The sequence below is a fragment of the Miniopterus schreibersii genome (assembly GCF_964146895.1).
Source record: "Miniopterus schreibersii genome assembly, chromosome: 11".
Taxonomy (NCBI): Eukaryota; Metazoa; Chordata; class Mammalia; order Chiroptera; family Miniopteridae; genus Miniopterus; species Miniopterus schreibersii.
In genome coordinates this window covers 20,991,913-21,064,001 of record NC_138111.1, presented here as the reverse complement: position 1 = coordinate 21,064,001, position 72,089 = coordinate 20,991,913, and the positions used below count along the sequence as shown (strand labels likewise).

The 72,089-nt window shown below is 39.1% G+C and overlaps 1 protein-coding gene across 6 annotated transcripts; it reads left to right on the top strand.

Moving 5' to 3' along the window:
- Positions 1 to 12,060: 12,060 nt before the first annotated feature.
- SMC2 (structural maintenance of chromosomes 2) lies at positions 12,061 to 53,505 on the top strand. 6 transcript variants are annotated; one of them, XM_081152507.1, is made up of 25 exons: positions 12,061 to 12,838; positions 14,105 to 14,333; positions 14,964 to 15,113; positions 15,819 to 15,941; positions 17,014 to 17,052; positions 20,113 to 20,223; positions 20,417 to 20,461; positions 21,171 to 21,404; positions 21,593 to 21,742; positions 24,303 to 24,536; positions 25,992 to 26,151; positions 26,598 to 26,715; positions 27,339 to 27,477; positions 27,834 to 27,953; positions 30,403 to 30,607; positions 32,347 to 32,482; positions 35,048 to 35,172; positions 36,014 to 36,207; positions 37,172 to 37,315; positions 40,340 to 40,534; positions 41,916 to 42,116; positions 42,691 to 42,807; positions 46,159 to 46,319; positions 49,633 to 49,780; positions 50,782 to 53,505. In XM_081152507.1, exons 2-25 carry the CDS (start codon positions 14,166 to 14,168, stop codon positions 50,938 to 50,940), a joined length of 3,576 nt encoding a protein of 1,191 aa, XP_081008633.1. In that variant the 5' UTR covers positions 12,061 to 12,838; positions 14,105 to 14,165; the 3' UTR covers positions 50,941 to 53,505. The 6 variants fall into 6 exon arrangements, with proteins under 6 accessions (XP_081008633.1, XP_081008635.1, XP_081008636.1 ...); XM_081152509.1 differs by having other exon boundaries at positions 12,812 to 12,855; XM_081152510.1 differs by lacking the exon at positions 12,061 to 12,838 and adding an exon at positions 12,907 to 13,084.
- Positions 53,506 to 72,089: the final 18,584 nt, after the last annotated feature.

Below are 72,089 nucleotides of genomic sequence, written 5' to 3'. Positions count from 1 at the left end.
GCACCCTTACATCTCCACCCCCAAGTTCTCCCAGAGAGCCTGTGTCCTGAGACGCTCATCTTGTCTTTGGAATAGGACACCTTTGGTACGTGTCGTGTTACCGTCTATGAAGGAGCCAGCAGTGCTCGCCCTCCCTCCATCCCCCGGAAGGTAATAAGGCCGTTTTGCCTACTGCTCTGATTTGCCTCCATGTAGCATCAGGTTTGCCTGACATAACAATACATTAAATTCTTCGATTCCCAGTTGCCTCATTTATTACGGGAGATGCAACTGGGAAGCAGAGAGAGCAAGCATTTCGTCAACACAGCCAGTAACTAGCAAACCAGGGAAGGTAACGCAGGCCTTCTGCTTCTCAGTAAAATGTTCTTTCTACTGTGCCATCCTTCCCAAATGATTCTTCCCTCCAGTTTCTCTGCTTTTTCCTGAGTTTTATTGGTATTTGTTAGACAAAATTGGGTTTTGTAATGTATTTCTAGAAATAATGTTATATAAACTTTAGTCTCAATATTATTTAGGTCCTCTGCACACAATACTCCATCCCCCGACAAGTCTCACGGTCACAGAATTTCAGAGCAGGAAGGGAGCCTCGAAATGCTGGCTGAACACTCAATTTCCAGACAAGTCAAAGGTAAAAAATTAAATTTAAAGAGGTTATTTGCCTAGAGTCAACCTGCTAGAAAGTGGCAGAGCCACTATCATCTTAACTTTCCTAATTGTAATAGGAAAGAATTAAGTAAAACTCAGCTACAAAATCCTACCAGAAAGAGAGATAATTACCGTTAAAATATTATTGTCTATGGTCTATTCCCAGATTTTGGCACACACACATACACACAAACACACACACACACACACATATATATGGTAGTGTCTGTTTCTCCAATCTAAGTATTCATTAGTAGGAGAATAGATAACAGAATGTGGTAAGTATTTAATACCATAATAATTACCACAGTCCTCTTGGGTTTGATTCCAATTTGAGCATTTATTAGATGTGTAACCTTGGGCAATACTACTTAATCTCCCTGATCCTCAGCTTTCCCATCTGTAAATACAGGGAAATGGTTTTGAGAATTAGATGTAACACACGAGAAAACGGAGAACAGTATCTGCCAATAACCAGTGCTTGATAAAGCACAGCTATTATTCTGTCTAAAACATAGATTGTGTATCATTTTAATAAGAAAGATTTTTATATTTTATATGTATTCTATTACATACACATATGTAGTTATACATATATACCTCTATTAAAAATGTGTGTGTGTTTCTCTTTTGTTTAACACAATCAGATCAATCAGAAACCTGAGCTATGTTGACCATGATTTTATCTTAGGAAATGGCATCCTGCTGGCCACTCACAAAAACTAATCACGTCCTGGAACAGAGTTCAGTAGAAGTATTTAGATCACAGACCTAACCACACCTTGGTCTTGAGTAATTAATTCATATGTTCATTATAGATCATAAAAAAATAACAAGGTATGTAAAATATCACCTTAGCTATTCTATATTAAAAATTGTGTATTAATATTTGGAATGTGTATATAATACACAAGCATATTTAATTAGGAGAAAAAAATGCTAGAATGGTGTCATATACTTCTCTGTATTTTTTAAATTCCCACTATGAATTAGAATACTTCTATAATCAGGAAACTTATATAAAAGAAATAAAGGGATGCCTTCTCTCCCACCTGAATTGTTTATATCTGAACCCATAATACATTTTTTATTGAAGACAAAGACAAATCTCTGGGTGTACGGCTCCGACTGATGTGATACATTTCAGCATGGCTCGCGTCGGGCACCCCTCCGTGGTTTTGCCTGTGCGGCTCCACCTGCCTCTGTTTCCTTTTGCCTTTTTGCTTCCCATACTCCATCACCACCCTAAGAAAACAAAGAACTACCTGTATCTCCAGACACAACTTGTTTCTCCTCCTGAAGTAAGATTTTATCAATTACTCACTAATCATTGACTTCTCCCATCTCCGGGACCCATTGTAACTTGAGCATATATCTGTCATAAACCCGAAGCCACCTTTTTGTACCTTTCCAAGTACACGTCCGCACCTTGGGGCTGCAGACCGTCTAATTCACCTTTGGTTCCTCAGTACTTAGCAGCATAGGTGCTCTGTGAATATTTGTGAAAGACAGGCAGGGAAGGAAAAAGAGAGACAGGGAAGGAAAGAAGAATGGACTCTGATAAACTGGACCCAGACTGTAGTCAGGGTCAATGGGGATTCTGCGAGAGAATTGTCTTGAAGATTGAAAGGAATTAGTATGAAAAGAAGCTGGCCCCTTCCAGTGTTACATTTTTATTTCTATCCCTTCTAACCCAGCTAAGACTGAATGGCTGGGAGCATAAAAGGGGCTGTGTGTGAACTGAAAGGTCTATTTCACCAGACTCAGGAATGGTCTGGGACATGGAAGCGCGGATCAGACTGACGAATGTCAGAGGGATGGAGGGGGCGGTGGGGGGAGGGGGGGAGGAACCAAAGAACTTAGAGGCATATGCACAACCCAAGGACGCGGACAGTGGCGGGGAGAGGGCCTGGGGAGGGGCGGGGACGGAGTGGAATGGGTCATGGGGAGAAAAAGGGACATCTGTAATATTTTGAACAAAAAATAACTGCTTTGGAATGCTTCTTTTTACAAATGAACATACTTCACAAGTGCATATTGGCAGCAGTGATGCTGGCTTGTGCCATCCTAGGCCACTGGACACTGTCATTAAAATAAGGGACAAACAGTTTTGGAGGCCAGCAGCTGGGAGATCCCCATCGGACTAGCAACCCTGGCGGTGACATCAGCAAATCTTGAGAGTGGCTGGTTTAATAAATAGTGGTGGTAGAAATGGACTGATTTTAAGGGCAGTGAGAGCTATCTCTGCTTAGAGCAGAGATGTGTCTTTTTGGAGAAACATCTCTTTAGAATTTTTGAGGCCAGCGGCTGTGGGATCCTGAATTAGTTAAAAGAAATTAAAATCTTCACAAATACATTCATTATATATTTGTTTAGTGCCTACTCTAAGTCATAGTCCTAAGCTTTCGCCAGTGCTAGATACGCATTAGGGAACAAAACAAATTAATTTTCTGTTCTCATGGAGCTAAATTTTAGGCGGAGGAGACAGAAGCTTAACAAGTAGATGAGTAAATAAGTAACGTCATTTCAGGTCTTCACACCAGGATGTGGAAGAAAGGAATCAAGGGTGACTTCTAAGCTTCAGGGAGTGGCTGTGCCATTTCCTGAAATGTAGACACACGGGTTTCGGTGGGCGCAATCAAGTGTTTGGTTTGGGACAGGTAAATTTTGAGATGCCGACTCATTATTAACAGAAATATTGGAAAAGCAGTTGTGACTAGGAGTCTGGAGCTTGGTGGATAGGTTGGAGCACAACTCTCCACTGCAAACAAGCATGGAATTAGGGGTAGGGGCATTGGTAGTGCAGCCTGGAGCATAAATAAAGGTTGGACCAATTCATAGTCCATATATTCCACCTAGGGGTATTCCCACAGATGTTTAAGGATGGTTACTCTGCAAGAAAAGGAGCTAGAACTTGGCGCGGAGCATGTGGGAGCTTGAAATGAGCAAGATCTGAGGACTAATGTTGATGTGATCTCACTGATACCTACAAGTTAGTAAGGTATAGAATGCTCCGGCAATAGATATGCATGCAAAAGTGCTATGTAATTGTTTAACAAAGTGTCCCAATGTAGTGATTCATTTTCACTGTATAAGTTAATTTATAATGAACATTTATTAATATCTACAGAATAGTGATGTTATATTAGTGGAGACTGTGTGGTATAATGGGAGGGTACTGGATTCAAAGCCAAAGGGAGGTATGTTTTTTGATGAAGAACTTGTTGCCTCAAGCTGCTGGGAGTCGTTTTGGCAGACAGTCTTCGTCACCTCTTCCAAGAATTGCTTTGGCTGCAGAGAATCGTATATCCCAAGTACATACCCCTCAGGGAGGGAGGTGGCACCTCCAATGTACAGACACCATGTGGGGAGACCACAGAGAGAGCTATGCTTGAGGAGCCCCGACTGTTCTCACACCAGATGTTTGAGACTTCCCATCCCAGGCATCACACATGTGAGTGAAGCCTCGGAGTGACCTCAGCTTGGCCATCACTTGATGGCAACTGCATGACAGACCACAAGCTGAGCCTAGCTAACCCTCAGGTGAGCAAAACGAATGAGTGCTATTATTTTAAGCCACTGTTTTAAGGTGGTATGCTCACAGCTATAAATAAGCACAAATATAATTAAATTATTTTACTTTTTTCAACCTCAATTTCTCTATCTATGATATGGAAATAATTTTATTAAAACTTCCTGAACCAACCTCATGAGCATATTGTAGAAATAATGTTAATAGTCTATATAAACTTGCTTTATAAGCTATATGAGGCATTAGAGGTGCAATTTATTATAATTATCACCATAAATCATCATTAACTTGAAGGAGAGTGTACAGAAAGAATACCAAAAAAAGCCTGGCTCCTGATTTCAAGGTGCAGTGATATCAGCTTTCGGTTCACAATAATTTATACTAACCACATAAAGATTTGTGGCACTATCTGTGGAAAAAAACAATTTAAATATAAATAGCAGGGTCTAGAATGGGAGTGGGAAATAGGAATCAAAAAATAGACTTAAAAGCAATAATGTAACATTCACTTTTGCTTACCCAGCCCTTCTGAACAGCACAAATCAGAGGATATTTTCAAGTATTCTTGTAGGAACACAATTTTGTTCGCTCCAGCTTCAAACATGGAAACTTGGCACTTAATGATTCCCTTACGCTCACTGCACATTGCCCTGTCCCCTTTCTGTTCTCTCCGCTATACACTTTGAATGCACTGATCTCCAACTAGATAGGTGCTTTTAAAGAAAAACAAGATGTTTTCGTAGCTGTGCTTCAAGAGAAATCACAGCACTTTGAAAATAGAAAGTAGCAACCACGTTTATAAAAGAGATAAATACAAAATCTAAACAGTACAAATATGATTTGAAAGGTAAAGGAATAATGATTACTTACTACTAAGCTTCTTTTTATTTAATTGAAAATTGAGGATTTAACTACCTATTTAACCTGATTTTTCTTTTCTTAACTCTTTTTTGTTCTGGATTCCAAGTCCCCCCTCTCCCCCCCAGTTCTTTATTAGTACAGCCTATCAAGTAGTCCAGCCCTCCTTTCCCCACCACCATGCATTTCCAGGCACATTTTGGGATGGCACTTCCTGAGCCCCTTGTGGTAAATCATTGTTGTGAATTGTAAGCAATGTGTGCCATTTTGGATGGGGTGTTTTAAATTCTGGTTCCAGACCCTTCCAGAGCTCTTGTTCCCTCTGGCAGGATCTACAAGGTTCTACATAGTTGTTGCTCCATTAGACTGATAAGCCGAAATGCCTCCTCCCCCTGCTGACCTGTAATGGATAAGTAGCATGAACAAGAAATAAACTGTTGTTGATTTTTAAGCCCTTGATATATATGTTTGTTTTTCTCAGAGCATGACTTCCTGATAGAGCCTTCAACACAGTCTCCCTGAAACCTAGTGGCCAGAACTGATTGATGAGTTTGACAAAGACTGAGAACAGAAGAATCACAGCTCAGGTAAGATTTTTCTTCTTTCTAGTTCTTAGTCATTGGAATATAAATTAGTTTAGTAATTCAGCACTTAACTTGAGATACCAGCTTGGTACCATAGAGACCACAAGTTAGCACTTCTAATGACTGAATCATATGTACTCTTCAGGCTCTCCAAAGTTTAAGTTAATTTGTGTTAAAATAGCCTATAGCATCTCAAGCTGTAACTGGAGTTGTCTTGGGTGGGTTCCCCAGAGAATGGACTGAGAGAGAGCTTTGTATGCTGGTTTATGGGGAATGCTGTCCAGAACACCTGGGACCCAGTGCAGAAAACAGAACTGGCCACAGGAAGAAGCCAAAGTGTGATGCAGTCCCAAGGCCTCAGCTGATGGTATGGGAGCTCAGGTTAGATGGTCCTGTATAGTTGTCCTGGTTAAAGGAAAGGGGCTTTTGTGTCCCTGCATCAACCAGTCAGTCATTGGGTATGGGCGAACACAGAAGAGGTGTGACTTTCAGCCTGGCAGCGTCCTTCAGTGGAGGGCAATGCCTGGGAAGTGAGCCGCCAACAACCAACACACCTGGCAACCGGAGGATCTTGTGCCTTGCTCCCGGGGGGACTGTGTGTGGTACCACCGGAGCAGTGTCAATGTCTAATGAAATCATTGGAAGTCTGTTCCAGGTTGCCGCCTGTCAAAACTATTCTCTCTTAGATTTTGTCCACATGTTCTGTCCACTTGGACTGTTTCCCTATCTCCAACTGTCAAAAGCTTATTAATCCTCCAGGAAGTATCTCTTGATGCTAATTCCAGCCATGATGTTTTTTATTCTTGTGGACTTTCTTGGCACTTTCCACCAATTCTGTTATGAGTTTGCTTTGTATGAGGAAAAGGTCCTCTAGGTGGGCGACTATGGGGTTACTCCTCAGATGTGCAGCGTAGAGAAACTAAGATGGAAGATGGTAGGCATGGAAGGAAAATAGGAGGGATTCGAATAGGACACTCCAGTGCCATTTCTCTGGGTCCCACACAGATGACACTAGGCCTGTGAGGCCCGGGTATCTCATTGCTAGTCATGTAAGCCAGCTGCTTCTCACTTTTCACCATACCGTGGTACCTCGGCTTTCAAGTGTAATCCATTCCTGAAGACCGCGTGAGTTCTGAAACGTTCAAAAACCGAGGTACCACTATATTCTATGGTCTGTTCTCCCATTATTGTTCCTGAAGTTTTAGTAAAGGGTTGTTTAAAATGGTTCATTCTTGACTTGGCCTTGTTTCAGAGCCTTAAAGGGAAAGCAGATCATTTCAGTTCCTGCTCGGGCCTTGTTCCCATTCCCACCCCATCCATGGCTGCATGCTGCATGGTGGCAGTGGTGGCACTTAGGGATTTCCCTGAGGGAGAGGGAGATGTCAGAGAGTAAGAGCCTGGGCTGTCAGGTCTAACTGGTCTTTCCCCAGTAGAATCCTCCCTACAGAGGAAAGCTCTGACTATCTGATTATTTTAATTTTTATTTTACAGGGAAGCAATTTCTTTATACTTTGAATTACAATTATTCATACATATATTTTACTACCTCATTAGACCTTCCTTAATTTACTTGAGTTAAAGAGTAAATTTAGGAAAAATCACTGGAAGCCTTAATTTCCCGACTGGAAAATGAATTATTTTTCAAGGGCTCTTCCAATTGCAGAACCTGCTGATTTTATGTGAGTCAGCCTAGATGTCATAACTCTTGAAAGGTGGAGAATACCTTATCTCTGGTTTCCATATTAGTCTGTTGGCAGATAGGCTGCTTACATCTTTTTGTTACTGTCAAGTGAAATAACTGCTCTGGAACAGAGGGTGAGAAGAACACAAAGAAATGAAACAAAGAAATTCACCACAGCCATCATCAGGAGCTCAGGGGCAATTTGGCTAAAAGGAGCTTGAAATTCTAAAAGGAAAACTGAAAATGCAATCTGTTTTCTCATTTGCTTTCTGTTTCTTCTTTAAACAAACACACTCTGTCTCCCCAAAGATTTTCCCCTAGAAAGAAATACATTGCACAGCTTGACCTGTAATTTAAATCACAATTACGGTTCCAGTTAGAATGTATCTTTATCATAAATCTGCTATAAACCCCCCAGTGTTCTGTTAAATTCCTTTATCCACTTCAACAGCATGGCCCTAGTTTTGTTTCCCTAGACATAAAATGTTAAATGATAGCTTATTTATGAGCTTCATGAATAAGACTAATTTGATTGCCATTTGCAGAGAAATTCTCACCAGGTTATTGCACTCCTAGATCCCATTAACCAATAAAAAATATACAAAATAAGAATTACTCCCAATTAGTCGTACAAGCAGAAGTGTTGGCAACATTTCTTTATATTAAAAAAAGATGCCACCAACCAGCACTATTAACATTTTCTCCTGTTCCCTCAGCCCAGCACTTCTACAACCCATCAGCTTTTTTATAAACATTTACCAATCTACCTTTTAACCTGTTATAGCATTTATTACTAGTGGGACATTGCTTCTACACTAAGAATTCACTCCCTATAGCAGTGCTTTCTATTTTGAATCTATTTGCCTTTACCTTAACCAGAAAGCAGCAAATGAGCCCCCTAAAACTTATTCATATTCAAAGAATATTTATTGTATACTATGTCTAGGTACTGAGGTATGTCACAAAGGAATAGAGGTCAGAAGAAAAATCTGGATAGCCAGCTGGACGTGGCTCAGCAGTTGAGCATTGATCTAGGATCCAGGGGACCGTGGTTCAATCCCCAGTCAGGGCATATGCCTGGGTTGTGGGCTCGATCCCCAGCAGAGGTCATGCAGGAAGCAGCCAATCAATGACTCTCTAATCACTGATGTTTCTCTCTCTCTCTCCCCCTTTCCCTTCCTCTCTGAAATCAATAAAGATATATTATTAAAAAAAAAACAAAAAAAAAAAACCTGGATAAAGGATTAAGGGGTTACAGAAGAGGTTGCAAAAAATAGGTCAGATTCGGGGTTTGAAATATAAATAGAAATACACATGGCAAAGAGATAGGGAGAGGGGATGATCATTTCAAGTTCAGCATGTGCCAAGACACAGGGATGACAAAAAGCTCTTTCAGATGGCACAAAAAATGCTCCTTAGTCTGGCTCCTGAGCATCTCCTATACTAAATCTTGCTACTTCTTGCCTCATATATTGTGTTTATTTTCTATGTCCTTGCCTGTGCGAGCTTTTCTATTTATACCTTTCACTATTCTCTTGCTCTGGTCATGTCTTTATATGTGTCATCTCTACTCAACTGTAGACTCCTTTTGGACAGGTCTGTATCTTACTTATCTTGGTATCCCAGCACCTAACACAATTCTTAGCATAAGGTATGTATTCTATAAATGCTTACTGAATTCATTCATTCATTCTTCTATTCATTAACAACCTTAGCTAACACAGTTTATCTTATCATTGGTGAGTGCTTGGTGCACAGCAGTAAACAGCAAAACAGCAAGAGATAAGTCTGGGAAAGTAGGCTGAGAATACATTGTGAAAGGCCAGGCATGCCACCTTATAGAGGTTAGAATTAATTCTGTAGGCAGTTTTCACTAAGGGTTTATACAGAGTGAAGAGATATCATATTTCTGATATAGAAACATATTTTGTAGACTGGACCTTTAGAGAGGGCAGAGACGGGTGGCTAATAAGTATTGTTGAAGTAGGAATTTAAATCAGAATTTGAACACTATGACCATAGAGGACTGCAGGATGATGTAACAGGTAAAGGAAGCATTAATTACAGAAGCAGCAGATTTTGTGGAAAAAAGTCTGAATGAAGTCTTTTTGAGCTTAGTGAAAAATGAGTTTGTAATAAAGGGAACCAATAGGAAGATCAAGCAGATGTGTATGGATTTAAAATAAAAGATAATAAGCCACCATGATGGCAGGGAGAACAATGGAATGAGAAGGCTATTTGAGAAAGAGAAGCCAGTAATGACCCCCATAAGGGAAGGGATGTGGCAAAGCAGAAGAGAGATGAGATGAGTAGCTTTGATTATGAACCAGCACAGAGGTGATAAAAGTCAAGGAGAGCTGAAAAAAACTGAAAGAACAAATATGAGATAAGTAAGAAGAGACTGGATTTTATGAGTAGTGACTAAAAATATTTTCTTAAGACCTGGTACTAGATTTCTTTAGAAAAGCTACTTTAAATATGGACTGTGGGAATCCGAAAAAAAGGCTTGGCAGGAGTAAAACAAAGATCACTGATGTTTTTCATAAAAAGTAAATAAGAAGACCTCCTCCAACATAGTTGACCGAACTTCCTTTTAAAAACTCATAGATATACTGAGTAAAATATAATTATTGTTATGTTAACTACATACCATGCTCAATAACAGAAAGCAACAATAAACAGGAAATTCTCAGGCTTGCAACTGATATAAGTTTACAGTATCTGCATAATTCAGGAACCACAAACAGAAATAATCATTTACCAGTGCTCCCCGATCTTTAAGAGCCAGAGAACTCTGGCAGAAGCAAATACATAACTGCTACAAAACAACCCCATCCCAGAACAGCACCACAGGAGGAAATAAATCACTATGAGCGAGAGTCAGCAAATGTTGTAACAGAGTTAGGAGCTCAAAAGCTGGAAATAATAGTACCTGAAAGAGCAGATAAAAATAGATATTTAATTTGATTAAAGATGCAAAATAATGAAAGAACAGGTGGATTTCACAAAGAACCAAACAGAACATGTAGTACTGAAAACAGTATTGCCATTGAAATGAAAATGAATGGGTCTAACCAGATCCCACAGGCGAAGGGCTGTCACCACCTCCCTTTCTCGCCCTCATTTTCTCAGCTGCATTTTTTTCCAGGTTCGTCAGACAGGTTATACTTGGTGTATTCAAAACGCGCAGCTGTTCAATACAGTTTAACAGTACGAACTTCCTGTCATTATCAATTCATCCCCTTACAGCCAAAATTAATCTCAACAAATTGAATCAACCTTATTTCTACAGTGAAGTCCTTTCATTTTTTTCCCTCCTGTCCCAAGTTCCAGAGAGAGAGAGGATTCACTCCGTTCCCTAAAAAAGCGACTTTAGGACTCCAAATTTTGGAAAGTGCCCCTGAGAAAGTGGGTCCCTGGAGGAGACTAAATCTTTTTCCTAGGTCCCACTTTATGAATTTAATGATATTCTTGCTGGTGCAGCTGCCTTGCACGTCCTGCCAGAATTGAAGCTTTCAAAAGCTTTTGATCCATGGTGATAAAATAAGAACAGTGCTCTAGACTGCGTCTACCTGACAGCCCTTCCCTCTCCGAATTAGGGGGCATCAGTGCCTTGGTCTGTCCTTTCCTGTGATCTGGGGAGGCAGAGTTACAACTCAGCCATTAGTGGTTTCTTCAAGTCCATCCCTATGAACAGGCCCTTAGTGTTTCTGACATGCACTAAAATTTATCATCTCTCCCTCTATAAGCAATTTTCATTTTAATAAATACTTTTGGTGGGAGTAGTTACATGTGAATATTCTTATAACTACCCAGGAATCTTTATCCGGCAAAAGTGCATTTGCCCATGCTTTGTCCATTTACCTTAAATATATCAGCTAGTCATTAACTTATTAAATGAGTGCAAAGGCTAATTAATACCTGTCCTAACACTTATATTTTCACCCCAAAGAATTGCCTCACAACTTAAAATTCACATTAGAATTAGTTGGCAAATTAAAATTCTTTATTCACAGGGATGAGGGGGACATAATGGAAAATATAGTAAGATTGACTAGAATCAATGCAAGCGAACAGCTATGGAGTGAGTGGGACGCGGGTCGACAATAATAACTGAACTAAACTGGCGTCAAGGCTGCGATGCCGGACGTTACCGGAGGGGTGAGACAGGAGAGTAAACAGATGATTTCTTTCTTAAACACCCTCCGCCCCCATCACCACCCAAAAAAAAAAAAAAGGCCCCACGGAAAACTTATTTTCCTCTCTTGGGTAGAGAAAGAATTTCAAAACAGAGGCCCCTTCTGGGTGGTGAGACTGGTGTCAGTGCGGCCGAGCCGCTGGGCCCAGGGCAGCGCCTGAGCGCCCGGCCTGGAATCCACCGTCTCCCCGCCTCGGGGGAGCACCCCCCCTGGAATCCACCGTCTCCCCCGCCTCGGGGGAGCACCCCGCCTGAAATCCACCGTCTCCCCCGCCTCGGGGGAGCACCCCGCCTGAAATCCACCGTCTCCCAGCCTCGGGGGGAGCACCCCCCCTGAAATCCACCGTCTCCCAGCCTCAGGGGAGCACCCCCCCTGGAATCCACCGTCTCCCCCGCCTCGGGGGGGGGGGAGCACCCCCCTGAAATCCACCGTCTTCTCCGCCTCGGGGGGAGCACCCCCCTGATCCACCGTCTCCCAGCCTCAGGGAGGGCCGCCCCGCTCGTGGGCATCAGCGCGCTCACCTGGGAGTAAACGGCCAGGTTGTTTTTTAGGAAAAGCCATACACACCAACAGGTAACAGGGTAACAGGACCTGCTACCAGCAGCACTGGACTCGGGAACTTAGAGGGAGCGACGAAATCCCCAAGACTGCTGGGGAACAAGCCCCCGCGAGCCCCCTGACCCCTTGGAGTAAGTTGTTTCACGTTCGTGACTCTCTGCTCCTGTGTAAACAGAACAGGACCACGGTTTCACGGGGATGCTGCGAGGCCTGGTGAAAGCCCCGGGCGCCCAGCCTGGCCCACAGCGCTCAACGAAGGTCAGCTGTCGTAGGATGTTTCCAAAAAAGTTCTCTGGAGTGTTATGTTAGCTCCACCGCGCGCGACGGGCGAGCTTTCCCGGGCAAGGCGGGGACGCCTGCTGGTCCCGCCAGCCGCCCACACGGTTTCTCCTCGGGGCCCGGCGCGGGCCGGGGTAACCCGCGGAGTCGTCCGGTCGGGACCGGAAGCCCGAGACGGGCGGGCTGCCGGGACCCGCAGGCGAGGGGCGGAGCCAGAACGCGACCCGGAGTCGGCGGGAGGCTGGCGCCTCCCCGGCCACAAGTTTCAGCTTCCATTTCTAAGGACTCTGAGCCAACCGGGGAGATTCTGAGGCTCCCAGGCTCCCGGTCCCCGTCGCTCTGAGGAGACATCAGCCACCGACACCCAGCGAGCCCAGCGAGCCCGGCGAGCCCAGCGAGCCCAGCGAGCCCGCGAGGGGGCGGGGTCTCCAGAAGGCGCCCGGCTGCCTGGAGGCGCCCGAGATGGGGCGGGGCCCGCGGAGCACGAGGCCCCGAGGCTGAGGTGAGGGGCTGCCCGAGGTACGCCGGACGCCGACCTCAACACATGCTACCTGCTCCCTTATTCCGCAGGCCCGAGCCTTCGCGTCCCCGGAGCTGGCGTTGTCGTGACCCTCTTCCCTATCTCCCTGTTACTTTGGTGGTTCGATGGAAAGGAAAAATGGAATCCCCTAAGTCAGGCATCTCCTAGGCACCAGCCAATGAACTAGGCCCTGGAGATGGGGTCCTTTGCTCGCGCCGAAATTCAAAGGTATAAATATTTCCGGCCGGGTTGCAGAGCCCGGGGTGAGTGCTGTCTCCGGCATGGTGGGGTCCGCTCTGTAGCGCCCGAAGCCGGGCCAACTTGGCCCGCTCTCCGCCCTTGAGTCCAGTAAGAGCGTTTGGGGGGCCCTCGAGCCCGGGCGGCCGGACGCAGCGCTGAGTTGGGGGCGCGCGCGTCCGGTTGGCCTAGCCTGGGGATCCGGCTCGGAGTTGGGGGCCGCGGGCTGGGGAGGGGGTGAGTAGTGGCTAGAAGGGACCTGAGACTAAAATCAGCCCTAAAGGGTTCCTGGCAGAACGGCCAGTTCCTGTCCATTCTTCGAGTAGGGCGAGGGAGTGTTGACAGGCCCGGGGAGGCGAGGGAACAGCCTGAGTGAAGGCAAGAGGCTGGAGAATACGTGGGAATCTTGTATTTAATAAAAATTTTCTGTCGCCACCCCCATCCCACCCGCCCTGAAGTCAGGCGCTGTTTGGGCGCACAGTGGGGATGTCGGCGAAGATCCTTCAGAACTTGGGTTGTGATAGATTGGATAGAGGCGTAAATACTGTTTAGCGTCGCCTTTAAGTTCAGAGAAGGGGAAGGAGAGCAGAGCAGGGGCCTGGGCAGAGGCGCTCTTGTATGTGGAGGAGTGAGGGGGCGTGTGGGCCGAGGCTGAGCGGCGGGGGAGCGCGGGCCCTGCGGGTGCTGGGAGGACGCTGGGCAGGGAAGGGAGGGCGTGCGAAGCAGCCAGTGACCTGTCAGCTGGGGCGCTGTAACGGTGGCGCAGGAGCCTGGAAAAGTAAGCAGTGGACTTCCAGGTTGAGTTAATGGTTTGTTTAACCCGCAGGTAACGACTGGCCCTTGTATGTTTTAAAGTTGGAGAGAGATCTTTACATGAGAGGAAGCGGCTTGGCTTGGCAAGTCGCTGTTTTACTTCTTTGGGGCTGTCTCTCTTCTGTTTTAGTCTTTTGCGTTCATTGTGTATGACTCCAGGTCTCCGTTCCACTTCTGTGTTGTTTCTGTTGTCTGTAGAACCGCTTTGAGGCCTGTTTGATTGCCAGCGAAGGTTTCCCTGTCCAGGCCAGTAGTGAAAATGCATATTAAGTCCATCATTCTCGAAGGATTCAAGTCCTATGCTCAGAGGACTGAAGTCAATGGTTTTGATCCCCTCTTCAATGCCATCACTGGTTTGAACGGCAGTGGGAAATCCAACATACTGGACTCCATCTGCTTTTTGCTGGGCATCTCCAACCTGTCCCAGGTAAAGTGAAAACTTTCTGATTTACGCGAATTTAAGTTTGGGCAATCTAAAGTTAATCCTCATTGAACTCGGAAACTGTTACCAGTATTTGCATTTTTTTAGTTTACGTGAATTATCTTACACCTCACTGCAGTCCTTTAAAGGTAGGGATTATTACTCCCATTTTTAAGGTGAGAAAATAGAAACTTAGATGGGTCGCATAAGATTCATCCTCTTGTGCTGTTTGGAGCAACACTCAGACTCAAGCGCTCCTGCTCTAAGGCCGTCTCGTTCTGGAGCCTGTAGTCGCCCCTCTCCCCAGCCCCCCTAGTATTAGAATGCCTTTTCAGGATCTCACCATGGGATTGGACGAATAGTGAAATTCTTAGATGCTCTATAGCCTTAAAACTTTTAAATGAACTTTTGTTAAGAAATGAGTAGAAAACAATTCAATTCAAGGTTGAAAAAGCCCTATGAAAAATGCATTCATTTCAGGTTGTTACCATTTTCCTTGCCTGTAAATGTACCCTCCTGTCCTTGATTACTTCATGGATAATACTGCTTGGGTGATTTTCTGGCATCAAGAAACCCATTTTTAGTTCCATTTTGTGCAATATGGGGTTTTGTAATTGATAAACTTTTTTATTTTAGGTTCGGGCTTCTAATTTACAAGATTTAGTTTACAAAAATGGGCAGGCTGGTATTACTAAAGCCTCAGTCTCAATCACCTTTGACAATTCTGACAAAAAGCAAAGTCCTTTAGGATTTGAAGTTCATGATGAAATTACAGTAACAAGGCAGGTGAGTGACTGTTAAATATTTGGATACCTAGGAATATGCATGTCTGCCCTGGTTTTTGGTGGTATGACTTTGCCGGAGAGAGAAAGTGTATGAGAGAAATCTATGCATTGAATACTGAATAGATTCCTTAAGAATATCTTCCTGTGCTAGAATTTGACCATGCAAATCTTACCATTTACCATGAGGATTGAAAGGGATTTGAAGTCACCTATTATTATAAGCACACAGCCATGCTTCATTCTTGAACCATAGTTACTAATCCCTTTTAGAATCTTGTCAAGGACTGATACCAAACTGCTTTAGTTTTTTGTATCTGACTTCTGTTTCTTTGGAAATGAAAAAGAGGGAGGAAGAGGGGTTAACCTCAGTGTGGAAAGAGGGTGGTCAGGGATAAAAAATACATTTTACACATACTTGGAAACAAAGCTAGAAGTGACCTTAGAGACTCAGTCCAGTGGAGGGACGTTAGGAGACTTGTGCATGGTTACGTAACTGGTTAGTAAAAGGCCCTGGATTAGAAGCCAGTCGTCCTGACTCAATCCCTTATTCTTCTTGACCAGATCACATTCCCTCCATAGTTTGCTCTGGACTGGTTCTGTTTATCATTAGTTGGGCAAAACAAACAAATGCAAGGTAACATATTTGGAAATTTATCATCTTAGTTCAAGGTGTGTGTTTATTTTTTAAAAATATTTCCCTTTTTAGGTGGTCATTGGTGGCAGAAATAAATATTTAATCAATGGAGTAAATGCAAACAATACCAGAGTACAGGATCTCTTTTGTTCTGTTGGCCTTAACGTTAACAACCCTCACTTTCTCATCATGCAGGTATTTTGTTTGTGATCCTTTTATCTCTTTCATAATGGTTTTGACATCTTTTATTTTTAAATTGTTATAATAGGAGAAGGGCTTCTTTTTGGATGTTCCATTTTTTTCACTTACTATTATGCTGGTGTTTGGCAACCTGGTAAGAAAGAGGGGTTAGTTATTTGTACTGATATATTCTAACATGTTGTACACATTTGAATTTTAAAAAAACATCGACAAGTAATTTTCCTTGGCTTTGTTATTTACTACAAGAACAATACACCCTTATTATAAAAAAATTTTTAAATATTGTCTTAGTATATCCTTTTAAAATATTGGATTAAAGTATTATTTTAAATACTAAATTTTAAATAATTTTCTTCTTTAGAGACTTATCCAAATGAAAAATAAGTACTGATGTTATCTTGCCCTTATATCGTCTCACTTGACCCATCAGCTATCCTTTGACAAAGTTATGGCAAGGTCAATGTCAGGATCATGATGGGACAAAATAAAATTGTTTTCACTACATCACAACCTAAAAACTGAAAATGTACTTCAAATGAAACTAAATCTTAAGTAATATTCTCTGAGAGTTGGATAGCAGCTTTTTCAGGGCTTTGTCCTTTTCTGACACTGAATGATTGTGATGATTTTCTGGCTTGAAAGAAAACATTTTACTATCCTATTTAAGTACTAGAAGTATGCAGTCTATTTGTAGAAATTATCTTGGAGGTCTGTCATTAAAAAAAAACACATAAGAAATATTCAATAATTGTGCTAAAACTTATTGATATACCTGTTTTAGAATTGGGGAATTCTATATCATTAGTATTAACTGTTGCAGAAATATGGTCAGAGTTAACTTTGTATCATTTAATAACTTCTGTAATTTGTATCACTGGTAAGTAAGAAAGTGAATAGCAAAATTGTAGAATTATAAGATACCGTCAGTCTCAGATAAAAGCAAAATTTTTCATGTATGTAAAAGACCTCTCAAAAGATTGATGTATTAGAATACAGTAGCTTCAGTGCAGATAAACATGTATTCCTTTAATTTGTTAATATGGTAAGTTTGCCATTTTATTTTCAGGGTCGAATCACAAAAGTATTGAATATGAAGCCTCCAGAGGTAAGAATAATAAAAATAGTAATAATGCGTATTGTTTTATACATAAGGCTATAGATAGTAAAAATAGTAATAATGCATAACGTTTTAATCTTCTAGATAATCAAATTTTTTTATTATTTTTTTTAATATATCTTTATTGATTTCAGAGAGAGGAAAGGAGAGGGCGATAGAAACATCAATGATGAGAGAGTCATTGATCGAGCCCACAACCGGCACATGTGCCCTGACCGGGAATTGAACCCCGATCGCCTGGATCCTAGGTTGATGCTCAACTGCTGAGCCACGCCTGGACGGGCTAGATAATCAATTTTTTAATGTACTTTCTTCCATTATTAAGTTCGTGGAAACATTTAGTTAAGAATGATCAGTAAAGAAAGGAGTTCTGTGTGTTTTTTTCTATATTTGCCCAATATTTTATTTTATTTTTGTTTTTTAACATAACTGCCTGAGCTTTAGTTTTTTAATCCATAAATTGGAGTCAATAATCCTAACCCCAGGTCTTTTCTGAGAATTAAATGAGAATATATAAAAAAAAGGCATGAGACATTGTTAAGCAGATTTTTAAAAACTATTTTATTAGTTGAAATATAATTGATGTATTAGTTTCAGGTATACAACATAATGATTTAATATATGTATATATTGCAAGGTGATCACTACATTAAGTCTCGTTAACATGACCACACAGTTACAATTTTTTTCTTGTGATGAGAATGTTTAAGATTTATTCTCTTAGCAACTTTCAAATACAGTGTTATTAACTAGAGTCACCATGGTGCACATTATATCCCAATGAGTTATTTATGTTACAACTGGAAGTTTATACATTTTGGCCACATATTGACCCACCTCCAGTCTCCACCAACTCTGTCAACCACCAGTGTGTTCTCTTTATAAGTTTGGTTTTGTTTTCTTTTTGAGAAAGAATATAAGTGAGATTATACAGTATTTGTCTTTCTCTGACTTGTTTTATTTAGCATAATGCCCTCAGTGTCCTATCCATGTTGTCACAACAGCAGGATTTCCTTTTTTTATTGATGAATTACATTCCATTGTGTATGTGTATGTGCTTGTGCTTGTGTGTGTGTGTGTGTATATATATATTTATATTTATATACACACACATACAGGCATACACATACAGAGATATTGCAGGTTTAGTGTCAGGCCACTGCAATAAAATAAATCATGATCTTTTTGCTGATGGAGGGTCTTGCCTTCAATTTGTAAAAAAAAAAATCTGTGAAGTGCAGTAAAGCAAGGAATGCCTGTATACCTCATTTTTTTATTTATCTGTCAGTGGACACTTAGGTGTTTCTATGTCTTGGCTCTTGTAAACAATGTTGTATTGAACATGGGGGTGCAGATATATTTTCAAGTTAGTGTCTTTCCTTTGGATAAATATTCAAAAATGCAATTGCTGGATCATGTGGTAGTTCTATTTTTAATTTTTGGAGGAACTTCCAAACTATGTTTTCCCACAGTGCCCACACCAGTATACACTCCCAGCAATGCACACGGTTTCCCCTTTCCCCAAGTCCTTGCCAGTACTTGTTATTTCTTGTCTTTTTTATAATAGCCATCCTAACAGGAATGAGATTATACCTTATTGTAGTTGTGATTTACATTTTCCTGATGACAAGGAATGTTGAGCTCCTTTTCATGTACCTGTTGTCCATCCATATGGTCTTCTGTGGAAAAATATCTGTTCACATTTTCTGCCCGTTTGTGAATTGGATTGGGTTTTTTTCCCTATTGAGTGCTCTATGTCTTTGAATATTAACCCCTTATCAGGTACATGATTTACAAATATTTCCTCCCATTCCATAGGTTATCTTTTCATTTTGTTGATGGTTTCCTTTGCTATGCAGTTTTTTGTAGTTTGATGTAGTCCCACTTGTTAAGTTTTGCTTTTGTTATGTTTGCTTTTGGTGTCAGATCCAAAAAATCATCACTAAGATGTTATGTCAAAGAGCTTACCACCTATGCTTTCTTCTAGGAGTTTTATGTGTCCAATATTAAAAGACATTTTGACTGTATAAAGCAGCCTTTCTCAACCGGTGTTTCATGTTAGAGTTAAACCCTATAGAAAAATCCTACAGAAAAAGAATTGAATAAAATTAATTCATTACATACAATGGATTACTTAGGGCATTAAGGCTTATTTTCTCTTGGAGCCTGCTTGAGAAGAATTGGTATGAAGGAATGAATGTTTTGTGGAGAACACAAGCTCTGTAGTTACTGAGAAAAGCTAATAAGACTGATAATTGATAATACCTATCTAGTTTGAATGTGGGGCATGCTTATTTTCTTTAGATAACATCTTAAGGAAAAACTTCTAATTTGGAAACTGCCAAATACATAGAAATCAAGCGATTTCCAGAGAAATAATCCTCTTGAGATAGGGATTGGTGATGAGTGGAAGCTTCTGAAAAGGGAGTGCTGGCAAAATTGCCCTTCTTATACAGTTATAATTGATTAATATTTGCCTTTCTCAGAGTGCCTTTCATGTGAATTATTTTGTAGAATTCTCAACAATTCTATGAGATATTATCAGTACTCTATGAAAAAACTGAGGCACAGAGAAAATTAAGTTACTTGCCGAAGTTCTTGAAGCATGTGCCATGGTTGGGGTGCATAGTTGTGCCATGCTTCTTCCTTGTAGGCACAAAATGGCTGAAGTCTTACTTGGGACAATTTTAAGTAGAAATTTCTAAAATGAAAGCTGAATGGTGTTAGCCTTCACTTTTTTTAGACTAGTATTTTTAAAGGAAAAAAGAAGTGAGGAATTACTGGCTTCAGTTTTAAAAGAAATGTACTTTGGAACTTTGGTGTAGCATAAAGTTTGATGTTAGAATTGGGGTGAAGGCCAGAAATGTTTTTGGAATGTGAGGGTTATGACTAATATGTATATTTTTATGTACTTGTCTTTTATAATTCAATTGGTACATTATTTTGATAAGAGGCTTAGGCCAAAGCTTTAAATGATATACTTAATGTAAATTCCAATGAGACTTATTGTCTTAGATTCTTAAAACATTAATATAATTGTCTTTATAGATTTTGTCCATGATAGAAGAAGCAGCTGGAACCAGGATGTATGAATACAAAAAAATAGCTGCCCAGAAAACTATAGAAAAAAAGGAGGCTAAACTGAAAGAAATTAAGACGGTAATTAAATTTATATAAAACATTTTTAGAGAAGAGAGTAATTTTGCATTTACAATTCCTCTGCTCTAAAAAGGGAAGTCCCCCCTATCTCACCTCTTGGTTCAGTTTTCCAGTCTTCTATACTACTACTCCTTTCTAAATTTTTTAGTGATATTTTACATACTGAAAAATTTGATTTTTCTTTATTTTTCAGATACTTGAAGAAGAAATTACTCCAACCATTCAAAAATTAAAAGAGGTATATATTGTATATGTGAGAACAGCCAGCTAGAGTTGCAGTTGGTGATGTATCCAAGATCATATACATAGGGATGAAATGTGTACTACATCTTAGGAATTATCTTCTGGGATGAGACAAAGAATTAGAGTTGCTATCCCATACTCAGCCTTCTACTCAGAGAGAACATGTACTTTATATCTATTAAGTCATAACGATTTTGGATAATCTCAGATCATGATATTACAGATTTTAATACTTTGTTGAAGAGAAATATAGATTTTTTTGTGGATAATTAGAATTGAACAGAACATCATTTCTTAAAGATGTAACACTCTTAGTAACCCTTACTGGTAGAGTAAATAACTTTTAGGATACTAGTGCCTATTCACTACAACTACTATTTGAAGGCATTTAGGGAAATGAAAGGTATTGAAATAGATAATTAAATTTTCTCTATAATCTTTGCAGGTTAATCCCAAATGCCTGGTTCTGTATTAGAAGAAATAGCCACATAGTATTTACTAGACTTGGTATAATGCTATCTAAAAAGCCAGAGTTCTGATGTTATTTCAAGTTTCCTAAAATTTATAATCTCTGATCACTTCATCTAAGACAAAATCTATTATGTAATGGGAAAGTTTTTACATGTTGCTGTAGTTTGATTCTTTTCAAATTTGTTTAAAAATACAAATTTTGAGTTATGCTTTATTGGTGATTTCTCTTTCAGGAAAGATCTTCCTATTTGGAGTATCAAAAAGTAATGAGAGAGATAGAACATTTGAGTCGTTTATATATTGCTTATCAGTTTTTGCTGGCTGAAGATACCAAAGAACGCTCAGCTGAGGAGTTAAATGAAATGCAGGATAAAATTCTAAAGCTTCAAGAGGAATTGTCTGAGAATGATAAAAAAATAAAAGCACTTAATCATGAAATAGAAGAGTTGGAAAAAAGAAAAGATAAGGTCAGATATATGTAAAAATAGATGACATACTCTGAACAAATACTAAAGAAAATAAAATATTTAGGATTCACTGGGCATGTCAAACTAATCTTCTAAAAAGTAAATAATTCATATAGAAATCATATAGGAAAATGATGACATGAACAAATTTTAAGTTTGTTGGTTGAATTGGGTACATTTGATTATAGGAAATTGGCGGCATACTCCGGTCCTTAGAAGATGCTCTTGCAGAAGCTCAGCGAGTTAATACTAAATCTCAAAGTGCCTTTGATCTCAAGAAGAACAATCTGACGAGTGAAGAGAACAAACGCAAAGAGCTGGAAAAAAATATGATTGAGGTAAGCAAATAAGCGTAATTTAATGTTACTAGTATACACTCTGTAGTATTTATTGAGCGTCTGCTGTGGACCAAGTGTATTTATTTTGCTAGTATATAGCAAAGGACAAAATGACAAAAATGAACAAATGAGTCTTCATTCTAGTGAGGAAAATGATGAAAAAGAAAAGTGAAATATATAGCACGTTATATGTGATAACTGATGTGGATAGAAAATGCAGCAGGGGAGAGGATTTGGAGTATATGAGAGAGGGGTGCAGTTTGGGCTTTTAAGTTGGGTTGCCACTGAAAATCTCATATCTCTCAGAGAGGGTGATAGATACCTCCTTAAAGACCCAAAGGAGGTCAAAGAGCCATGCAGATAAATTGGGAGGCTGTGGGGAAAGGAGCTCCAGGAAGAATGGGAATTTCCCCAGGGCCTAAGGTATTGGAAAAGCAAGGACATCAGTTGGTTAGCACTAAGAAGTAGGAATGCAGAAAACTAATGGATGTAGGTTTACATGTAGTTTTACAAGGCTATGTGAAGGACTTTGACCTATATTTCTAGTGATGTGGGAAACCACTGGAGTTGGTTGAGCAGAAACATGACATTTCTTGTTTTAGTTGGACTATTTGTATTGCTTCTTAAAAAATTTTTAAATTATAGTTGACATACAATATTTGTCTCAGGTGTACCTCTTAGTGATCAGACATTTGTATAACTTCGAAGTCTTTTACCCATCTGACACAAAACATAGCTATGACAATATTATTGACTAAACTCCTTATGCTCTGCATCCCTGTGACTATTTTTATAACTGCCAATTTGTACTTCTTAATCCATTCACCTTTTTTAGCCATCCTCCAAACCCCCCTCCCACCTGGCAACTATGAATTTCTTTGGTTTTGTTTGTGCTCGGTATTTTATTTTTTTTAGATTCCACATATAAGTGAAATCATATGGTATTTGTCTTTATCTGACTTATTTCACTTAGCATAATACCCTTTAGGTCCATCCATGTTGTAGCAAATGGCAACATCTCATTCTTTTTTATGGTTGAGTAACACTCCATTATATATGTTCCACATCTTTATACATTCCTCTATCCAGGGAAACTTAAGTTGCTTTCATATTTTGGCTATCGTAAATAATACTGCAGTGAGCATGGGGTGCATATCTTTTCCTATTGGTGTTTTGGGTTTCTTTGAATACCCAGCAGTGGGATTGGTGGGTCATATGGCAGTTCTATTTTTAATTTTTTGAGGACCCTCTATACTGTTTTTCATAGTGGCCACACCAACTGAAAGTGCTGCCAACAGTGCACAAGGGTTCCCTTTCCTCAACATCCTTGCCAACATTTGTGTGTTGATTTATTGATAATAGCCAGTCTGACAGGTGTGAGGTGATAAATCATTGCAGTTTTAATCTGCACTTCTCTGATGATTAGTGACATTGAGCATCTTTTCATATATCTATTGACAATCTGTATGTCTTCTTTGAAGAACTGTCTATTCAGGTTCTCTGCCCATTTCTTAATTGATTTCTTGTGTTTTCAGTGTTGAATTGAAAAATTAAACATTGGATATTTTTTATAAATTTTGGATATTAACTCCTAACATGTTCAAGTGTTATCACAAAAAGACCTTCTGTCATTATTCCTCTTAAAATAATAGCCCCCATCACTTTCCATCTCTTTGTTTTGCATTGTTTGCTTACTACGTCTTCCACCCTAAAATATAGGCTCCCTGAGGAGTCTAAAACAATACCTGGTAAATAGTAAGCTTCTGATAAATATTTAATCAATCATAAATTAAACAGGTGGGCCAAAATTCCTGATTTCTGGTCATTTTCATGTAAACATATATAAAATTATATAAAACAATAAATATAAAATTAAGTGCTAGTATCTTGCATAGTGCTAGGTACCTGGTTAATACAACTTGAGAGGTGTTAAGTGATGCTGTCCCCACAATTATTTAATACTTAAGTTTTATGGTCCTTAATAGTTTATAAATATATATTTTTTAATTTATTGATTGATTTTAGGGAGAGAGGAAGGGGTAGAGAGAGAAACATCGATTTGTTGTTCCATTACCTATTCATTGGTTGATTCTCATATGTACTGGGATCAAGCCTGCAACCTTGGCTTATTGGGATGACGTTCTAACCAACTGAACTACCCAGCCAGGGCCTACAAAATTATATACATGCTCTTAGCCCTAAAATCTCTACTTTTAAGGTTGGTGTAGGATAGCTATTATTAGAAATGTTTAGATTTAGAAACTGATTTTTTTCCCAAGTGGTTTAAATTTGCAGTGTTGTTTTAGCTCATTATCGCCCAGATTCAACTATAACATAAGCTATTTCTAGTAGGATAAGAGGCACATTTATCCTAAAAACAGTGTAAGTTTTAAAATGGGAATCAAGTATTTAAAGTTATGGTTACATTATTTTCCTTGTTACCATGCCCACTTCAAATTGCTGTGAAATTTGATGACGTAAGTGTACATGTGTGTAAGAAAATAGATGTTTCTCCTAAAAGATAATACTTTCCAATCTGAAACTCTTACTTCCTCTCAAGGATTCTAAAACTTTAGCAGCAAAGGAAAAAGAGGTTAAAAAGATAACAGATGGGCTGAACACCCTTCAAGAAGCAAGTAATAAAGACGCCGAAGCTTTGGCTTCCGCTCAGCAGCACTTCAATGCTGTTTCCGCTGGCCTGTCCAGTAATGAAGATGGAGCAGAAGCAACTCTTGCTGGTCAAATGATGGCCTGTAAGAATGACATGAGTAAAGCTCAGACAGAAGCCAAACAGGTAAATGTAGACATTAGGCACTATGTGATTATTTCTTTTGTTTTTCAGAAACTACTTCACATTTATGCTTTGGCAGTTGTTATAAAATGTTTTTTAAAAAATCAGATCAATGTCAAGGAACTTGTTTACTTTATTCTGCCACTCTATAGCATCTAATACAATGAAATTCAAATATGTTGATTGCTATATATTGATGATAGTTTAAGATGCTTTAAAACCTAAAATACCTTTATAGGTTAATTGAAATTATTAGTGCAATAAATGCTTTATTCTGTTTCCACCACGGTATGGAATATTTGAGGTTAGTCGATTTATTTTTATTTTTTTTCATTTATTTTTTTGCTGTATTTATTGACATCATAAACTTGAAGTACTAAGTTTTAACAGGAAAAAAAGTTCCCTCTCCATGTCTGTGCACACCAAATCTAGTTCTTAAAACCTTGGTTCTGAAATTTCACAACATACTCTTTCGAAGTATCTCTCCCCTCCATTTACCCCCATCCTGGTCTTTGGTTTTCCTACTCTGATTTCATAATTTTCAAAGGTTTGTCAGTCTATTACAGTGGTTTTCAAATTTGTTTAGATAATTGTGCAGCTTGAAGTCCTGTAAATACAAGACTCTTGGTGGCAGAAAGAAAAACTGTGTATATACACACACATTCTTGTAGTCTGTATTTAATGGAGGACTCAGCTCTTATATATAGACTTGTGTTTGTGTACTAATCCTGTTCAAGGTTTTCTATTATGTATTTGCCACTTTTTCATTCAGTGATGGTCACAAAGAATTTGTAAATAACCAATAGCCAAAAAAACTTTAAAGTCCTCTCAGTTTTTCTGTAAACTTATTTTATATTGGGAAAGTCCATCATTATTTAGTTTCAGAGGGAGAATATACCCATATAGAGCTCAGAATACTAGTTCGTGGTTTTAAGGAAGAGTACTCAATTATATAAACTAGCATTTAAATATCAGACTCCTTGCATTTAAATTACTGTCCATTTAACTTCCCTTTTCCTGTGTAATGTTATTTCTCATTGCTCAATACAGCTTCTCCTCTGATAGACAACACTACAAATACAAGTACAAAGCTAAGTGGAAAGGAAGAGAAGTAGAGTTAAGATTTCTAGCTTTCTGTTATGTTTTTAATTTAACCAGCTAATGACAAGTATTATTTGATACAATTTTGAACTCATTAATGTAATATTTTATAAATATTAAAAATAGAGACTTAAATTACAAGTTATTGAATGATTTATGTTAAGCATATATTAGTTTTTACTCTGAGTACTTCTTTGAGGAGAAAATGTTGGGAAATGATTGATCTGTTGAGATATTGATATAAGTGACCAAACAGTTGCAATTTCAAGGCTGATTCTCTTAAATCAATCTGAATCTGTGACCATTTAATCACTAGCACTGTCTGGTTCAGGTGGTCAGTTACATTTTTCTTTGCAGGCTCAGATGAAGTTGAAACATGCCCAACAAGAATTAAAGGCTAAACAAGCTGAAGTTAAGAAGATGGATAGTGGCTACAGGAAGGATCAGGAAGCTTTAGAAGCTGTGAAGAAGCTTAAAGAAAAACTTGAAGCTGAAATGAAAAAACTTAACTATGAAGGTTTGCCTTTAAAGACACGCTATCAGATCATTGATTGTTGGTAGAAGCCAACTTAAATACAAGAATAGCAAGTAGAAAATTTTTTTATCCTATTAATAGGTATTAGTATCTAATTATAGAACAGTGCTTTCAATTTTTGAAGACTCACTACTCAGAATTTCCTGCTCCAATCACTCTGAAGTGCCACTTATATATTTCTAAGTTAGTAGGCATTCAATTCATGTGCTGTTTTTGGAATGGAAATTGTACTGTTTGTCAGAAATGTCTACTTGACACTTGGTGAAAATTTGAATCTTAAGCATGCTTTTTATTTAATACTTACCAGAAATTTGTATTTTGCTTCTAGAAATGCTTTGGAAATAGAGGTTAGTAATATTTTCCTTAAAACGGTAGAATATTTCCATTTTTAAAACTTGGTTTTAATTTACTTATGATTTACTATTTAGAGAACAAGGAGGAAAGCCTTCTAGAAAAGCGAAGGGTGCTATCACGTGATATCAGTAGATTGAAAGAAACATATGAAGCTCTCTTGGCCAGATTTCCCAATCTTCAATTTGCCTACAGGTAAGAGATTTAAGTCCTGAATTTTAACATAGTAATATCCAAGATATATTTTTATTTTGACTGGAAGGTAATCTGAAAATTTCATGGACATTAAAATTTTTGTTTGAAATTATTGTAAACTGCCGTACCTTAATTGCTATTTTTTCCTTAAATGTTTATTGAAATGTTTCAGATGTGGGCAGGGGAAATTCTTTCTTGTGAAATTTGATGGCTGTTAATGCCACCAATCATAAAGCCAAAATGAGGGGAATTTAATCTCAATCCAAAGTTTCTTTGAAGTTTTTCAATCAGTAATGTTAAATATCTACATTAACATTTTACAGTTTGATTTCCTACATAGGATTTTTTCACGGAGTGCTATGGTAACGTACGTATTACAAAGATTAGAAAGTCACAGTTATTTTTGTTACATTGAAGCAATATATACTAAAAGAGCTTTTGATTGATTTAAAAATAATAGCTGGGTAGTCATCTGAGACATTTAAAATTTTTGTTTTGTAAAATCTGTATGATTCTGCTTTCAATTTAATGTGTTGTCAGAAATAGCTCTTGAGTATTAATATGTATACAACTTTTTCTATTTTCTTATCTAAGATTGACTTTTGTCAACTTTTCCATTTTAGGGATCCAGAGAAGAACTGGAATAGAAATTGTGTGAAAGGACTTGTAGCTTCTTTGATTAGTGTGAAAGATACGTCTGCCACCACAGCTTTAGAATTGGTGGCTGGGGAACGACTCTACAATGTTGTAGTAGACACAGAGGTAAATTGATTTTAATAAAGAAAATTTATAATTGCTGTTCAGCTTGAAAATCTTGTGCAGCTAGAAGATTTGGGTACTTTCATGATGTTTTAAGCTTCTCTGAAGGTTGCTTATCTTTATAGGGTAAAACTGTGATGTTCTTATGTTTGATTTGCTGTATTTCAGAGGAAGTCTCATGCTCATTCAGGAATCCAGAAAGCATTTTATCAATCTTAAACTTTTAATTGTTCAGGATAGTGGGCACTAAACATTTATTTGATTATGGATTCCTAAATGCGCACTCTTTCCATTTGAATGTTTTCTGTCATCATTAATAATATATATGTATTTTTTATTTCACATGCACAATGTTGTAGGTAACTGGAAAAAAGCTTCTAGAAAAGGGGGAGTTGAGGCGCCGATACACTATAATTCCACTCAATAAAATTTCAGCCACATGTATTGCTCCAGAAACTCTGAGAATCGCTCAGAATCTTGTAAGTCTTATTTATATGTTTTATCTCTATCTTTTTTAAAATTAGAGGGCATTAATTTAGGGGGACTTAACCATAAGCAGAACCACAAAATTTTATCGCTCCCATGCTTTAAAAAATTAAGATACAAAAAAAATAGAGTGGGTGTTTGTGAAACTAGATGGACAGAGAATAAAAATGTTTTAAGACCAAACTCCCATTGATGCTTTGAAGTTGTAGTATTAGAATCTCTTTAACCCTTAAGTCTGGTTACATGACTATCAGGTGATAGTAAATACAGTCACTCACCACATAAAAACATTTCCATTAACAAAGAACCCTACCTAAGGCCTTCGTCCTACAAGATTATAATGGATCTGAAAATTCTTAAGGCTTATTGAAGTCCTAGCCTTAGTAATGTCATAGCTCAACACATTACACAAATACTTATCATTGTGTTACAGTTGCCTATAGTATTCCTGTAACATGCTGTACAGGTTTGTAGCCTAGAAGCTATAAGGAAACAATGTGTCACCCCTAAATATGTCTATTTGGCATAAAAAATACTTTCGACTTGTTATTTTAAAATACTGCAAACAAAGGAGGTATAAGTTACCCTTTGTAAAAGATATTTACATTTGTAAGGGAAATCTCCATCTCTAAGGGTGTCTTCCTTTTCATCTGGAAGGAGGGGTGAGCTTATCTCTAGAAACTTATCAGTGCAGAATCTGCCTAGCAACCTTTGCTTTGTTTACTGTGCTTTTTCTAATAACCTCCCATAACTGACTCTCCTCCCCACCCAAACATAATCTTCTGTCTTGCACTGAAGATGGTATTTAAGGTGCTGGCTTTAGCTATTTTGATGAATCAGTTTTCCTGGGTCTCACCCATGTATATGGAAGTATATATGTTATTACACTTTCGTTTTTCTCCTTTTAATGTTTTTCATAGCAGTGTCTCAGCCAAGAACACAGAAGGGTAAAGGGAAAATTATTTTTCCTCCCCTACAGATCAATAGGCTAGTTGTGTAGTAGGCTGTACCACCTAGGTTTGTGTAAGTACGCTCTATGATGTTTGCACAAAGATGAAATCACCTAACAATACATTTCTTAAAACATATTCCTGTCATTAAGGGGCACCTGATTATATTAAATTTCAATTTTCTGAATAGTTAGAATTACAGAGTTTATAAATACCGGAATTCTTCAGGTTTTTTTTCATGCCAGGCACACGTAAACTGTCCACAGCAAGAACCATAATGGAAGGTGTCGGTTAGTCTTACAGAGATGCTTCTCTGTTAGAGTTCTAGATTGCCTTTCAAAACGTACAAAACACGTGACCGAGATAACCAGTCAGCTGCTGAGGTGTAGAGTGGTATGGCTACTAGTAAAAAAACAGATGAGTATAATTCCTTTAAAAAGCTATTATAGTTGTATAATATTGAGTAAAAACATGAATTCAAACATAACATTCAGTAGCAGTAGCGGTTTATTATTTAGTAGTCATTTCAAGTGCTTGAGTTGAAGTGACAGCTCTGTGAAACCCAGCAGTGCATTTGTACATGATACTAAATGGATCTTCAGTATATTTTCTAAAATTGAGAAGCCTTCAATAACAATTATTTAAAAGTACAGTTGTATTGATCTATATACAATGTCAGGAGAAGGAAGATGAGTGCACAGTAATTGAAAGGTGGTATTTTTGGTTAGTACTTTCTTTACTGTGAAGACTTCGGAAGTTATTTCAGCCTGCAGCCCAGTCCCAGTGTTAGAAGTAAATTGGGATTTCAAGTAACAGTAACAATACTTTCAGCTAGATCCTTTAGCCAGATGTGTTTAATGGTAGCTGCTTTGTGAGGGTACAATGCCGAATATGTGTTACATAGAGCTGCCTTTATTTTTACTTCTGCTGCTGCTAAGCTTCATAAAGAATGCTTAGTTCTAAAAGATGGGCAGAGGTAGACACTATAAATAAATGTTGACAAGAGACAGTTGGATCAAAATAAAGGACTGAGGGATTAAAAAAAATTTTTTTACTCTCAATTATAAGTTTTACTTTTATTTTTGTAACTGGCAGGTGGCTGCCCTAGCATGTTTAATTTGAATGAAAAAGTATTCACTGTGTATCAGCCATATTACTAATCATTGAAACGAAGCATTTTATGTCATAGTTGATCCAGCAGTTGCTGTATTTTAATTATGAAAGTCTGTCCAAACAGTTCATTTTGGATTTAGAAACTTGGTAGTGGCTCCTGCTTGATAGAAACTCTCAATTGGTCTTTCAGTGTTTAAATTTGAAATTGTTTTTTTTTTTCTAAAACTCTTTAGGTTTCCATAGCATTTTAGAAAGTTCAAAAGGAATTGTAATGCTAGGTAAGCATTACCTAAGTTTCTGTTGTAGCAGTTCTTATTATTTTATAAAATATTTTTGAAAGGAAAAAAATATGTACTATGATACATTCCTTCTCCCACAGGTTGGCCCTAACAATGTCCATGTGGCTCTTTCCCTGGTTGAATACAAACCAGAACTTCAGAAAGCAATGGAATTTGTGTTTGGAACAACATTTGTTTGTGACAATATGGATAATGCAAAAAAGGTAGCCTTTGATAAGAGGATAATGACTAGAACTGTAACCCGAGGAGGTGAGGTGTTTGATCCCCATGGGACACTGAGTGGAGGTAGGTGTTGTATCATTTTATCTTCATAATCCTGTGTAGTCAGTAGGATGGGGGCTTTTACTGTCTTTAACAGGAAGTAGTGGGGTTGGAATGACTTAATCCACAGTTTTATTCCTAATCTAGGGGTTGGGTTTTCTTTTGAATACCTGCCATGTAACAGGTATTTAATAATATTGGGAGATTATATGAAGTCATAGTCCTCCATGGGCTCTAGGCATCAGTCCTGTAGTTTTTTTAACTCATGTCTAGTAAGTCTATTGCTGTTTCCTTCAGGAAACACGTTAACTTCTAATTTGTGTATATGCCATTGCTCCTGTCAAAAGTAAAACAAAATTAAATCTTCCCTTGAGATGGTACTTTTTTAATGCTTTAAGAAAGGAATTCTAAGATGATGATCATATTCTTGTTCTAATGTTTGCCACATTGAGTTTTCAGATCTGTGTCAAGTGATCATATAATAACAAACACTGAATAATACTTACTGTGTACCAGGCCATGTTGTAAGACTGTGCTGTCCAAAACAGTAACTGTTAGCCACATGTAGCTCTTTACATTTAAATAATCAAAATGAATCAAAAAAATTTCCTCAATTGCACAAGTCACATTTGAAGGACTCAGTAACCATAAATGGTTAATTAATGGGTAACTGGAAAATGCAGATATATCACTCTGTAAAACCCTATTCTAAGGGTTTTAAATAATTAACCATTTAATCCTTATGGCACTGTGAGGTAAGCATATTACTATCAGCTCCAGTATACAGTTGAAGTAGTCTAATTACAGTTTGTACTTTTAACCACACCAAGAGGTGGTTTAACATCTCTTAACAATATCAAGTGACTTAATTTCTTTCTAGGCTAAGAAAACAATAGTTAACAAAATGAATCCCATGACCAAGTATTAAGTTCCCCTGTACAGAATAAGATGACTAGTAATTACAATTGGAAGACAGACCCAATATTTTCAAATATTTAAAACAAGAGACTAAATTTCATTGATTTGCATGTTCTCAAAGTTCCTACTTAAGGATTGGCAAATAGGCAACCCCCATCGTATTAATAAAGTGCTCATAATAGCATCACTAATTGACCTTTGTGTTCTCCTATCAAACCTGCAGTTTTCTTGCCAATATAACACCCCAGCCTGTTACTGCCAGGCAAATACAGTTGCTTATAGAGTGAAACAAATTTTCTCTGTTGTATCAGAGCTCGGACAAGGTTATGATGTGGTAACAAATGGCCCCCAAATCTCAGTGGCTTATAAGTTTTTTTCATAATTATGCTACATTAACTGTAGGTCAGTTTTCTCTTCTCCATGCTAATCTCATTCTGGGTCCCAGGCTGAAGGAAAAATGGGCAAGGGGGAAATATGGTGAATTAGGTGCTGTCTCTTTAAGGCTTACTTTCAGAAGTACATTTCCCATTTTGTTGTCAAGAGCAAATTACATAGCTAAACCTGATTTTAGTGGAGAGGAAAATGGGCCTGGGAGGGGTGGGCCCAGTAGGCAGGGGCAATGATTATTTTGAGTAAATAATCTACCACATATTACCTAGAAGTATTTACCAAGTATGTATGTTCTCAGATTTAAATGATGAAGTGAATTCTATAACTTCATAAGCTCACTGTAAAAGATTGGTTATGGAATCATTTCAAGTACAATTTTCTTAGAAAACTTTTTATTGTTTACTAAATACGTGATAGCTTACTATACAAGGCCTCTTTCAATTTGCTTCTGTCAGGTGCTCGATCCCAGGCAGCTTCTATTTTAACCAAGTTTCAAGAGCTCAAAGATGTTCAAGATAAGCTGAGAATCAAGGAGAATGAGCTACGGGCTCTAGAAGAGGAATTAGCAGGTCTTAAAAACACTGCTGAAAAGTAAGACTTCTGTTGAATTAAGCTATTATATTTGTGTTTATGTTACATATTTGTCAAAGATTTGAATGGTAGAAAAGGAAAGAATTTACTTTTAAAGAAATACAACTTCTAGCTTTTTTCATACTAGCCTTGGTTTTAGTTCAATAAATAGTGAGTTGGTAACTTCATTACTAGTGATTCATTTTTTTCTAATAAAAATAATGTCATTGTTATAAGAAATTAGAGAAAGCTAATTAAACAAAAGGAAGGGAAAATTAGCCAGGTATTCCCCTTTCCTTTTGAGATGTACTCTGCTGGGATTGGTGGGGAAATCCGTAAGTGCTCTGGAGGTTGATGGCAGATACTTGCATCCTTGATTTGAATGATATGATACAGTATAGCATTGATCAAGTGTTTGCACTGACTTTAGCAGCATTATGGCTCTCCTATAGCTATTGAAGATCGCTAGCTTTCCTTTGGAGGAGGTAAACAAGTGCATGTCAGAAAGTCACTGCTAAAATTAAAGTGTGAAATGTCTTGTTTCTTCTGTGGATATAGATTTAGGTATGTATGTGTACCTTTCAATATTACTTCTATTTGTGTGTGGTACAAGGTATATGCATGTTACTATATTTTCTAAATTGAGATCGTGCTATTTAGTGTAACCTCTTTTCGTCACTTAACATTATTCACTGTGGAGTGCCTCCTATGCACCAAATATCCTTATAGGAACTGGAGTATAGTGATGAATCAAACAGATAAACCTGTTCCTTCGTCTTGTTTTTATATATATAGTTAGGGAAATAAACAATAAAGAAAGTTAAATTTGTAAAACACATGGTCAGTAATGCGAAGTTCTAAGGAGAAAAAAGTAAAACAGGAAAGGAGATTTGATCTGTCCAGGGCAACAGGTGCTGAAATTTCAGATTGGGTGTCCAGGGAAAGCCTCACTGAGAAGGCTGTTAAATAAATACCTGAATGATGTGAGTAAAATCCACATGTGGTTTATCCTGGAGAAGAGTCCCTCCTGGCTTTAAAAACGTCAGAAGTATAAACACCACAAACTTACAAAGTACATTATTTGAAAGTGTAATTGAAATTTTTTCCAGTCCCTCTGAAGCTGGCAGTTGGCAACTCAGATAAAATTAAAATCAAACATTTTATTCAGATTTCACAGTACTGAATATAAAGTTTTTTTAAAAAAAAATCTAAATAAACTTAGAAATGAAATTTTTTGGTAAATTTTTAGCATTCATCTTCTAAAATTATCAAAGCTTAGAATGGTAACAAGACTTTTAGGATACTGTATATTGAAGAAATTACCATAATCAGTCAACCTGGTCATTCCAAGATATCCACTTTTAAACATCATATACATGTAAATCCTGCATTTAGCCTGCATTTTCCTTCAGTAATGTGAGAAAAATGCAACAGAAGTGTCTGCCCACGCACCTAAGGGGTGGTGGGTTTAATTGCAGGTGAGGGCGGGTGTCTGGGTTGCAGGTTCAAGCCCCAGCCCTGGTAGGCATCCAGTCGATGTCTCTCTCACACACTGATGTTTCTCTCTCTTCCCCTCCCTCTCTTCCACTCTCCCTGAAAATCAATGGGAAAAAATCCTCTGAGATACGTGGAAGCTCTGGCAAGGCAGTGAGCTTGTGGTCATATTTTGCTTAGAACTGTTAACTTTGTTCAGCAGTTTTGGATCATTTATTTTGCAGAATTGGCTTGTAGACTAATTGTGACACTGAGGTCAAGGAAAGTAAGTGGATTTTGAAAAAATATGGGAGTGGAAGGGTCAATTAAAGCTATTCTTTCATAGGCCATATCAGGAACATAGCTTTTTTTATGAATTGAAATTAAAATTATGGTTTTAATTGATGTCAAGTAGTCTGAGGCAGGATACTCAAGGGAGTATTTGTTTTATACTTTTTCCTCAACCTCACGAATTTCTAGTGACAAGCTACTTTGTGAATTGATTATTACTTGAAATTTAACTGTAGCCGAATTAGCTAAATACTTTCTAAAGAAATAATTAAGCAACCAGAACCGGGGTAGAATTACAGGGTTTGTGAGAGAAGTGCATTGCAAATGTTTGCTCAGTCCTGTACACTTTTAAACCATCAGTCTCATTAGAATATGCAGGGAACATCAATTTTTTAACATTTGAAAATGGAGATTACTAGATAACCAAATTTTTGAAGTTCTGTGTAATTGTTAATATAGTATTAATCTGTTTTTTCGCTGGGGAGCTGTTGTGGAGTTTTTTCTTTTGGTAAGGATTCGTATAAAGGATTATTTTTAAGTAAGCCTATTTTGTTCAAAGATGACTTTTAGTGTTTTCTAAAATTAAGAGTATTTCTATAAATAGTTATAATCACTCCTGGTAATTTAGAGTTGTTAACCTTCAGTGACCAAATCAGACTTGAATTTAATCGATGCCACAAAACTATTCTTGTAACCAGTGGCATCTTATATTGTTTATATTTAGTATGTGAGTTTATTTTAGGTAAAAGCCTGTAGTTTGAATGCATGTCTCAAACATGAAAAAAATTATGTTCATTTGTTACAAACTTCTCTTTTTCTAAGGTATCGCCAACTAAAACAGCAGTGGGAGATGAAAACTGAGGAGGCAGATTTATTACAAACCAAGCTCCAGCAAAGCTCCTATCACAAGCAGCAAGAGGAATTAGATGCTCTTAAAAAAACCATTGGTAAGATGAAGAACAGTGTTTAATCTGTTTCTGGTAACCTTACATTAGGTACTTAGATCATATCTTTATATATTTATTTGAATTATCTTTAAAACTTATTTTAGTTATAACATATTATGGTTATTATATTGCCAAATTCAGCCCACTTGTAGCAGCACACATCTGCACCAGTGGCATATGGAAGTTCTCATTGCTCCAAGTCCATTCCTGTTCAGACTTTTAAAAACCTCCAAGTTCGATCAGTGTGTCATTTGTGACAATAACATATTCATTCTATCATACTTCTTTTTCTTCATAATCTTAGAGACAATATTTGTACTATGCTTCATCCTAGACATGTTTCACAATATTTCTCTTTAATTAGAGGGTCCTTAAATCAAAATAAATGAGCAAAGATCACAAAGTTGCTTGTATATGAAATTAATTATAAGCTCTCTGGCAGTTTAAATAAAAGAATAATATCATAGTTATTTTCTCAGTTCTGGTTTTAGGAAGCATACAGGTGTATTAAAAAGATGGCCCGTGATCCTTTTTAAATAAGTTGTTTCAAAACCTTGTTGAAGTTAGATAAGTTATAGGTAAAATTTATATTATTCAGTTTTATGATTGGAAATAATTTCATCACAGATCTTCTGATAATTCAAGTATGGCTCTTATGTAGGATCTGTGTTTCAACATACCATTTCTAGGACAAGGCTGGAACAATTTTATTTTTTTTAAACTCTAGGCTCTAACTTTTCAGACCATTTCCTCTATTAAAAGTTGAATTTTAAGCCATTATCTATTACTGTTAATAATTGGAGCACCTCATTTAGCCACATTTGCCTATTTTATTAAACAGAGGAAAGTGAGGAGACCTTAAAAAACACCAAAGAAATTCAAAAAAAAGCAGAAGAAAAATATGAAGTATTGGAGAATAAAATGAAAAATGCAGAAGTTGAAAGAGAGAAAGAACTGAAGGATGCTCAGAAAAAACTTGATTGTGCCAAAACAAAAGCAGATGCTTCCAACAAGAAAATGAAAGAAAAACAACAGGTAATCTTTCTTGAAATAGAACCAATCTTTTAAAAATCAGCATAGAGCTGAAGGTAGTAGAGCACCATTGGTTGGCTTTATTTATTAGTATTCATCACAGAGTCTAAAAGCAAGGTGTGCTTTTTTTAGGAAATAAATTATGCATCTTATAAGTCAAATTAAAATATAGTTTTCTCTGCAAACCTTGTAATTGAGGGCCATATAACTGTGTGAGTTGCATTGGCTTGCTAATTTTAGAGAAAGAGCAGAGTTGCCTTTTGGCAAATGCTTCGTTCTAGAATGGACCAAAACATATTATGTGGTGGAGCTGTGTCGTATCAGAGACTCTGTTGATGCTTCTTTTGGAGGTCATTTATGTGGAAGTATACTGTGAAAGAATGATGTAGGACAAAGCACCTTATAGTTACAAAATGCCGTTTGGTTGTAGACTGGTGATACTTGCTTATCTTTTGGATAGTACCGAAGCTGAAATGAAACCTAGGTTTTTCTGTCTCCAGTGGCTGTGTTCTGAATCACTGTCCCATACAGTTTTTCTTCATAGTTGATTTTTTAACCCATCTTAGGGTTTTTTAATTATATAGCTACACAGATTATTTTCTAACAAACTAAAGGTTACAGTAGAAAGAAGAAAGTTGAGAGACCAATTGTTCGCCTGTACGTGCTATATGGCATGTGGAACTCTCTTGTTTTCTCGCACAGGGACAGAAGGATAAAGGGAATAGTTACGCAAAGTGTTTTAACTGATAAATATTGTACTTTGTCATTTTTTTTTTTTTAAGAATAGGAGAGTAAATAATTTTATTTTCCCTCCCTCTGGGCAAGCAGCTTACATTTGTTTTAGGTAGTTGAGCAACTATGCTATGGGTCTTATTTGCATGAGATTCTTACTAATTTCATTGACAAACGTATTTATTTTTCAATAGTTAAGAACCTGTTGACTGCTCAGATACCATGTTTCTTACAGGAAGTTGAAGCTATCACTCTGGAGCTGGAAGAGCTGAAGAGAGAGCATGCATCCTGTGAACAACAGCTTGAGGCTGTAAATGAAGCGATCAAGTCCTACGAAGGTCAGATTGAAGTAATGGCAGCTGAGGTGGCTAAGAGTAAGGTAAGATGCACTTACCATATTGAAGAGATTGCAAATGTTATCTACTTATGGAACATTGACTTGAAGATTTTTGACTTTAGAGGTCTCAATCTCTTCACTCTTTTTGTGATGAGAGGCAAAAATAGTACCTACTGATGCAGAAAGAGTCCTAAAATAATACTATTTTAGTCCAGGTCTATTCATATGACAAAAATCACACAGTAATTTAAATGGGCAAATTTTAAATTAAAAAAAATTATTGCCCGGCCGGGCGTGGCTCATCGGTTGAGTGTTGACCTAGGATCCAGGTGATCGGGGTTCGATTCCCAGTCAGGGCACATGTCCGGGTTGAGGGATCGATCCCCAGTTGGGAGAGTGCAGGAGGCAGCTGATCAATGACTCTCTCATCATTGATGTTTCTATCTCTCTTCCTATCCCTTCCTCTCTCTGAAATCAATAAAGATATATATTAAAAACAAATAAATAAATACATAAAATAAATTTTAAAAAAATTATTAACTATACAGTACTAGGAATTTAGAATGATGGGGGATCACTAAGGAGTAAAGAGAACTCTGAAATTAGGAACAGCAAATAAAGGAATAGCTATTACCTGTAGGGCTGAGGCATTGCACTCCTGGAAGAAACAAATCTGGAAAAGAGCCCCATCCTACCTGCAGGGCTGAGAACCAGGTCTAGTTGGAGAAGACATAACTGTGGCCACTGGTAGTGAGGTTTGGAGTGTCAGGGGAGGCCGTCTATAGGGAAATGCTGAGTGGGCAGCATTTGCTGGGAAATAGCTCTCTGGGATGCCAGGGGAGACAGGCCATGGAGAGGTGCCCAGCCTGTGAGCATGCTGAGAAGCCCACTTGCTGGGGACGTCAGGGGAAGCCATGCGAGCTGCTAGCCTTTGTCCATGGCAGGCTTGTCCATGAGAAAAGCACAGCAGAACCAGAAAGTAAAGCCTCTTCCTTCTCCAGAGTCCCCACAGCATCCTTTACTGATGAGGCTTAATATTATAGCTGGTGAGGGAGACTTGTGATAGAGGAGCAGGCAGTGGAGTGTGGATTTGAAGTCAGAGGGGTTTCAAATATTATGAAGACATTGTTAACCTGCAAAGTAATGTTAAGGTATGTCTTTGTTAGAGATTGTCCCTCATTAATATTGGATACCCTCATGTCCCTTTTTGTGATTTTGACCTTTAATTTTGTTGTTTTATGTTATTTCCTTTTTTAAAAATTAGATACTGTGTTTCCAAAGAGAAGTGTGAAATAAGCCACTCCTTCCTTCATCTAAATAAAGATAAAATCAAGGCATGTACCTGTTTCTATAAAGAGGATATCCATTTCGCTTTGTGGAAAACTGAAATGGGTTGCTTAGTTTTTAAAGGTTGTTCTTTCAGACTCTGCATTCTGAATTGTTTCCCTTTGCTGGTGAGAGTTGTTAAGAACATTCCTAGGAAGCTAAGAAAAGAAACTGCCTAAAACTAATAAGCTGCAAACAACGCTAAAATTGTTTCTGCCCAACCTTAAGTAACCGATTTCCTGTTTTTTCCCTCCATTATAAAGATTTTTTTTTTTTTAAAGGTTAAAACAGTCTCACTAGCAGTACAACCTTTAACATGTAGGCATGAGAGAATCTTCTTCATAAACACGTTTTTGTCAGGTACAGCATCAGTTAATAACCCTCTGTTTTCCTTTGGATAATGTCACCAGAGTGTTTTTTACTTTCCTATTTTTAAACCTTTTAAAAAGCTAAAATATCTTTGGGTTTTTTAGATCAGCGATTTTCAACCTTTTTCATAAACTAATTACTAAAGTTCTGCAGCACACCAAAATATAATTTTTTTGCAAATCTTATCAAAAAATGGCTAAAATTTTGATTAATTCATGCCAGACGGCTATTGTTGTGTTGGCTGTTGTCATTTTTTTATTTGACAATCTAAGGGAAAAGAGGTCAGTGCCCCTAAGTAGGTATTGCTTGTTTTAAAATTTTTTTGATTCTCCAATTGAAAATTGCTGTTCTAGATGAATGCCAAGATTTATGTTCCTTCTGCAAAAGCCCTCTAATGACACAAATTAAACAGTATAAGGAAATTAAAGCACTTTGGGCACAATCAATAACCTAATCATAATGTCAAGTATTCTTTATAGCTCAAAATTATCTTACTTCCTAATGAGCATGCCTTAAAAATAATCTAAAATTTTCATTAGTGCTTTAAATCACTTACAGAGATTGTTCTCAGAGTCTTTTAGGGAGCAGGTTGTCCTACTTCTTTGCTTTTCATCACTTAAATACAAGTTGACCTAAGTTTTTTGTTTGTAGGCATTTGTGTGAGTTCTTTTAGGATCTAGGGTAAAGCATTGGGGGTTTGGGGGGGGTTGGGGGGAGAATTGGTGTTAAACTAAATTCCAATTGTTATTACCACTTTGGAGGTTGAGTAGCTTCAACTTCGGGAGGTAGAGGGATAAAAATCAGATCAGGAAGGTTTTCTTTGTGCCACGGATCTTTTCTTCAAAAAAAGCTTCTCTTCCATTTCTGTGTTTTGATCCTTGTGCTAGAGCCAAACACTGATCTTCCATTGCCACTGGTACAGTTAATATGGTTTATGTCCACAGAAAGGAAGAGGAACAGATCCCAGCCCGCCTTACTTCTGTCCTTATTCTTTGCCCCTCTGGATAAGAGTCATTTGGGATTTTATCAGATTATCTTATTAACTACCCTAGAAATGTCACTTTTTTGAGAGACCTCACTTGTCAGATTCCAGTAGTCTCTCCTGCCCCCAATTAATCTGCAAAAACTTTGTGGCCTCCATCATGATCACTGCATCCCATCCTTTTTTTTCCCTAGTGGAAATCACAGTTTTTTCCTAGGTATAAAATTCACTAGTCATTTTAATGGGGATATAGTATATAGAGGGTCAAGTGACCATCTGCCCATAATTACATTGCCATCTTACCCAGAAGTCTATTAGGTGACCTTTTAGTGAACTGAAAATATCTCCTGTTACCTTGCTATATATTGTCTCCTAATTATTTGTTTCAGGAGTCATTAAATAGAGCTCAAGAAGAGATGACCAAGCAAAAAGAAGTGATAACAGCCCAAGACAATGTAATTAAAGCTAAATATGCAGAAGTGGCAAAGCATAAGGAACAAAACAACGACTCTCAGCTTAAAATTAAGGAACTGGACCACAACATCAGCAAACATAAACGGGAAGCTGAAGATGCTGCTGCAAAGGCATGTTTGTGATCATTTTACCCTCAATCGGGTTTTTGCTTCTGGGTTATTGAAATATTCTAGTGAACTGCTGGATGATGAACTAAGTATAAATGGCAGAACTATCGTGTAACGTAATTTTGAAGCTTTCACCAAATGGCACAAATTTTTTGTTTTTAAATTTAATTCCAGGTTTAGTGGTCTATACAAATGACTTTTTTCCTCTCCAATGTTCATAGAACTATTACTAATATATTAGTAGTAGTAATATATATTCTTTACCTTATTTCACAATGGCCTTAAAGACTCATAGAAATGTATATAGGCACCTTCTGAACTTAATTGGCTTTTGGATGTCCTTCTAAGGATCAGTGTAATCCATTTTATTTTATTAGTATTGATTTCCCATTAGCTTATTTGGTAATTGAAAACACTAGTATTGGTGATTGTTAGATTTTATTTACAGTTAAGGGGGTAGAAAGGGACATGGTAGGGGAACTGCTAAAAAGTCAAGGATTCCTTGAAATACATGGTTTATCAAATATTTATTACATACCAACTAGTATCAGGTACAATGCCAGGCACTAAAGATAAAAGGTTGAGCAGCATGTACACAGAATGCCTCCATAGATTTTATGTATCAGCAGGGAAGATAGACTAGAAGTGATCGTTTTGCTTTGGAGCCTAGAGGTGAGACCATACCCGGGGAATTAATAAGGATAAACAAGTTGACAAGTATTAGAGCCTATCAGTCAAAACCAACCTTAAACAATTCTAATAGAAGAAGTCTTCCTTAAGCACTGTGAATTTTTTAATTGGTTATACGAATAAGTATTTTATGGTACCTGGTCAAAAGAGGAGTGCTGGGGATTGTATCAATGTTTAGGGCTTAACTAATAATTTTTCTCAGAATTGTATTCTATCAGTCAGAAATAGGCTCCCACAGTTTTACCAAATCTATGACTTAAGTATTCCTGTAAGAATTTTAACTTTCGCGGGTTGTTTTTTTGAAGCAGTGATTGAATTTGGTAAAATCTGAAGAAGCCTCACCTGACTTATATTGTATTAGAAGTGTTTTACATATACTTTGTAAAAATTTCTGAGTTGGTTTTCTTTGTTTGTTTGTTGGTTTTTGTTTTTTTGGGGGGTTTTTTTGCTTCTAATGCTTAAGTAATAGGAAGATATTTTTCTATATAGTCTCCTTTTTTGAGCCTGACCTCCAGGTAAAAATATTCATACTTACTATAGATTCACTGTCAACAGTGAACCTCAGTTTTTTCAAGTGAGTCATTGTGGAGGTTTTCTCCAAAGTGTTTGATTTAAAATTAGTAAATATTTAAGAAACTTGTTTTTAAATGTAGGTTTATAAGTAATGATAGATCCCTCTGTTATATGTGGCTAGGTATCCAAAATGTTGAAAGATTATGACTGGATTAATGCAGAGAAACACCTCTTTGGGCTACCCAATAGTGCCTATGATTTCAAAACCAACAACCCAAAAGAAGCTGGTCAGAGACTTCAGAAGTTGCAAGAAATGAAGGAGAAACTAGGAAGAAATGTCAACATGAGAGCTATGAATGTGCTGACAGAAGCAGAAGAGCGGGTAGGTCATCTTCCTATGACTGGCCACATTAGAACATGAGTAGCATTGATGGCTCTGTATAACTGAGAGTGTTCAGGAAGAGAGAGAAGGCTACAGTGAGTTTATATGCTCAGCGAACTGAAAAAAGACCATATGGCTGCTGCCTGGGGAAGAGTGTGATGCCAAAAGGAGAGAGAGAAAGGCCAGAGTATATAGTGTTTGTTCATCATGGAGAACTGAGGTTTTGTGTCATGGCTAAGACTAACTTTAAAAAGCATGCAGGGCTACTTTTGAGTTTATAGACATTTTTCTTTGTGCCTTGGCTGCTAGGAAAATAAGGGAGTATTAGTGGAGTTGAAATATTTTAGGTGCTTGTCCCATAAGTTCTCAATTACAATAATTGAATTTTATATAATGGTGATATGTTTACTTTTCTCATAATTGGTTTACATTATAGCTATTAATACAGTGTTTTTAGTAAATAAGAGTGTATATAATGTATATAAAATAATGAAAGCTCTTTATTCCTGACTGAATTCTAGAATATTAAAAGTTTTCTATTTTTTCCAATTAAGTAAGCTTTTTATCTTGCTAGTATAATGACTTGATGAAGAAGAAGAGAATTGTTGAAAATGACAAATCCAAGATACTTGCAACTATAGAAGACCTTGACCAGAAGAAAAACCAAGCTCTGAAGATTGCTTGGCAAAAGGTATTTGAAACAAAAATATTATCATTTATTCTGTGTGAGGCGAAGATGAAGACTGTTGGCAGTAGGTTATACTCTAAGATGAATTGGAAATGGCTGGTTTGTGTTTGAAGGGGGTGCGTGCTCACAGTTAAAACCTCAGAGACCTCAGGCATTTTGTCCTTTTGGACTTCACTACCGAATTGCCAAGGTAGGTTTCTGTCACTCCATCATGCTCTCTGTCTACTTCTCTGGTTTCTAGGTTATAGTAAATTCCTAATCTTTTAGATTTCTCCATTCTTTATTCTTACCCTGTGTGCCTCTGTATTACCGTTAAAGGGGACACTATTTATAGTATCCTCTTTCCTTCCATTGAGATCATAGGCTCTTATATTTGGAAAAAATCTCAGATACTGTCCACTCACGCTCTGCTTGAAACTGGAAGCAGTATTCACATTGGGGAATCTCTGATTGTTGGAAAAGCTCTCCCAAGGACTCCTTCAGTTCTAGTCTCCATGATTTCTCTTGCCCAGACTTACAGAGGTCAAATATTAGTTCTAACCATGTGTCTATAGCAAGATTGGCATATTTCTTACCACTTACAAATTATTAATTGCATTTCAAAATTCATAAATATGCATTCTGTAGGTTTTTAACAAAACATTTTTGTACACATGAGATTAATAAGTATATTAACACATATTAAACAGTTACTCTGTTAATTTAAATGAATTACCTTAAAACAGTTCCATAACTCTGGCAGTTATTATACCTATTTAATACATGAAGAAATCAAAGCTTACAAAGATGAAATAGCCTAAGATCATACAGTCAAAAGGTGGGAAACTTGGGATTCCTTTTTTCTAAATTAGTAGGGAGTTAAACCTGCCTTTGTTGCTCACTGCTGCCGCCCTTGTTCTTCAAGAGTTGAGCAGTAAACAAGGAAGCTTCGTGTTCTTTTGTGCTGGACTCTTAATTTTAAAAAAGTGCCCAGTTACCATTTTTGTTTTGTTTTATGACTACTTTGGAAGATTTCAAGGTTCTTTACCATTACTTTCTGCTTCCCTGACTATACATTTGTCTCCTTTAGAGTAGTTCCTTAACCTCTTGTAGAAGTTCTCCTATGTTTACCATAGCAAAAAGCACTTTCTCATTAAATTCTGAACATAGTTACTGTGCTTTTTGGTACTTTACCAGTCCTGTGCCTCTGGAATTTACCTGGGCACCTTGCTGCTTTTTCGCTTAATTCTATAGGAACTTTATTTTTTAGTTATGGCAGCACAATTAACTCCTTTCGCCTTGTTTTTCCTGCTCTACAACTTATTTTCAGTGTTCCCCATGTCGTATTTGTCTGTCTCTTTAAAAATACATGCAAAGCCCAGCCGGGCGTGGCTCATCGGTTGAGCATCGACCTAGGATCCAGGTGATCGGGGTTCGATTCCTGGTCAGGGCACATGCCCGGGTTGCGGGCTCGATCAATGACTCTCTCATCATTGATGTTTCTATCTCTCTCTCGCCCTCTCCTTTCCTCTCTCTGAAATCAATAAAGATTTATAAAATAAAAAAAAACATGCAAAAGGTTGGCCCCATTACTCTCGTACATCATGTGGATTTAACACTGGATCTAAGAGGTTTTGTCTCTCATTTCCCCTGTGGTTCCTGGATTTAGCGCTAGTATAAATTTATCCTTTAAACTGATTTCCCCCCAATTTCCAAGGTTCCCACAAAGCAAGTACATTTATTGAGTGCTTATGAAATGTACAATTCTCATATTAATTTTTTCATTTAATCCTCACAGTAACCTAATGAGGTAGGTATTATTGTTATCAGTGTCATATACCTCCTTCAGGTTTTAAATGTATGTGAGTCACAAAACCAGAGTATTTTAGGCACTGGTTGTATTTGTTTCCTCATTGGATTTTCAAAATTTGATTGCATTTTATTTTTATGTCTACCCATGAATATAATTTATTTTCTATCTTGCACAAGGCTGTATTCTTCTCTGCCTATTAACTGATAAGTTAGTTTCTCTTTTCTCCTTTGGAGGAATTTATATATGGGGTCCATGACCATTGTTCAGGGTTTAGTGGCATTTCTCTCTTAGTTCTGAACTGCTTCTCTCTTGCCCAGCCAAGCAATTTTTAAAAAAAGAAAAAAAAAGAGTCTAGGGTGTTTATAAATACTATGATATCCTCTAGCTCTCCAAAATGAGACAATTAGTTGTCTTCCCATTGAGATGAACCTTGCCTACCTCCAAAAATCTATCCCAGATAAAACTAGAACCTGCGTTCTCTATAGAATATTACTTAGCATGTGTACAGTTGCTCTTAAAATATGCACTCCTTGGTAAATCTATGTTCAGGAGCACTGCTTGTGTCTAGGAGATTTCCTTATTACTAAAAATACTTATAAAAAGTATATTTGCCTTTACTTGAATTTAGAGATTTCCCTAGAGAACCTGGCTGTCAAGTCCACGTGTGTGAGTGTGTACACACTCAAATTTGTCTGCTCATCTCTTAAGGTTATTAGTCATGTCTTTGAGAACAGGTGGCCAAATTCTCAAATCATTAAGTGTGTATGCACAAAAATTACCCAATTACAAGCTATACTTTTCACCCTAAATCTCTCTCCTACTGTGGCTTGGCGAACATAGGCCAAACAGCTTCTTTAGCCTTTTTCTCTTGAGGTCCAATCCTATTCCTGTCCCTTGACACCTTAACTCCTTTGGCTGTGAGAAGCATAAAAAGAGCCATACAACACCTTTAACAGTCCTGGTTGTTTGATTTCATGCCTCTTTTTCTCCTCAAGCCACCCTGATCATCCTAGACTTTTTTAGGTTAGCTGATAACCATAGGTCCATCTTACTATATCAGTCAACAGAAAACAAGTTTTGTAAGAGAACATTTTGTGGTAGAAAGAGATTTTGTTTTGTTTTTGCTTCTCTAACCGCAGATTTGATGTCCTATATTGTATAGCCATGTGTCTCTGAGGATTCCTGCATGGTGGCCCACAAAACTATCAAAACTTCAGGGTAGGGTTGAGGTATAGCCTCCAGTTCCCTCTGGAAATTAGAGCAGGGCTCAATAAACTATTTCTGTAAAGGGACAGATAATTTTTTTTGGTTTTGTGAGCCAAATAGTCTCTGTTGTAACTACTAGACTCTTTTGTTTTAGTGCTTGCAGCCATAGAAAATACACAAATGAATGGGTATTGCAATTTGTCACAGGGACCATAATCTGCCAACCCCTGAGTAAGAGTAACTAGAGTAACAAACAACAAAATACACTGCTGGGTTTGATTATACATATGTCAACATTTGGTATTTTAGAAAACCTATGATATTTTAATATCTTTTTTTTTTTTTTTTTTACTCAGGTGAATAAGGATTTTGGGTCTATTTTTTCTACTCTTTTGCCTGGTGCTAATGCTATGCTTGCACCACCAGAGGGGCAAACTGTATTGGATGGTCTGGAGTTCAAGGTTGCCTTAGGAAATACTTGGAAAGAAAACCTAACTGAACTTAGTGGTGGTCAGAGGTGAGTAATCTCTTAGCTATATTATAATTCCTCTTACTATATTATAATCCATATCTCATTGCCTACCAATTTTACTTCAGTTTTGCATTGCTTAGCTCTCTTTGCATATAGAATTTAAGAAGCCTAATATGTAAGACTACACATTTTAGTTAGAACATTTGATTAAAATAGTAGGCAACAAATTTAATGTGAGGATAATCAACTAGAAAGTTAGATAAAATATATGAAAAAATTATTTTCAGACACTGGAAAATGAGTAGCTCAGGAGTATGTACCTGAGAGAAAGGAGACAAAAGTACTCTGAGCCCCGTGCTTACCCCAGCTCTTTTCCTGGGAGCAACTTCTGGAATGTAAATGTAGGGAGGGAAACCCACACAAAGCCCAGTAGTCTCACTAAATTCATGAAACAAAGATTAGAATTTTGGGAAGCTCCAGTGAGCTACACCATGGCATTAGGTCTGTATTATCCCTGAAGTGAAGGCTAATATAGGTGCACCTTAGCAAAGGTAGTTGCAGGCCTTGAAGAATAAAGCCTATCTGCATGTAAATTAATTGTTTCTCAGAACAAAGTCCAATACTCTTTAAAGAAAGACAACCTAATAACAGTGTCCAACATCTAACAAAAATTACTAGACAGAAATCAAGAAAATGTGACTCATACCCTAGAGAAAAATCAGTCAATGGAAACAGACCTAGAAGTGACAGGTGATAAAACTAGCAGATTAGGAAGGTAAATAGTTACATTAACTATTTCCATGAATTACAAAAAAAGAAGAATGTGATTAGAGAAATGGAAACTGTAAGAATTTGATCCCAGTAGAACTGTACAGGTTAAGGACCTTCTCGAGTAAAGGAAAATGGAACCAGATAGAAAAGTGAGACCTCCATAAAAGAATGAAGAGTGTTGGCAATAGCATGTTCTGGGGTTTGGGGAAGTTTCTCCTAGCCTTACTCAGTGATTTAGACAATCACTTTACCAAGAGAAACTTCGGTCATGTAGCCTAACTCCTTACCTGCAGAGAAGCAAACAATTAATACCTCCTAAGAGAAAGTTGTGAATATTTACATAATTGAAGATTATGTAAATATGTTTAAGAAGAAAATTAATTTTTCCCCTGCAGGATGTACAGTCCATAGTCCTTGACTTGTTCTCACATGTCCCATAATGCCATCATGTCACTCTTCTCTTACCTACATAGAAAATACTAAGGCCTGTTCATTTCCTTTATGAAATCCTTTGTCTTTTTTTTTTAAGTATGTCTTTATTGATTTCAGAGAGAGAGAGAGAGAGAGAGAAACATCAATGATGAGAAAGTCATTGATCAGCTGCCTCCTGTTCGCCCTCTACTGCGGATTGAACCCTCAACCCGGGCATGTGCCCTGACCAGGAATCGAACCACTATCTATCTCCTGGATCATAGGTCGATGCTCAGCCGCTGAGCCATGCTGGCTGGGCTCCTTTGTCATTTTTATGAGTAGAATAGTAATCCACTCTGTATTTTTCATTATTGATAAAAATTCGTAAATACTTTGAGTTTCTGCTCCCTGTCAACCAAAATTGAATTCCACAGTTTAGATCCCAGTATTTGTTTTTGCCAAAGCCCTAGAAAATATTTTGAGGAAAATAGAAAATTTATTTTTATTTTGTTACTGGAACCTAAATATTATTTCCATAAATAAGACGATATAAAATTATTTGTAGTTATACCACTGTCCAGCAAAGTAGTTTAACTCTTGGTGAGATTTTTTTTTTCCTGAATGAAGATATTTAAAACTCAATGCCTTAAACATTTGGCACAGAGAAAGCAAGTGAAAAATAATTTTAAGTTGCTTGAATGACCTCAGCTACCTTGTATAGAGGCAAATTTCAGTCTTACTGTTAGTTGTTTTTTATTGTACCATTTCATTCATTTCTTTGCTAGACATTTTGGTTTCACCTTCCTAGACCCCCTTTACTTGTGCACACATTTCTCTTTTCCCCTATTTCCATGTTTCTTAATAAATACCCCATTGGAATGCAATAAGCATTAGGATGACAATTCATTCCAGTGCTGATGCAGGAGATATTTGAAGTTATAGAATAAGTGTGTTACCAATGCTCTTGTAATTTTTATTCTAATGCTGGATAATTTGTATTAAAATAAACACGGCTTCCTTATAAAATATGTTTAAGAAGAAAATGTTACAAAAATTGTTACGATTCTTCATGCCAGATTAGAATGAGAACAGCTACCAGTTAAAGGGGATGGTTAGTTAGAAGAGAACTTTAAAAGAGCTGCAGGATCTAAGAGTGGGCATAACAACGTATTTTAAATAAGGTGTATTAGGGTTCTCCAGAGAAAAAGAACCAATAGGAGGTTTTATATGTGTATATATGAAGAGATTTATTACAAGGAATTGGCTCATTTTATTGTGGAAGCTGAGAAGTCCCACAATTTGCTGTCTGCAAACTGGTGATCCAGGAAAGCCAGTAGTATCATTCAGCCCCAGTGTGAAGACCTGAGAACGTGGAGCTCCGAGAACAGAATATTCATGTCCCAACTCAAGTAATCAGGCCCGAAGAGAAGAAATCTTCCCTCTGCCTTGTTACTATTTAGGCCCTCATCGGACTGAATGCTGTCCACCCACATTGGGGTGAGCAGACTGCTTCACTGAGTTCCAATTCAAATGCAAGTTCATCCAGAAACACTCTCACAGACACACCCAGAAACAATGTTTAGCCAGACATCTGGGCACCCTGTGATTCAATCAAGTTGACAGAATTAACCATCATATAAGGATTGCTTAAACTTCTGACACTGAAGTATTAGAATAATAGCCCATAATCTATTCAACTTACTCAAATGGCACCAGTAAAAAAATGGACAGTTTGTATGTGCATGTGAGTGTATACATAGTAAAAGTAGGGCACCTAAACTATACTGTTACCAAGATAGAAGCTGTTAACAAGTGTATAGCCCTCACCTGCCACCTAGGCGTCTAATGCAACTGTGGAAGGAAAGAAACTATTAACACTAATATGTTTTCTTAAGGATAGGTAGGTGCCAAATATAATCTGATTATTTGGAAAGAAGAGTATAAACCGGTTCTATTCAGAATAAAACATGCTGAAGAGAGGAAAATGAAAGGCGAAAGTAAAAGACAGTTAATACAAGTGTTGAAGTTTGAAACTTAAGATTCTTTTTTCCTGACTATCTCTTAGCTAAATCTGTACTTTTCATAATAATGATAACGGCATAGCAGATTTGCTTCAGTGCTTTGGTAAAAAGTGGTAAAATCCAATTTTGACAGCTTTCTGCCAACCTCTTCTTAGGTCTTTGGTGGCTTTGTCACTAATCTTGTCCATGCTCCTCTTTAAACCTGCTCCGATTTACATCCTGGATGAGGTCGATGCGGCTTTGGACCTTTCCCACACCCAGAATATAGGACAGATGCTGCGCACTCACTTCACACATTCTCAGGTAGGAACCAGGAAGAATGTCTTTAGTTTTTTAAAATATAAAAAATGTGTCAGTAATAGTATTTGTTTTTCTAAAATTGTTCTTTAGTAGTGGTTGTTATCAATAAGATATTTAAGATTTAGGAATACTAAAGTATGTTGTATTTCTTTAAATATTTATTAATGTTCAAATGGGTTTAGAATGAAAGAGGATTTGGTCTCCTATTAAAGAAAAAGCCAAACATTACAGCTGTAGCATGAAAGATAATCTAATATTTGCATAATTTGGACTTAATTTATGGTTAAATGTCACTACTTTTCTAGCTGGCTGCCAAAGATGCAGTCAAAACAAGTATGTTTCAGGGATGATATCCCTGCCTATCTGAACATCATATGGCACTTAGTGTGTGTTGCTCTTCATTCCTCCTGGCTACAAAGTAGACAGCCCCTTTCAGCTAAGAACAGTTTGTCTTTATTGAAGTAGGGCTGCCAAATATGGTTTATACACCATGCATTATACAACTCTGGGGCTTCACTTATCAGTTATCGTGGTCTGTATTTATTATGACAGTGTTTTAGCAGACAGCAGTGAAGTGGTACCTGTTCTTAATTATACAAATATAAATTTTCCATTTGAGCTAGTGGTAATGCAGTAGGAACTTAAAACCTTGACATTACTAAAGTATCACAGAGAAAAATATTTCACTAGGACATTTAGAGCTCGCAACTAAATCGTTGCCAGCTACAGAAGATCAACAAGCTGTCAACCAGCAGGACATAGTAAACTTGGGTAATGAAGCAATCAAGGTAAAATTAAGAGACTCCTAAAACTGAATATGAAGAGCTAGAATTAACTTAGGTGTCTAATATTGTAACTAGTTGTTACCTACATTTGTTATTTAAAGAAATAACAAAGTCAAAATATCTCCAAACAATTCTTTAACCTCATTTTTTTTTTTTTAGTGAACTTCTTCAAGGATATTATAAAAATTATTTTTTATGCTTTTTTCCATTTCCCTTAAGTTTATTGTGGTGTCCCTAAAGGAAGGTATGTTCAACAATGCAAACGTCCTGTTCAAAACCAAGTTTGTGGATGGTGTTTCTACAGTAGCCAGATTTACTCAGTGTCAGAATGGAAAGGTTCCAAAGGAAACCAAGTCCCAGGCAAAAGGACCCAAATGATCACATGTGGAAGTCAGAAGTATGAATTTACTCCTTTACTGTGACCTGCTTTTTAAACATACACTTTTCAAGAACTTGGGATTTATCTAATTTGTTTATATAAAGATTTAATGTTATTTTGTTAATCCATATTTTCTTTTCCCTTATATAATCACTTATAAATGAGCATGATTCCTCTTTTCCTAATTAGTGTAACTATGGTCCAATTACTGTGATTGTGATTTTTCTTACACAAGTCTTTTATATGTTAGGGAGCCTGAGATACCTGCTTGGTGGGAAATTCTGTTTGTAAAAGCAGAAATACAAAGAAACAGACGAAATTAAATTGTAAGATAAATATAGCTGATAATCAGCTTTTAGTTTAATTCCTAAGAAAATGTTAATGTGTTTTCTATTGGTATTAAAGTCATTCAGGTGAGGAAGAATTAAAAAGCAAGTAGCTAGACCAACCAAGGGAACACAGAAAGGTGTTAGGCGTGTTCTGTGCTATTTGCAGTTAGTTCCTTGAGAACACAGTGCTAGATCCCTGAGTTAGACTCAAATGACAGAAATCTTTCAAGATCTATTTCCCATTTTATGATATTTGAATATCATGTTTCTATATGCTTAGTCTGTGCATTTGTATGTTTTTTAAAAATCTTTATAAATATATCAGAAGCTTAGGAGAAAGGTGTGTTGCATGCTGCTTTCCGGTGCAAATTTATCTGAAGTCCCCCAATATTTTCAGAGGTTTTTGCCAGCCTTTTCATAATCCAATTAATAACAATCTATTGGTGGGTGAGAATGTAGGAGCCAACAGACCAAACCAAATTTATCTTTTCCTTCAGTCTTATATGTATATAAGTAGATTAGGTCCATCTGGTTCTATTCAAAGGACTCAAAATTTGATGATCATTGTGTTTCCTGGTGTCTTCTACTTTCCAGTTCAAAAGGATGGCATTTCTTTAAGAACTCATGTGCTGACAGATACCCTAAGAATAGTTGTTAGTGTCTATAGGTGTGTCACCAGTTCTCCAAACTTTGAATCTTGAAAGCTGACTTTACCTCATCTGATCTTGGGTATGTTACCTTGACCCCACACCCCTTCATCATGCTAGTTCTAGTTCCTTTGTGTTATCCTTTCCCTAACATATGCTCATACTTCTTGGCCCTGGGCTTAACATTTCTTACTCTTCCCTCAGACATGTGGGAAGGTGTTGGGTAATTCCCAGGTAACTGATATTACGGGACCCTTGGGAAAGGATTGACTAGAATTAGTTCTCAGTACAGTGGGAGGCTAGGGAGACAACGCTGTAAATGCCAAGTTACTGGAAGCCCAATATCACATAGAACAGACATAAGAAATTTTTTTTCTTTCAAATATATTGCAAATTGTTTGCCAGAACAGTTAACACTGTCACCAGTATAGTTGTCACCAATATAATATACCTGTTGACCACAACCTAGTCAGCCCAGCTGTTAATTTTAATACTTGTGATTTACTAGTTATAAAATGGTACTTTGTTGCTGTTTTAACTAGCACTGTTTAAATAACTTGTGGGGTTGAATATTTTGCCATATGTACTAATTTTATTTCCTCTGCTACAAATTTTCTATTTGTTTGCTTTCCATATTTTTGTCTTATATATAATTTGTTCTTTGATGAAAATCCTCAAACATTAAATTTTTGTGAGTGATGTTATTCTTTGATTAGAAGGGGGACATTATTGCACAGATCTGCAGTAATATGAGTAACATTTACTGAGCTCTTTCTGTACATCGACACTATTCTCACATGCACATATTTTCACATTTAATCCATTAATAACCCAGCGAGGTAAGTACTGTTGTTGCCAGCATTGTATAATTGAGGACATTGAATTAAGCAGAGAAGTTAAACTTGCCCACAGTGATAATACAATTCAGTGGCAGAGCCTCCACACAAATGTTGGCAGTTGGTCTCTAGAACCTATGATATACTACCTCTCTGACAGCTTGGACATTTGTACTTATTGTACGTAATAAATTTAAGAGAAACCCAGATGAGCAGTATGCACAACATGTGAAATTTTTCTGTCGGAAGGACCTCAAACATTTAAGGGAGGATTCCTTGTGGGTTTTATTTTAGCATTTCAAGTACATAACAGCAAATGCAAAAATCATGGGCTTGAGAATCCCTCTCCTGTGTGGTGGCGTAATCTAACCAGCCAGCCTCCCCACAGTCACGTCAGCTTCACTCAGGGCAGTTTTATTTCTTTTTGGTCAACTTGCCTTTTCTTTCCTTTTCTTTCCTTGTGTAAGTAATGAGAACTGCCATATTTGCCTTTTTCCCCAAATTAAGAAAGCATTCAATCTGTGACCACTAAGCATAATGTTAGCTGTAGGCTTTGGTAGATGTTCATCATCAAATTACAGAAGGTCCCTCCTATTCCTGGTGTGATCGTGGATGAGTGTGTTGAATTTTGTCCATTGCTTTTTCTAATGATCATGTAACTTCTTTAGCCTGTTAGTATTGTGAATTATATTGCTTGACTTTTGAATATTAAACAAACCTTGTGTCCCTGGAATAAACCCCACTTGCTCATGGTGCGTAATTATTTTTATGTATTGCCAGATTCAACTTGCTAATAATTTGGTCATAGTTTTTATGTGTTTTCATGAGGAGCATTGGTCTGTATATTTCTTTTTTTCCCTACAGTCTTTATTTGGTTTCAGGGTAATACTAGGTTTAAAAAATAAATTGGGAATTAAAAAAAAAATTTTTGGAGTGTATTCCTTAACTTCCAATTCCAATGGGGATTTTCCAGGTAGCTTTTTGTTAACTGATTTCTAGTTTAATTTTGTTATGGTCAGGGATTATACTTTGTGTCATTTTAATTTTTTTTTAATTATTAGAAAGAAAATTATAGATTTAAATGCTTCTCTTAGAAAACAAAAAGGTACAAATTCAGTGGTCTAAGGTTCTAATTTAAGCTATATTCTAGATAAATAAGAACATTGTAAATCCAAGTTAAATAGATGGAAATAAAATAAAGGCTAGAAGTCAACAATATGTAAAAAATCAGTGAAATCAACATCTAGTTCTCAAAAGCAACAAAATTATAATATTTCTAATTAGACCAATCAGGTAAACCAGAGAAATTGTAAATCACCAGTATCAGGAATAAAAAGAGTTGCCACTATGAATCCTTATCTAAATTAAAAGGATACAAAATTGACTATTTCTATGCCAATAAATTCAACAACTTAAACAAAATGGAAAAACCGTTAGAAAAATAAAACCTACCAAAATGACACAAGGATATGCAAAATCTGAATAGCCTCACATCTGCTAGTGCAGTTGAAATTATTATGAAATATCTTCCCACAAAGAGAACTCTAGTTTTATATGGTTTCACTTGTATATTTTACATTGAAGGAAGAAATAACATCGGTGTTACACAAAGTCTTTTAGAAAACATGGGGAGGGAATACCTCCAACTTGTTTTATGAAGCCAGTGTCGTTCTAATACTAAAACTTGACAAAGACATTAAAGAACAAAATTACAGGACTGTAGTCCTCAAACAAAATCCTGAAAATATTAGCAAATTGAATCTAACATCTATAAAAGATAAACCATAGTTTTCAACAGATGGTACTGACACTAGATATTTATACAGAAAAATAAACACACACACACACAATTATACACATAAAGGCGTTACAATACACCACTGGTAGTAATGCTTGCAGTTTTCACAGGCATGCTTCTGAGTATCTTTAATGGCAGTTTCACTAAGATTGTCTTTGATGAAGCTATACAAATTATTTTTTATATCAGCCTGCTGAGTACGTTCCTTTAATAATTGGAATGATAAAATGGGGATTATATATAAAGCACTTCCGCATACCAAAACATGATGGGTATTTTGCAGAAATTTGGTTATTTCAGTTGGGGTCTGAAGTAAGTGCCCTTTTTTTCCCACCCCATGAAATACCATTTTTACTTGAACATAAGACTAAGATAAATACGGTTATTAAGTCTATGGTATCTGGTAGACATTTCTCAAAACTGAAGAACAAAGTCAGTCTGTTGTAAGAACCTGACATATTTGTTGCAAGTAATAAAATTGTAGCTTTCGAATGAAAATTAGAATTTTGGCAAACTTGTATTTATCATTGTCAACTTGACATCTTCTCAATACTTAAAGACTTTTCTAATAACACTGCTGGTATATTAACTAATGGGATTTTTTATATTGTATTATGAATGTGTTAACATTTTGAAGATCTGCATCACTCGGTGAATGGTGGTGTCCCATGTCCAATGGGAAATGTTACAAAATCCTGCATGGGTAGAACAGCCATTGAAAGTACAGTGAAGGCCAATGGATTTTAATGTTACAGAGTATGAGAACTTCATTGATACGGTTTCAAATTCCACATTGCAACTAACTTTTAGGAAACTTATTTTGTTAGTATCAAGAAGAAATATTACATTATCTAATACTACATATTCTCAATTATACATTTATTCTCAACTCTAGATGGGAAACTGAAGAAATTTGTCTATACAGCTAGGAAGTGGCGGGCGAGGTAAGGGAGCAGTTGGCAGGATTTAAACTAGACTGGCTGAAGAGCCTGTACTCTTAGCCATTCTAATGTAACAAACTATGCCTTGGGTACGCTGCTGGGTTTGTGCCTGGAGCCAGATGACATTCAGGTATGCCTTGCAGAGACCCTAGGCATGCATGGGTGGCTGCAAGGACAGAGATTTTAATACATCGTAGAGCAAAAGGTTGCCGTTTAGTTCTAAGGCTCGTGCTGGTGGATCATTTTAGAGCAGTCGAGTGATGATGGTATGGCCAGTAACCCCTGAACGCGTGACAGGACGGTAGGCAAAGCTGTTCCTTTTCTTGCCTCCAGTTAAGGACCAGAGTTCTCTTCAAGGAATTGGGGCTTTACCTATTATCCTTTATAAGACCATTTTTTATGTGGTTTATAAAATGAACTTTGTTGCTTGGTGGTCATTAAGCATCTTAAGCCTCCTCTGAAATTCTCTAAACTTGAAGCTCATTCGTGCTGCATTCTGTGCACTGCTCGCCGTGCCCATCGCTCCCACTTAAACCGCCCGCATTCTGCGCCCTCAGTCGCCCGCGTGAGTCCCATCCTACCTAAAACTAACTGCCTGCAGGGGCCTGAATTCCACCCAGGCTGCAACGGTGGCCACTCCGGAGCACAGCTTTGTCTGCACTCAATGTGGGACAGCCACTCTGCCATTCCTGTCATCAGTGCACCCTTCCCTGAGGGCTCTACTCAAGTCGGCCCTTCCGTGGGTCCTCTGTCCCCTCCCCCTTGCGGGAGGCATCAGGTCTTCTGGAATAGTGGTAACTGAGCACGCGTCTTCAGTCTAGCAGGCTGTAAACTGCTGAGCGCATCTTTTTAGAGCCCGCAGCCTGTTAATGCCTTGTTGCTTAAACAAGCGGAGCCATAAACGTTCAAGGTGGAACAGGCCGTGGTATTTAGCTCATGTAGCTCTGGCCATTAGCAGACTGACTGCCCATATTCACTGAAAAGCCACTGTTAGGATTTCGTCATATAACCATGCTTGTAATAAAGTCTCAGTAACATTTTAAAAGCAAGGACTTCATGCTGGAGATTTTTCCTTCAGAGAATTTTTAAAAATCGAGCGTCAGTCCTTTTATACTATCTAATACTTCCTGTTCTATTTCTGTAGGCATGGAAGTTATATAAATTATCTAAACTTGTGTTCCAAAGTTGAAAGATCTTTATGTTACATCCTTCGACTTAATCAAAGACAAAATTTAAATTTGTATCTTCAATTTCTTTCTAAAGTATCTTACAGTTTTCTGAGTACAGGTCTTTTACCTCCTTGGTTAAATTTATTCCTAAGTATTTTGTGTGTGTGCTCTGCGTCACTCATCATCAGAGATGCAAATTAAGTCCACAGTGAGACATCACCTCACCCCAGCAGAATGGCCATTGTCAGTAAATCAGCAAACAAGTGCCGGTGAGGATGTGGGGAAAGGGAGCCCTCGTGCACTGCTGGTGGGAATTAGACTGGTGCAGCCGCTGTGGAAAGCAGTGTGGACGGTCCTCAAAAAATTAAAAATGGAGCTGCCCTATGACCCAGTGATTCCACCTCTGGGTTATTTATCTGAAGAAACCCAAAACTAATTTGAAAAAAATACGTATGTGCAGCCCTATATTCACTGCAGCATTATTTACAATAGCCAAGAGATGGAGGCCACCTGTGTTTCCATCTATAGACGAATGGATAAGTAAGCCATGCTCCATTTACACAATGGAATATTACTCAGCCATAAAAAGAATGATGTCTTACCATTTGAGACACATGGATGGGTCTAGAGGGTTTTATGCCCCACAGTGAACTAAGAGAGAGACAAATGCCATATGATTTCACTTGTCTGTGGAATCTAAAGGACGAAATAAAATTGAAACAGACTTACAGACACAGAGCACAGACTGGCGGTTGCCCTAGGGGAGGAGAGCTGGGGACTCGGTGAAAGAGGTGAAGGGACTAAGAAATACACATTGGCAGCTACCAAGTAGTCTTGGGAATGTAAAGCACAGCATGGGGAATGCAGTCAGCAATACTGTGATGACCGTATGGTGCCAGGTGGGTGCTGGAAATAACCGGGGAAACACTGTAAAGTATGTGATTGTCTAACCACTATGCTGTACACCTGAAACCCATGCAAAATGCTATTGAAAGTAAACTGTAATTGAAAAACACATTTAAGTCCCTTAGTAATTTAGGTGTAGAAGTTTGCTTTATTGCTTATTTCTTAGGATTAAAAATTCAAGGCAGATGTTAATTTGAAGAAAAAAAAATTGTAACTTTTTTACCCTGAGATTGCTTCCAGCTCAGCATAAGGAAGCAGGTGTTAAACACATCCTGATTACCTTTGCTTCTGGGGACCAGAAAGCATGAGTAATTTACTTTTATAAATAATTCCAGTACCCAAAGCCGTACCTTCCACTTCCTCTCGCACATAATTTCCGCCAGGCCTAAATGGACCAACGGTGCGCCCTCTGCAGCCCTCGCTGTTCCCTGGTGGGCTCTATTGAAAAAATACAGCCGGCAAAATGGGGGCTGACGGTAGAGAAAACAGGCATGCCCTGGCCTCACTGTCTTAGCTGTTTCCCGACACAACAGAGGCGCTGTGACCATCCTCAGAGATGAGAAAACACGGGCCCAGAGACGTGGCTTTACTTCCTCAGTTAAGGTGCAACAGAATCAGAATTCGAGCCTAATTCCAAGGTTCACATGACGTCTTTCAGCTTCGGTTGTTCCTAAAACATTCTTTAATAACATAAAAACCATTTAAAGGAAACTTGCTTTCCACACAGGATTTACTGGAATATGTACGAACACAAACTTGGAACTGTGGCCCTCCATTCTCAAAACTAAGAGAGAAAATATACAAGAGTACAACCGACCACAAAACTGTTTAGCTTAATAACATGTATCTAATGACGCCGGTAGAGGGCGAAACAAAACTGTTTCGAGAGAGACTGTGATGCATTTGACTCAGCATGGTCTGTGAGCCTCGGAGGCCGCTTGTGCCCCTTCGTTCCTCGCCGTGCCCACTCTAAGCCTCTGCGCAGCGGGCATGATGCCGTTTGGCCTTCAGCTGTGGGAAGCGCCACACACGGGCCGGGAGCACCTCTTCCTTGGGGCGCCCTGCGCTAGAGCACACCTGCTTCATGCTGAAGAGGGGGCTACACAGGCCTGAGCCATGCAGGGCTTAAGATGCAAGCTGTTCAGATGAGCCCTAAATATGTAGGTGTTCCTTTTTAATTTTATCAAAATAAAAGCCCAAAGTTTAAAGTATTGAGAAGACATCACCGACTCCTGAGAACGTATCCCTACTCCTCCCCAGAGACCCCCAAACAAGACGGCACCACAGCATACTGAAGCTACACTTGCACAGTTTGGAGAGAGGATCGCCGTTGTCTGACACAGGCAGGTGTCCTTCCACGGTAGCGTCCTTCCTGGTCTTTCCCACCTGTGGTCCACTGTACTGTGAGTCAAGTCTCCCCACCTCCCTGAAAGGTGACAACTTCAGAACACTTATTTTGGATCTAAGGAGAAGGAGTTGGAATAGCTCTCCCATTTGGGGCCTGCTTTTTAATTTCTAAAGTCCTGTAAGCATGCCCAATGTAATGTAACCTATTTACGGCAGATGTTCTTGCAGGAGGTTCATTATGGTACCTGTAACCAAACCACACGCATAATTATTTGTAAACATAGCTAAAGGCATGAAGGCTCTGACGGCTTCTGCGTAAGCGTAGGAAGGGAAAGAACCCTTCCTGGGAGAAGAGGCGATAAATACCACTCCAGAGAAAACAGCCTCGGTGTCCCTCGGCAGGCCATTGGATAAAGAAGATGCGGGGCGTATGTCCAATAGAATATTTTCCAGCCGCTGAAAGAAGAAAATCCTGCAATTTGTGACAACACAGGTGGCCCCAGAAGAGTCTACTGAGGCTGTGCTGGTCCTGCCTCCAGGCGCGGCTTCTCTGCTCAACCCTGTTTCCTTTCCTTCCCTTCTGCAGAGATTGTCCCTGACGGGGCTCCTTAAGAAGCATCCAGCAAACCAAACCCAGCCTCGGAGTCCCCTCCGGAGGGGCCCAACCTGCAACAATGCTCCACACTGTTTGAATTTTTGTGTTGTATTTGTTCATTTCTGTCATTTTCTTTTAAAATTATTCTTGGGCCATTTTCTGTCTGCCTATTCTCTAGAACAGAGTTTAGGACTAAAAGAAAGGTGACTGGCCCGCTCCCGAGTTTCCTTGCGCACAGTTCTTTCCCCCGGTAGTAGTCACAGCTTCCACCTGTGTCTGTCTGTTCAGTGGCTCCCAGATTAGACAGAATGCGCGGCTCTGGTGTTGACAAGGTCTCCTCCCATGATGGGAGAGATCTGTCTCCCTGTGCCTTCTACCCATTTGCCTTTGTTTTATTAACCCACAACCACAGGACAGTTTCAAGTAAATGAAAGCGTCTAGCGTGTATGCTGAATTTTCTTGGGGCTAAATAAACCCAGTTTCCTCAACCATTCCCTCATGCGTTTATTTTTTTAAAAAAGATGTCCTTATTGATTTCAGAGAGGAAGGGAGAGGAGAGGAGATAGAAACATCAATGATAAGAGAGTCGTCATTGATCGGCTGCCTCCTCACGCCCCCTACTGGGGGTCGAGCCTGCAACCCGGGGATGCGCCCTGACGGGAATCGAACCCCGATCGCCTGGATCCTAGGTCAATGCTCAACCGCTGAGCCACGCCTCCGGGCTCCACACGTGTTGAAAGATCCCTCACCGTCATAGCTCCGCGTCGCTTGTAAACTTTGTAAATTACTCATCCATGAGCACGGAGACCACTCAATTTTTTAACCTGTTCTGTCATCCCCTCAAAAGGATCTCGTCCAGGGGGAGTGTTAAACAAACAAAACAATGTCAGTTGACTGGAAAGACACTATTTCACGTTCTTTAATCCCTTTCGAGTACTAACACACTTGAAGAGATACCCAAACCTCTCCATGTAACCCTCCTCTTCCTCAAATACAATGACGGGCCCGTAAATGTCAGGGCGGAAATTCTGGTCCCGTTGCAGGACTAATATGATTTATTAATGGCATCATTACTCTGTGAAATGATTTGACAAGTCGGAGGCAATCCCATTTTTCATTGTTCCCGTTATTGTGAGTGACTGATTCTTACTCTGATTGGCGTCGCTAATGACAGCGTGGGCTCCCGCCTTCCCCGCTCTGCCTCAAGGACAGCAGGAGGGTGAGCCAGCTGCCAGTCGGGCTGACATTTTATGCAAATGGCATGAGCCGATATGCCTCTGGTACATGGCTCATTGAAAATTATAATTGTGTATTTAAAAATGTATACGAGCCATATTTTACATTGGCCCACAGCATGTGTTTTGTGACACAGGTAACACATGACAAGAAACAAACACCCTTAAGTTACGAAGGCCGTGAGGCCGCTGGCTATGTGAACACACATAACCATTATTTTTTTCTTTGAGAATAAAAGTGTCTACTTCAATGAGAAATCCTAATTATTAAATTCCATTTTTAACTCCGAGTTCCATCGAGGGCTGCAATCCACCCCTTTTGGATAACTTTTAAGTGTCAATTTGCTTTGGAAATTACAATGATATGGGGCTTATGTCATTAGGAAGAAAAACTCATTAAATTAATTCCCAGTTCCTAATTTACTTTAGGAATGTATTAATGTTGAAGAGATTAGTTGGGAGGAAGATTGATGAGTTTGGTTTTCTCCCGGTACACTGAGGTTGTAAAAAGAACGTCAACTGATTTATCATTTTTATATTGGGTGCACTTCCTACCTTAATGAGCAGGTTGACATTTGGCTCCCGCGATTTTTATTCTTCTGTAGTTCACCAAGAACATGAGCTCCCCTGGAGTTTCCATCTGATGGGGAGCTGTCTGGCGCAGGGGAGAATGCGGTGGGCTTTAGCGTGGCCGAAGTTTAAACCCCAGCTCGGCTCCTGTTGGCTACCTGGCCGCGGTCCAGCTTTACCTCATCCAGCCAGGTTTTTCTCGTCTGTAGAATGAGAGGGACAGGACCAATCACTTACTAAAACTGCAGGCGTTAAAGGAGATGGTGCACCCACACGCTCGAAGTCTTCTCAGGCAGTAGCTACTCTCGTTTTAGTTTGGATGCGGTAAGATTCAGGAGCTGTGGTGCAAATAATATCCTCTTAATACACGAAAAATGGCTCGAACACAGACGCTCACTAACACGAGGAGACAGTGAACAGGAAACATTCAGGAATTCGGACTCCAGAGGCCATTGTTTTCCCACCTCTTGGCACAAAACGCTATAGAGTATCTTGCAGAGGGATTTTGGATAACTCCTGAGAGAAAGATGCGGTAGTTTTCTTTGGGGCTTTGGGGATCAAAGCTATAGGTAGACTACACTGTAAATATGTGACACGAAGTAACTGCGAAATGAGAAGGGAAGGAAAATAAATACTAATTTCTTACATGTGCCTAACGGTGGTGGCAGCTGGTATCCATTAAGGACCTGTTACACAGCAAGTGCTTTACATGTGCTACTGAATCGAACCCTTGCAATGACCTACCAGGCAGGCATACAGTATTTTATCTGATTCATCGACAAGGAAAGCAAGGCCTAGAAAGTTCAGCTGAAGAAACTTGCTCCAAATCGTATTGCTGGTGAATGTTGGCACTGGGATTGGAACCCACTTCTATCCAACAAGGACCAAACACTGCCCCCCTCCCCACCTCCAAGCAATAATTATTCTGCTTCAACTCACCTTACTCTGGTTTGCATTAACACAACACAAGATCCTCTCATATATTGTGTATTGTGTCCTAAAAGTACGACCTTTGCCAAGCACTGCAGAGGCTACAGTGAGCCTCTGGCTAAATCCCAACAGTTGACAGGACCACCTCCGTGATCTCGCAACCTCCTTGAGCTTTGCTCAGTGTCTGTTGGACATCACTCACCAGCCTCATAGGCATGTCTTCCATCCACGCAGACCTGTGCTGAACACCCCTGTTGCTATGTCCGAGGCACCAAGGGTGTCCTAATCATTGCGGCCACCTCAGCTGCCTCCAGGAGCCCCCGTCTCGCTGAGACTCTGGCATTCATCAAAAGCTTCCCTAGCGGAGCAACGGTGTTGCCTCGGAGGAATGGCTAAAGAAAGCAGATAGCAGAAACTACGCCTCATGATATTCTCAGGCGTCTGTTCCTCACGTAATTCTACAGCTGTCTTGGATTTTCTCTCTTAAAATCCATACCATGCAGGCTTTCTCTGGAATGAGAACTTCCAGACTGTCCCACGGTTTGCACGGGCATTTCTCTTATGGGGACTCTCTAGAATCCATAGTCAGGATCCAACCTACAACTCAAGAGCCTTATGGATTATTGTCTCCTTACCAAGTTGCCTCTAAGTGAATGGGAGAAATTCTGCTGAGAAATAATTATTGGAAGTAAAATATTGGCTTCATAATGAAAAGATAGCATTTTAGAAATTTTAGGTGTCAGTTAAATGTACAAACATGGTCTCCAAAGCAATGTGGACTTTTGCATGGACTATCAGTATGTATCTGTTGTATAAAATCTATAATTCTGCTATAATCAGAGGCACCAAGAGATACACAGGGATCTCGGGTAATTCTGGTGAAAGATAACACTATATTTTGACAATAGTATCTTTTCAAGGTACAGAAAAATGCCTAGATACCTTAACTGGTATCTTTTCTGAGGCTCTTAGACCTCAACTGGGAAAGATATTTTACTGTGGAAGATAAAAGGAAAACATCCCAGAAGCTCTGGTGGGTTAAAGGGAAAGGTCACCGACTGAGGCAATCAAGGTGAATGATGTTTATGTGATACCCAAGGTCCAGGCAGAGAACAGGGGGGACCCAAGTTTCACTGACTTCAAGGCAAACCTCACAGCTTAGCTGGTGAGCTGGCCGGTCAGCAGACACGTGTAATCAATGAAACCCGAGTAGCTCCTAGTGCGTGACTATCACATTGAGGAGCAGAAAGACCCACGTGCCGGCTGCTGCCCTGGAAGCAGTTCCAGCTGGAGTTTGCATCACAACATTCCCAGAGCTCGCTCTGAACCTGTGACACGCTCATGGCTGGGCTGTGACCGGAATACTTAACGCTACTTGGGAAGAGACGCTGTTTTGTGGGAAGAGGGAGAACCAGAGAGGTTCAAGCTTGACTCACGATGGACCTTTATGTGGAAAAAGTTGAAAAAATAGCTTAAAGCTACCTTAAATTAAATAGCCGTTCTGCATTGTGTAGCTAAGGTCATTTCAACCCAGAAAACATCATTCTACATCACAGGCTCAGAGCTGGATTGAAAGCTAAGTCTTTTCATTCCTACTGCAATATTCTTTTCCAGTATATAACCTTACTGGTCGAGGAAATGACAGAGGAAATGGGGGGAAAAAATAGGCATTTTAAAGAAAAATGGCCTGGAGCTCACTGAACATGCTGGAAAAATTTCCTGTGATCCGTCACTACTTTTGCTAGCATATATATATATATATATATATATATATATATATATATATATATATATATCTTTATTGATTTCAGAGAGAGAGAAAGGGAGAGGGAGAATCATCAATGATGAGAGTCCTTGATGGGTGCCTCCTGCGCGCCCCCTGCTGGGGATCGAGCCCGAAACCTGGGCATGTGCCCTGATCGGGAATCGAATCCAGCTCCTGGATCATACAGGTCGATGCTCAACTGCTGAGCCACGCCAGCCGGGCTGCTGGCATATTCTTGTCTTTACAGATTTTTACTGTGAGCCGGGTACTTTCTTATTTAATCCTCACAGTTTGCTTGTGAGGTAGGAATTCCCCCAGGTTTGAATGATGACACCGAGGCTCTAAGAGGTTAAGTATCTTTGCTCAAGAGGATAAGGCAATTACTGAGCCGATTCCAGCCCCTGCGTCTTTTGACAACCAAGTCCAGCGCGCAAATATTCAGGGGAATTAGTGAGTAGGGTGGCCTGGCTCCCGCACACTGCTGCCCCGGTCAGTTTCCTAGGGAACACTAGAGCTGAAATGTCAATTCAGAGATTTTTATCAGTTGAACCAAGGTTTTCAGACATTTGTACCCTGGCCGCCACCAGCCACGGGGTGTCAGCTACAACCTTTGTCCAGGCATTACTCCCAGGCAACTGAGCACATGGAGGCAATAGTTCTGTATTTGCATTGTTACTGAGGCACTTTTCAGTAATTCAAACTAAACCAAGGGGCTGATGATTTAGAACTGTACAGAAAGCAAACGTGGATTACGAAGCCGAGAGGCTGAAGGGAGACTTTAGCAGAAATTACTTCCGATAATTCCAATAGGAGGTGACATTTAAAAAACAACAGCCTGGCCGGGTGTGGCTCAGCGGTTGAGCATCGACCTAGGATTCAGGAGGTCTCGGTTCGATCCCCAGTGGGGGCGTGCAGGAGGCAGCTGATCAGTGACTCTCTCACCATTGATGTTTCTCTCTCTCCCCCTCTCCCTTCCTCTCTCTGAAATCAATAAAGATATATTTTTTTTTAAAAAAAGGAAAGAAAAGAAGCAAACTTTTTAAACAATTAAATAAATAAAAATAAATAAACAAAAAACAAACACCACCTGCCCATCACCGCCGTGTGGGTGCGTGGCCCCCCTTTCACTTTGATGAGCATGTCCTAAGTGAATGTTGGCTTTGCTAACACCCCTCTCCTGATTCTGGAGGAAAAAGTCTTCCATGGAAGGTGAAGTGACTCTCATCTGTCACCCAGTCCTGCCGATTGCCTGTGGACAAGGCCCATCCTCAGATCAGAAACTGAAATTCTTACATCTGACTACATTTCTATGACGGAAAAATTTAAATTCATAAAAAACAATAAAACCTATCAAGAAGCTAATAAAAGGCATGACTACAGTTTCACCTTGAAATGAAATCAAAGTTGTTCATATTGTCTCCTAGGAACATCACACATAATTTTATAATAGGCATTCTTTTAAGCAAACTTCACAGGCATCCGTTTTTATTTCCTTCGGATAAATTTTTGAAAGTGAAATGTTTGACTTTGACGGGAGGGACAACAGGACAGACCCAAGGTCATGTTAAATAAACAAGGGCATTGCGGCAGTGAGGGCGAGACGCTGGAGCTCGGTAGCTGAGGCCGGGGAACCTGAGGTTAACCAGGAGGGGGCTTCTCTGAGTGTTGCCGGTGGGAATGCTGAGGCTTCTGTACTGCATAGGCCTATTCAGCTTATTTAAAACAAGGGTTTAAGTCCTCAAAGAAGCTTTAAATTATAGAGATAGTAAAAGGGTAATAAGTGGTAGGTACGATATAATTAATCCCTTTCTTTAAAAAAAACTTTAGCCCGGCCGGGCGTGGCTCAGCGGTTGAGCATTGACCTAGGATCCAGGCGAGCGGGGTTCGATTCCCAGTCAGGGAACAGGCCAGGGTTGCGGGCTATAGCCGATCAATGACTCTCTCATCATTGATGTTTCTCTCTCTCTCTCCCCCTCTCCTTTCCTCTCTCTGAAATCAATAAAGATATATTAAAAACAAAACAAAACTTTAGATGACAGTCATGCTTACAAACAGATCAAGGCTTGAATGAGGAAGTGAGGATGGGTGGATATTTCTGAGCATGGGCTGGATTAAAATGGCAAAGCGTGGGTATTTACATGTATTTTAAGAGGCAGTTCTCAGATTATAAAAATAATGTAGTTTGTTATCATATATTTTGGGGGGAACAAGTGGAAAGAAGATCATAAGAATGATCCATAATCTCACAAGCCATTTGATTCAAATGCTTACACACATATATGCATAAATATTTTACCTTTTTTATCTTAATTTGGAAGTATGTAACTGGAAAGATAACAAGTCAGATAATTACTATCTTCGTCTCACCAAAAGTTTGGAGAATAAAGTTATTAATACATTATTGTCAGTCTCTATGCACCGTGATACTCACAAAATCACTGGAGGTGTTAGTCTCACCTCCTAGCTAAGAATTTATGCGACTATCATATAAAATCCTTTGCTGCGGATTTGTTAATATGCCGTTGAGTAGTATCTAAAATAGTATTTTAAAAAGGAGCTTGTTAAAGATTCATGCACAAAGTGAGTGGTTGACCTCAACACCGGCCTTCTTTTGTGGAGAATCATTTGCTAATTGGAAATCTGAGGTGACTACCTCTGGAGAGAGCAGAGTAATCGATCTAGTGTTGGACTGGGCTCGACACGGCTGAGAGGTTTCTCTGACCCACTCTCATAAAGACTCTGATCTTTCCAGAGCTAAGGTTGCTGGTCTTTATTTCCTGACACACAGTGTGCACAGAAACGGTAACATAAGAGGTTTACTCCTTCAATAGACAGCGAGAGCTTAAAGCATTGCTGTAGGTTAGTTTTCATGGATGCTGAACTTCGCAAGAGATGCTCTGTCTTTTTTTTTTCTGTTCACCAGGGGGAAGCTCAAATCAAATATGCATCAGACTTGGACACAGGGGACAGAAAGTCTTGCACTCCGAGTTTATCAGTATCCTGTCTTCATTCTCTGTCTTTATGTACCTTGACCTCATTTCTTTGTCTTCTCCATTTGGTTACATGGAAAATTAGTCAGAAATCAAAGCCGAGATCCAGTGACTCGACACGGCAATGGTTGGTGTAGGGCTCCGGCCCTGGTCACTCAGCGGCCATGCTGAGGTCACCACCCGCGGCTCCGTCTGGAACACAGCCTCTCTGGTCATCGGAGAGAGAGAAGCGTCCTGGAGAGATGCACATGCCCTTTTCATGGTGCAGCGAGCAAGTGACAAGCTTCAGGCCATCTTTCTGTTGCTTCATTGGCCGTACCTGGCCGCAAGGCCCCCCAACAGCAAGGGCATCAGGAAATGTGAGGGGTCAAATGGGATAGCCGGTGGGCATCTCTCTCCCTACCAGTGTTTCTGCCAGGATTTTGAGGAAGTATTTTTAGAATGAGATAGGGTATAAGTAATGTGTAGGTCAAAATGGTTAAATATCAGCCGTTTTATATACTTCAGCCTAATAAATAAATGCTTAATGTTATAAGCACTTGACTGAGTTAACCCTGCCCTTGCTCTCAAAAGAAGGGCCTGCTGTTAGCAGGCGCAGAGCTGTAGACAGAGAACCGCAGTGCAGTTGGAGGAGCTGTGACACAGACATGCGCAGAGCGAGAAGGAAGGCGACCAGTGGTGTGAGAGCCGGTTAAGGAAGGTGTCAGTTGTTCATGATCGATGGGCATCGCAAGGAGAAAGCAACCAACTTCTACACAGAAAGAATGTCATGAAAGAGACAAAGACAGTTAAAAAAAAAGGCAAAAAAAACCATAAAAAGCATTGTTTAGAAAAGCACAGTAACATAAAAAAAAAAAAAGTAAGAGAAAGGCTAGTTTGAAATGAGGTCATGAATATAGATGGGATCAGGCCGGAGATGACTTCGTACGTCATGCTGAGGAGTTTTCGCTGACGGCAGTTTCCAGTTACTGAAGGCCTGGTGTGATGGGACCAGGTCTGTCTCCAGGGGCTGAGGAAGGAATCAAGCTGCAGGAAGCACTGGATGCCTTAAAGAAGAGGGTTTCCTGGGTCCTTCTGTGTTCTTCTCGATGTAGACGTGTCCTCTAAACTTCATGCAGTAAAACTCTCCCAACCGATGGTCGTCAAGTATCACAAAAATCTAAGCAAGAGGGGAGATTAATGGGCATGGTGTAGACCAGGTCTCTGGCTAATGTTGAGGAGAAAACGTCTGGTGAAAATATTTACCGTGGTTGTAGCTTATCACCTACACCTGGTACACTGACATTTTCCTGGGCTCTTGCTATACTGAGAAAGAAATAATGTTTCTGGAATCTTATGAGTTAGATGGGACCTTAGAGGTTTCGAGGTCTAGATTTGTTTGTTTCCTATGTGAGAATTTTCTTTACATTTAATAAACTTGAACGTGGCCCTCGAGTCTTATGCTTGTATAGGCCCCCAAGAAACTAATTTATTCTCAAGACAGATCATTCCATTAAAGAAAAGTGGAAGTGTTTTGCTGTTGTTTACCATTACAAAGAACGATGTTTGAAAAATGGAAAGAAAAAAAAACACAAAAACAGCAACAGAGCCTGGCTAGCAACCCCAAACGGAGTCTTTTCTATTGTAAACTGAAATACCTGTCATGATACATGACTCACCATAATGAAAAAAACAACGTTACTTAAAACTACAATGAAAAACAACCGCAGGACCCTTTTAATATCCTTGTGTATTTGGGAGACAATTCATATCAGCACGAAAAGAAATCTCTATACTGACCTCTTGTATGGAAAAGTTTAATAGGAAACGTCAGAATGAAAGACTAATATTTCAAAGTCTTTGCCGGTTCAGGGTAATGACACTAATGGATCTTTGGAAATGAATGGCCAACGGGCCCACATAATGCAGTGGGGGGGGGGGGGGGGGTATTGAATAGGAAAGTCTGAGGATGAGCAGCCCTAATTCTCCATCAAAGTCCACTTAATACCCATTCAGATGCCTGTGTGGCGATGATTTAGAGCTTTTCAATAAAGTTCCATGAGCCTTGTAAAAACGTGGAAATTCTCGGTATGTGGCAATAGTTTTGTTATTATTCATGATGTGACTGAGATGTCAGGTAAGATAACCTAATATTTGAGATTGGAATTAAAACGGCTCAGGATCAAATCTGCCTGTGATGAGATCACAAAATTACTGTCTGATCTTTTGGGGGATGCAAAGCGGCACAGGCGAGCTGGGCGCTCCACTCTGGGGGAAGCATTCACACTACGGCCTACTTTAAAGACACCCACTGCCACACAGATGGGCACCCCTTTTCCATCACTCCCGAGAGGGTGACAATTTGTTCTTATTGGTGGGGGGCAAGTAAGAGGAGGGACAAAAAATATCACTCTTTCATGTGTGAAGCACAGATATGTATACGGTACATAAACAGACACGGAGCATATCTGTGATATTAAATTTTGTGAGAAAGCAATGAGGAAGGAAAACTCCTGAGGCACCTCGCTGTTTCACATTCTCACAGACCCTGAGGTGCGACATGGTGGCCTCGGGTGGGAGGGAAGAGATTTATGCCTGTCCTGTGGTCGTGTGAGGCTCTGAGCCTCAGTCTCCCTTGAGCTAGATAAGCTCATAGAGTGTCCCTTTCTTCTGATGTCACCCTAACTGTGGACTGCCACTCCTTCTCTCAGCCCTCGTCTCGTGCCATCCGCCAACACCCAGCCCGCCGGGCAACACCAGGCCTGACGGAAGACCTCAGGACGGCAGGCGCCGGGCCGAGGGGGACCCTGCCGGGCTTCTTGGCTGCACCTGCGGCTTAGACTCCTGTGGATTCACATCAGATGCCTGTTGGGTTTTGCCACGGTATCTTCCAGGAATCACTTCCATTTGTGAAAGGATTACTCTCAGACCCCTGACGCACAGAAATCATGTTAAAAATAAAGGTTCTATATTGCTTGGTGGAAAAAAATGAGAATAACTGTATCTGTCTCTCAAACGGGGCTGGGAACTGCCCATTGGGCACCGATGGAGACTTAAAACTTCACACCGTGGTTTTATACCACAACCCCTCTGGCATCCGTTTAGGGAGCCCCCTCCGCTGTCCCCCGCCGGCGACACAGGCACTGTTGCGAGCCAGCTCATGCCCAAGGGCGCAGAGGCCACACTCTTCAGGATACGAAGGCAAGCGGGTCCTTGGGCGGCCGCTCCGCTCTGCGCTGGGCCGGGGAAGAGGCCCGGCGTGGATGACAATGGTAAAGGCCACAGCGAGGCAGGGAGAGCGCCCAGCACCCGGGCACAGAGGGTGAGCAGAGCCGGGGACCAAACAGTGGCCTCAAGCTCAGCGCCGCAAAAGTCCCCACGGCTGTCTGATGCTCGTTGTCTATTTTAATTTAATTTAATTTTTTTTTATCGTTCAAAATATTACAGATGTCCCCTTTCCTCCCCATGGAGCCCCCCCCGCACCGCCCCCACTGCCGCTCCGCACACTGTCTGTGTCGCGGGCTCTGCCCACAGGCCTGTGGGCTCTTTCCTTGGAAGCCTGCAGCTGTCCTCCCTCCTCTCGGTGAGAAAGCGCCCATTTTCGGGTACCGTAAGCAGGCTGGAATTCCCGGGGTTCCCCTAGACCTGTATTTTATGATAATTCTTCAGGAAACCATTCATCACACTTGTGCGATCATCTCGCACGTCCGAATCCGCAGCTCCGTCGGGGCCACACGCACGCTCACCGCACGCAGCCGGCAGCCTGTAAAAAAGCCAAGGCCCCTCGCTCGCCGGTTTGCTTGCTTTATGGGAGCTGAGCAAGTGTGACAGCCGCTCAGATGTATCAAGAACGTATACAACTGTGTGGGGCTGTAAAATCCGATGCCTGTCTCTGCGTCGTCAACCGCAACGCAGCTGGAAAAAAGGTAAAACTCAAGAGTATTTTCCTTTCTTAGTATAAAAATCGGCATTTCAAGCCTGAAAACCAGCGGGAACGGCAAACAACTCAGCTTCTTGAAGGAGCAAAAACATGTGTTCTTTCGCCCTTCGTGTTTCCAGCATCGCATGTTTCTTCTTGTCGAACAAGTTCAGTTTAAGGGCTTGAAATTCCTTCCCATCTACGTATCGCATCCCTGTTGTACCACGTACTGATTCTGGTCATTTCCACGCCTGTTTCATTGTTCACCCTCCTGAATTAATTGCAAAATGGTGAGTGAAGGCATTAGCAAACGGAAAATATTTTCATTTATGCAAAAGCCTGAGTAAGCTTACAAAAGAAAAACTCACTCTCTTACAAAAGTAAATAAAACGAAGATCTAAGGCCTGCCATCACTCAGTTCCTAACTTCTGCAGCACAATTTCCTTTTTTGGTTGTAACCATTGTTAATAATTTCCTCTGTAGGTGCTCAAAACCACGCACATGCACACGCACACGCACGGTGTACACCTATATACATATGCATGCACCTATATGTACATATACTCACACGTACATACTTTATATAAAATATTTCTATAGTTAATGTCCTGCCATGCAACCTGCTTTTTAATTTAATAAGAGTACACAGAAATTTCTCTCATCCTTTTAAACAATTGAATGATATTTTATAGAAAAGCTATTCCTCTATTGAGAGTATTTAGGTTGTGTTTAATTTTAATTTATTCAATCATTTAAAATTTTTTTATTGACTTCATGTTGTATGTCAAATTTCTGTTAGATTCTCAGGTTAATAGTGAACACAACAAACTATATATTTGTTCTGAGCTTAGATTCAAGTGAAGAGAATGGGGGGAAAAGTCAATCAACAATTAAATGACATAATTGTAAATCGTGTTAAATGCCTTGAAGTTAACACAGAGGGAACAGAAAGAGACTAATGGGCGGTCCCATGTTAGGTAAGGCATCCAGGAGAGACTTCCCTAAAGAAGTGATATTTGAGATCCAAAGGACAGAGAATAATCCATTTGAAAAGTGGAGGAAAGAACCTTTCAAGCATGAAGGGAACATGTGCAAATGCCCTGTGGCAGGAGCTTGACATGTTTAAAAAAGGGAAAGAATGCCGGTGGCCTCAGGGTGCTGAGAGAGGAGAGAGAGGTACAGCTATTCCAGT

Excerpts from the sequence above, each read along its gene's own strand:
- SMC2 (XM_081152507.1), top strand. The coding sequence starts at position 14,166 with ATGCATATTAAGTCCATCATTCTCGAAGGATTCAAGTCCTATGCTCAG. Across the intron at positions 20,462-21,170 it reads CCATTCAAAAATTAAAAGAG|GAAAGATCTTCCTATTTGGA; the intron begins GTATATATTGTA and ends TTTCTCTTTCAG. Across the intron at positions 26,716-27,338 it reads AATCTTCAATTTGCCTACAG|GGATCCAGAGAAGAACTGGA; the intron begins GTAAGAGATTTA and ends TTTCCATTTTAG.